This window comes from Fulmarus glacialis, unplaced genomic scaffold, assembly GCF_000690835.1.
Source record: "Fulmarus glacialis isolate BGI_N327 unplaced genomic scaffold, ASM69083v1 scaffold15957, whole genome shotgun sequence".
Lineage (NCBI taxonomy): Eukaryota > Metazoa > Chordata > Aves > Procellariiformes > Procellariidae > Fulmarus > Fulmarus glacialis.
Genome location: NW_009223928.1, coordinates 1 through 55,763, shown reverse-complemented (window position 1 = coordinate 55,763; position 55,763 = coordinate 1). Strand labels below are relative to the sequence as shown.

At 37.6% G+C, this 55,763-nt stretch overlaps 2 protein-coding genes across 2 annotated transcripts; one reads left to right on the top strand and one right to left on the bottom strand.

The window, feature by feature from the left end:
* Window positions 1–67: 67 nt before the first annotated feature.
* On the top strand, window positions 68–21,488 carry DPH5 (diphthamide biosynthesis 5). The gene is made up of 7 exons (XM_009581991.1): window positions 68–207; window positions 3,419–3,543; window positions 6,880–6,988; window positions 16,897–17,017; window positions 19,153–19,192; window positions 20,274–20,377; window positions 21,239–21,488. Exons 1-7 carry the CDS (start codon window positions 73–75, stop codon window positions 21,460–21,462), a joined length of 858 nt encoding a protein of 285 aa, XP_009580286.1. The 5' UTR covers window positions 68–72; the 3' UTR covers window positions 21,463–21,488.
* A 5,129-nt stretch (window positions 21,489–26,617) lies between these two features.
* On the bottom strand, window positions 26,618–50,098 carry SLC30A7 (solute carrier family 30 (zinc transporter), member 7; the record flags this gene model as incomplete). Its single annotated transcript, XM_009581992.1, has 9 exons — window positions 26,618–27,376; window positions 30,154–30,303; window positions 31,291–31,381; window positions 41,596–41,731; window positions 43,903–43,953; window positions 45,525–45,680; window positions 46,613–46,739; window positions 48,397–48,484; window positions 49,949–50,098. Coding segments are annotated over 9 exons (997 nt in total), but the record flags the coding sequence as incomplete, so codon positions are not given.
* Between the last annotated feature and the right edge of the window lie 5,665 nt (window positions 50,099–55,763).

Here is a 55,763-nt window from a genome sequence, read left to right as displayed (position 1 = left end):
GGGCGTTAGGCGCCCCGGCTGATCCCCGTTTCCCTCCCGTGATAGGTGGCGGCGGTAACGGCCTCCCCGAGCATGCTGTATCTGGTCGGGCTGGGCTTGGGAGATGCCGAGGACATCACAGTGAAGGGGCTGGAGGCGGTGAGGCGGTGCCGCAGGGTGTACCTGGAGGCCTACACGTCCGTCCTCACGGTGGGCAAGGAAGCGCTGGTAGGTCTGGCCCCTGCTGCCGCACAGGGCCCTCATGCCTCTCGCAGCGAGGAGGGTGCTGGGGCTGGTAGGTCAGTAACGTCAGCAGGAGAAACGAATGTTCTCGGAAAAAGTATGTACGTGACTTTCACTTAGTATATTTTATAGGAGAAATCGTTTCGCTACCTTGTGAGAAGACTGGAACGAAAATAAAATTTTCCTTCCTAGAAGCATTGACGCTAGTTTTCATCTCAAATTCTAACAATGTATGGAGAACCTGAAATATTGGAGAACTTGGTTAGGGTTAGAAAAATGTCTGATCTGTTTAGAAAAAAAAAATCAAAAGACGTGCCAGAAAAATACATGTTTTGGAGCCTTGAACCTCAGCCTGAGGTATTATGGTGTGCCTGCTGGGAATAATAATTTGACTGTCTCACATTTCCATGTTTCCTTGTGGGCCAAGCTGTCTCACCATGTTGAGACTTCCAGAACATGCACACTTCAGTCAGAGATGGGCTGTACACGAACAACATGGAGATAAGCCTTTTGTTAGTAAACACACCTTATGGAAGAAGTCAGTAGTAAAAATGTACAAATTATAACTCTGATGTGTTCACAGGTCATAGAAAGATAAAGTTTAATGTTGAAATAATACCAAAAAAAGAGCTTACCTACCGACAGAACAGGGATCTCGCCTCCGAATAAGCTATAGTAGTACTGTAGTACTATACAGAGATGCTATCTGGGTCTTGGATGCTGTATAGCCATAACGTACTTGTATGCATACCTGTATCCATACAGCACGTGAGACTTTTAGCTTGTAGTCAACATTATGTGGCTTCCAGATACAAGTGAGGCTAGAATATTTGGGGCCATCTCTGGTATATCTGCTGTATCTTGAAATAAAGATATACTCCATGTTTTTCTGTTTTTTTCAGTACACTGAAGCAATCTGAATTGAAATTAATCCATTCAAAACAAAATGTTGTTTTTTTGTTGTTGTTGGATAGTTGGAAAATTGCAAAATAGAAATGATTACTTGGATATTTTTACTTTGCAAAATCTGCATTTGCTATCAAAAAAATTGATGGATTCCTACCCAGCTGAAAATAAAACATTGAAACATAGAAAAATGCTGGTTATTTTGGGGCGTTTGTTTGTTTTTTATTGTTTTAAGTCTTTTGGAAACCTTGAAGTCCCAAAGAGGTGGGAAAAGTGATCAATAAAAACAAAGTAAAAGATGCTGTCTTACCTGAAACTGCCTAAGAGGGATTAATCACCAAGTGTTGATAATATAGCCCAGTTTACATACAAGTGACAACGCTGAATGGTTTATTTAGTAATCTGAAGGTCAGTCTCTCCTAAGCAACATGAAAAGTTATGGGAAAGCTCTCAAGAGATAAAGAACAGATTCTTTCCTGCAGGGATTTTCTAGAAATCCTCCTGTGCTGATGCTTTTAAAATCAGATCTCAAAATTCAAATGACATTACTTGCTTAGTTTATCTTGTTGGCTAAAACGTGTATTAAAAGCTATTTGATTTGACCATCTAAATGGGCCCTCAATTTGGTGAAAGAACTGTTTGGACCCAGTGACCTCCCAGTGAGTCTACATTTTAGTTTTTGTCAGGAGAGTGCTTTTTATATATTCTCTAATTAACATGCTTTGATTTGCATTGTGGAGCAGTCTCAAATAGATTCCATTAGATGAAAACAAACTGAATGGTGCGCTTCTGGGAATGCTCTGTAGTGTACATTCGCTTACAGTACTGGACTAAAGTTAGTCTGGTCCCATGGTAAACCCACCAACATGTATGTAGCATTGTTATTGCATTCTCAGCACCAAGTGCTTTGCTTTATAGATCAGCTCCTGTTGTGCTGTATTACTTGCTAATGTGCATTTAGTGTAAGATACCTAATAAAAACAAATGCAGTGTCAAAATTTGTTGTAGTTTGTTTACTATTGACCTCAGCAGTACTTCAGGGTGGGCGTCAATCGTTCTGAATCACAGATACAAGATTTGCTTATACATTTATTTGGTCCCCTTTCTATCGAATCTGTACGGGTTGCAGTCTGTTTCATGAGGAAAATAATATCCTCATTTTACAGAGGTAGAGAAACTTCTTAAAAAATGGCGAGGAAGTCATCTTTAGAAAAGGGAACCGAACCCAGTAACAGGTCCCATATCTAGTACTCTAGCTATGTGATGGATTTTTTTATGGAAGCACTGCTCCGCTTCTGTACAAGTATGATGGTTCTCTTGTCAATTCATTATTCTTTGCAGGCAAAGGTGAAGCTATCACTGAAGTCACAGGAGAAGTCAGAGGAAAATCTTTCTGGACCGTAACTGAATGAATAGTTTTATCAATTTGTTATATTTGTAATACCACCCAAATTTTCTGAACACTATTTAGAACAAAACCACCTTTTTTGGTCTATGTCCTGGGAAAAAAACTTTATCATTTAAAGAGCATGTGAAATGTATGGTGACACATGACTTAGAGACAGATATGTGCAGGATGGTCAGACAACATGTTCTAGAACTAACTGAAGTTTTATTACGCATGAGGTTGATTCTGGAAATAAAGGCACTTAAAACATACAAAGAGACACGATGATTACTGAGCTGCTGAAGAAAAGCGAAGGACACAATCAAATACATGTTTACCTATATACATAGTAAAGTATTTCTTACAGAGAACTGAAGATGAAGGATTAATATGAAATCGTTCCTTAGATGCGGTTAGTTACAATGTATTAAGGAAAAATCTAAAAAATTAGGTTGCGGTATAGCTAGTGTCGTATTTGTATCTGGTTTGATGTCAGTATTATAACTAACGTAAGCAGTTAGGCTCAGACTTGTGAGAGGGGATTCCTTACAGTAGGATGACCTAGAGTCCTGGAGTCCACCCAGGTACCTTCAGTATGCAGGTGTCATTGAGCTACTTTTGGAGCGGCTCCTCAACTGACACAGAAGGCATAAAAAACCAAGTCAGTATCAGAAGAATGTGCTTGACTAATTTTTGTCAGCTCAGGAGCTGCTTTATGGGAAGCTCAGGTCTTCTTCCAAAGGGAGGCACGGTTCTCTAAGACATGGGTCAGACTGCTGGGGAGAATAATAAAGTTGGCCTTTCCCATGTCCATTGTCTGTGTTCCTGAGTGAGCACCCAGAGAAATACGAAAACACTCCTAAGTGTCTTATTTTGGTGTTTCTTATTAATTTCAATTTCTAGGAAGAATTTTATGGAAAAGAATTGATTTTGGCTGACCGAGAAATGGTGGAACAAGAAGCAGATAGCATTTTAAAAGAAGCTGATGTTTGTGATGTCGCATTTCTGGTAGTTGGTGATCCTTTTGGGTAAGACAAAGCAACATTTTAATTATTGCTGTAGCTTGATCACTCTCTTTTTTCAGTAGGAAGGAGCCATACTCCATAACTGTAATTCTTTATGAAGAAACTGATTTTCAGATCAGAAGCACTTTTTATGTCTTTGCATATTTTTTTATTGCATTAAAAATATACATGCAATTGTCTACATTTTATCTTGCTCTGGAGTTTCCTTGCTCAGATATCCCTTATAGATAGGAATGAGGACCCTCCAGGATGTATAAATCTTTCCTTCAGCAGTCACTTAGCATTTCATTCTCCATGCTAGCTTTTATAGAGAATATTTTGTTCCAGCTTTTATCTGCTAACAGAAGAAATTCTAGGATATCACATAATTAAGCAATGTGCTATGTTTTGAGAGAGTGTTCTTTTAGTTGCTATTTGTACTTATAAGCTGCAGCTTTTATGCTTAGTTGTTTTAGAATGAATACTGATTGTTGGTTGTACAGTGCTTCTACTTTGATATATGCTAGTTTTTAAAATCACTTAGGTCGTTATAAATGTCTTCTCATTTTGGTTTATTAAGCCTTTTGTTTCCACTTTTTATTCCTGCTATAGTCTTTTTCTATCACCAGAAGGATCTCCTTCTGTCTTTTCAGTCAGGCATCATCAATCTGCAATGTCAAGCCATACAGAAGAGCTTTTAGTCTCCAGCTGGTGATTCAAGATTTATACCACAATGTTAAGGGGCACAAGAAAAATCAAATCACTGAGCACCCTATTTGTGAGTGAAAAAATACAGAGAGTTTATGAAAAAGAGGACCAGTGTGCACATCTGTCAAAAGCGGATAATTTATGTAAATACAGGTTGAAGGGAATTGGCAAGAGAATGTTATATTAAACTAGTACTTATGGGCAGATGATGCTGTATTTCAGAAATATTAATTATACTTTCAATGCATGTTAACATTAAAATTAGGATTCATGTAGAGTGTAGACCCACATTACCTGTACCCTTGTGCTCTGATCCAGTGACTGATATAAGTAAGTACACAAGATGAAAAAAAAACATGTATTGAAATGTCATTGCTACTTGTAAGCAGTACCTTGATCTGCCTCAGCTATCATTAGTTTCAGCATCAAAATACTTCAATTCTGATTAACATACTACACCATTATAGAAGACTAGCCTTTTTCTGAATGAGTTGCTTCTTTCTAAATGTTTATATTCCTAGCTCTTAATATTGCAGCTAGAACTGCTTCTATACCCACATAGAGCTCTGAGGATTTAGGGGTTCATGAGGCTACTAGGAAAGAGTACTGAATGTTTCTGTCCTAACAGAAGCCATATGGGAGGAGGATAGAAGGCGTGTGACTGCAGCTGATCATAGCGTTTCAAGTATATTTGCAGGGAAGAAGAGTACTTGGCAGCCTTAGGAAATCTTAAGTGTTGGTGGTTAATGGTTAAAGTAATAAAACAAGCTGTGCCCCTGTCGTTCTTCTTACTGCTGTTCACTGCAAGTTTTTATCTGCGTATGTGGTAACAGCTATGGATGTGCTAGTAGGAACCTGACAATTTTAGTTGGCAAGCCCACCTTCATCTAAGCTGGTGCTAACATTCATATTATTACTACCCTAAAAACTTAAAATCTCTATCAGTGACAGAAAATACTAGTATAGCTCCGGGTGCAGAAGGCTGACTCCATGAAGCCTTTGGTGGTATTAGCCAAGTGCTCATGAGGGCACTTCTGCTTTTAGCTACAGTCATTACGGACAGATCTATTGGGAGAAAATACTGGCTGGAGCAAATTTTAGTGAATAAAGCCAGCTGATCCCTTGGTCAGTATTAGCATAACCACAAAATCCACCAGTGCTCCTTGTCCTATGTATGTGAAGGGAATAATACAAGGCCATAAAACTAGTCCCCTCTTGTCTTAGAAGATTCTTAAATCACCTTTGCTTATGGAAGTCAGGAGCATAGTTTGTTTACGAACCAAAGTGTTGTTTTATATCACTTTACTGCATTCTTCTAGGTCTGGGAGCCTGTTTGTATCAGGGTTTCCCAAATTCAGATTCCTCTATTTTTTTTCCTCCAGTGAAATTGATTTCTTTTTTAAATGATTGATCCTTACAGCCTTGCCAGCTGCTGCCACATTTGTGTTCCAGTCTGAAGCACCTGATCTGCTGATTGTGTTCTGATATGAAGCACCAGACATGCAGTATCAAAATTATCAGGCTAAAAATCAGGGGAATTCTGTTAGGGTAACTGAACCAGGCCAGGGTGAAAGCAGTCTTCCTATTTAATTATTCTGATTGGCATATGCTATTTCTTTCTTTGCTTCCTTCTTTGGAATGGCGACACAGAAATGTGTGGTACATCTTGGGAATGAGATGGCTAAGGCCATTGTTCAAGTCTGATAAATTTAGGGAAGGGGTAGGTGCATTTTCATATTTCACATGGAAAATGGAGGGCCTAGCATGTATGTAAGCATACATGCAAACAAGATACATATGTAAACATTGTTGCAGTTCAAAGATTTTCTGGATCTATATATACTTTATATAGATCCACTACTTTATATAGTATATTTATATATACTTTATAGAGAAGGACTGTAATCCCAATTGCATTAACTACAAGCCCAGTAATTCTTGTACCAGTTACTGCAAGGTGTTTATTGAGCATTAGACCTGGAGCCAAATTTAGCTCAGTTCTAAGCTTAACTAGAATTTTCTTAATTATTTCAGAATAAACTTGATCACTCAAACTTAGGCATTGTTAATTTGAGTAATTTGGCTTAAATATTATAAAAGTTGGTTTAGTCTAAGGATTTTTTTTTCGAAGTACTGCATGTGGTTTACCTCAGTCTGTTCAAAGTTCTTGTTGGAGTGTGTTGCTTTCCTGGCATGCACTGGTGCAGATGGGAGAAGGCCTGGCTGTGCAGCGAGTATAGGAGTTTTGTTGAAGTCTATGCCAAATAGAGTTGACCTTTGCAGTTCAACAGATGTCCAACAGACACCTGCAGAAGACAAAGGATAAATGGAACTTTTCTTTTCAAGTTCTTGCCAAAGCTACTTTAAAAAGTAACAATTGTGTTGGTGTTACAGTTTTAATGATGCCAGGAAGCTGCAAAGAACCGTAACATACTGAGGATGCCTGTATTTTCAGCTAGAGAAGATGACATATGGAAGCCTTATTGGAGTTTTTACTTTCCTGTAACAATTAGTCAAGTTATTGTTGCCCTTTTGGCACTTCTGCATTGCCCTACTTGTGAAGGGTTTAATTTTACTTTCAAAACTATAATGCTAGTAACACTTGGTCACTTCATCTTTTCAATCTTTAATTCCTTTCTTTTCTTAACACAGGGCCACGACGCACAGTGACTTAGTACTACGTGCGGTAAAATTGGGGATTCCATACAAGGTCATTCATAATGCTTCAATAATGAATGCAGTGGGCTGCTGTGGTTTACAGGTAACATTTTTGTATATATGCTATTCCACAACTGCTAAACTTAGAATTGGTGTGCTCTTCTACTGCTATAGCAGTGCATGTTGCAATCTGAAGTTTGAAGATCTGTAGCAACTGTACACTTCTGTTGTCAGAATTTGTTAACACTTCCTTTTCAGCATGCTACGTGTCAGCAAAAGTCCCTTTTGATGAGCGCATGTGAAAATGAATAGTAACACTTCTATTCTTCTCTGCTCTCTTAACTTTCTTCTGCCCCAGGAGACTGTGATATTTAAGTTATTTTACAGATAAAGCTTTGCTCATGTTGGCTTCCTTCTACTACTGATGGTCACCTGATAAGTTTATTCTTAAATTAGGTTGTTATCCTGTTTAGAAATATGCTGGTCTTGTCATAAAAGGAATACATGCACAAGCCTGTCTATGTGCCCAACTCAGATCGTAACTAATTCCGAAATCTTGTATATGATGCATTCTTTCTCTCCGAGGTTGACCTGTCTTCACTTTTTGCCCATCTGCTGAGAGAGGAGGGATTTGCCTAGCCAAGGGCTAGAAGAACAAGTTACAGTTTTTTGTACTTCTTGAATGGCTAAAGTAGAAAAGGTCTAGTGTCCCCCAAGAAAATACTTCTCTACTTCCTTTTACACATTTATAGGTCCATTATTACTTTTCTTGCATGGAAAATGTTTCGGCAGTGATGTATCATATAAATTAGTTGAAGCTTCCCCCTCTTGTTCATTACTTTAACATAGAACCTGCCCTCTCAAGGTTCAGAACAGTTCCCTGTATATGGGATCCCCTAAACCAAGCTCCCACTTTACCAAAACCGAAAACAAGCGCAGGAATGTACTACAGACAAGAGTTGAGGCCTTGAACAATAAGTTTTCATCACTGAAGGAGGAAGCATTCCTTCCTAGCTTAACATAAAAAAACACCATTTTTTAAATTTCAACAAACAACTGACACCTTCAAATTTACACTGACAAACTCCAATAGCCTTATTTCAATGCTGCCCAGCAGCAGAAAATCTGTTGCAGTAAGTTGGGTATTATCTCTGGCTTTGATCACATCCGAATGGTTTAGAAATGTGAGAGCCCTGTCCGATCTGGCACTTCAGCAACACTGCATTGACACCTGTTCTGAGATGGAATGCTAATGCTAAAGGGAATGCAGCACAGGATTCACATTCTTTAGAATTCTTCCTGTGAGCACTTTCTTAGTGATACCTGCCTGTTGCTGTAAGACTTGGGCAAAATTATCTTTTAGGAAGGAAATAGGCTCCTTGGTGTCTAAAATCTACATGTACAGCAGGCAGATGGCAGCTGTCGCATGACTGCACTTACTGGGGCGGGTAACACGAGTTGAGGCTGGGGCTCACCCTTTCCCCTTTTGGCTTCATGGTGGTGCAAAGTTTGCTTCTGCTGTCAAGCTGTTGACAAGTAGTTTCTACTACCTGCTGTCTTTTTACTGTTCTTTTACGTTTATTACGAAGGACGATGCAAGGCTCGTATTCCCAAAGAGAATAGGTGACCAACTTTTCTGAAAGTTTGCTTCCCCCACAACTCCAGCTAGGCATAGGAAGGAGGAGTATAGAGCTTCTAGGTTAATTGAAAAAAAGAGCAGAAGACTAACTGGGAATATATTGCAAACAGTCCATAAGGTTTTTCACATATGCAGAGTTTTGGAGATTAGTTTACTATTTCCTTATCCCACACTGAAGGGAACAGACCATGAAGGAAATGTGATGTTACTCACTCTGGCATTAGTCCCCATTTCCATTCTGGCTTGGGAGGGGCTGCCTTCTCATAAGTCAACATTCCTGTTGTTGTATAAAGCATTTTAGGAAATAGTGATGATATTTTATTACCGGACAGACTATAACCAGCTGTATGTTTACTCTTCATTGCTCCTTACAGGCATAAACAGCAAGTGAGGGGTATCTTACAAAAAAGCAGCCTGTGATTTAATTAGAGTTGTGGTGGAAGTTTATAATTTCTTTATCAGTCTTTACGTTCATGGCTGTCTCCTGCCATCAATTTAGTTTTGGAGTATCTGTGTTTCAAATTGCAAAGTGGCTGTCAAGTATAGCAGGGATTCCTCTTTTGCTTCACCACAGAAAAGGCTTGGGTTTTTTTCTTGTTTTAATCTGATTGTGATACAAAACCTCTTTCTTTCTTACTAGAGAAAAACAGGAAACACCTTTATATGCTGTTCTGAAAGCCATGTGCGTAGTGAGCTGTAACTGCTGATTAGACCCTCAGTAAAATGCAGCTACAGCCCAGTCTGTTCACAAAAGAACGTGTCTCTTGTCATCAGAGCAATGTTTCTGTGCAGCCAACATCATTCTGGTAGTTGCGCAGTTTCCCTGAACAGTAGTGAGTTACTGAAGTCAGTAGAGCATTAGTGATGGCTTGTTACCTTCAATTCATAGATATATTTCTTGCCAAATTGTAAAGAAGGGTGAATATCTATTTTCAAATACTTTTTTTTTTTACTGTCTTGCCCGCTTAACAGAATCAGTGCAGCTGTTTTGAAGGCTGCACAGGTGAAGATTGTATTTGTACAAAGAACAGGGTTTTTTTTTAGTTTTGAAAATTAAACTTTTTGAACTTCTAGGAAGCTCTCACAGATTGATACAATGAGCTATAGCTCTTGAAAGCAGGGGATAGTATAACTTACCAAAGTATTAGTCTGACTGGGCATAAGGCTCTATGACTTGCTGCAGCTCCCTCTTTTACACTGTTCTTGCTGTGCTTCACTGTGTCAGTTTTTTTTTTCTCAAGGTTGAAGAACATCTTTTCCCTCAAAAACAAGTGAATACAGCTGGGGGGTGGGGGAGAAGCCAGGAGAAGTGCCTGTGTGTGAGTGCCTCAGCACGTTCTCTGCTGGTTCACCTCTCTTGTCTGGAATCTGACATGTAGGTATGTTGATCGCTCTGACTCCTGTTGTAGTGGGGAGCAACCACCAGTGAAGGAAATCATGCAGTTTGGTATCTATGCACACTGCCAGGGAAGTCAGGGAGAGGGGACTGAAGTCCCCAGGGGAAGGCCGAAATTCTCAGAGAGCACTTGTAGTGGGTGGTAACTAGTGAGACAGTTCAACTTTCCTCATCAGCAGCTGCACTGTAGTTCCGTAGCTTTGGAAAGCTTAGTATTTTAGGTAACAGACTTACCTCTGTTCTACCACTGCTCAGCTACCCTGTGAGCAAGACATTGCCTTGGCTCTATCCGACTAGGATTCAGCATTGCAAGCTGAGAACAAAGGGAGAGCCTAGCTTGACTGCCATGGCTTTATCTGTACCCGCACTCAGTTTTTCAGAATAGGGCTGATTGCTAAGGCTTTTAGCCCTAGAATAAAGAGGCAGAAAACTCAGGATCTCCAATTTACACCTATTTCCTTCCTTCCTAATCTGCATGACATCTGGGTTAGTTTGGGAAGGTCACTGGCCAGAGTGGTGCTCTCGAGCCAGAATTCTCTCTGACCCAGTTCTGGTCTATATCTTTGAGGTAGCAGGATGGATGGTCAAACACATGAGGAAGACTCTGCATCATACTCACCTGTGATGCATGTGAAAGAATGATGCAGCTTGAAATGGCTTGAGATAATAGCAATACTGTAAAAGAAGAAGATTGAGAACTAAAGTGCAAAGCTGAAGGCAAGCAATAGGATGAGACAAAAGACTAAAATGAGCCACTTATTTATGGGAGAGTGGTGTTACTGGTTTTGAAAGCATTTACTTTATATTTTGGTAGGGTAGCTAGGAAAAAAACATGTCACGGCAAAGACCTGCCTTTCTTTTGAGACATACCCACTTTCCACCTGAATAGCTTCAGAACAAACATCTGCATGTCCCCTTGTTTCTTTCAGTGACTCATCTTGATTTTTTTTTGTGTGCAGTCCAGTTAATTCTTCTAAGACAATTACAGTTATAAAATAGTTTTGTCTTTTCGCTACTAGCTGGTCACTTAAATGCAAAAGCAGTGCTTACTATGTTATTTTTGAGTCTTTACTGAACAGGTGAGTACATTTTCAGTGTCAAGTAGAAAAATATTACTTATCTTAGATAAGGAATGCTTATCTATAAGTAATATAGGATGCTATCATTACTCGCTGTGCTCATAGCCAAATAGAAAGCCTGTAGTAGCTGCAGGAGCAGAACCTCTGAGTTCCACCCTCTCTCTGTGCCCTAATCTTCAAAAATACTCTTTGCTTTCATAGGAGGGGCTCTATGCAAAATGTTTTTTATTCACTGACAGGTAAAATAAACTGTTTTCTGTCACTGGTTGGTTTTCTCACTTAGTACCAGCTTCTGAGCCTTTTAGAAGTTGGCATTTGTTTTTCAAACCAATTAAAGGTTAAATCAGTGCTAGTCACACCACTTCATTACTCAGAATTGCTGTTCAACTTACTGCCATTTGTCACCAGCAAACATGACCCAGAAACATCCATTTAACCAGAACAGATTTTTCTCTCCATTTAGATATCTTCGTTTCAGATTAGTAACCCAAGTGACCAGGGTGGGAAGGAATCATTGTTTAATGTTGCTGGGAAAAGTCTTAGGAGGTTATTAAAGATAAGGTGACATTACCTTGGAGGGAAAATCCTGTCCTGTTCAAGTTTGCTTGGAGTTTCTGAGTCTTTTGATAGCTGAATTTTGTTCTGCTTGTGGAGTGGCTATTTCCTAAGTGCTGATACAGGAGACAGCCAAGAGAAAAATGTGTTCTTCCCTTCAGCTGCTTTTATGTGATTTGTCTCAGCGGCCTCCTGAAGACTGCAATCATGTGGAGTGGGCTTCCCTCAGCCAAACATCCTTTTCTTCAGAGTTCCTTTCTCTCTGGCATGTACTAAGCGGACTGGAGGTTTTTGGGAGAGCTGAGCCAATCTTGGCTTGCAGTATAAAAAGGAGTCATAGCCCTGTGTGTGTGAATGCTAAAAACTTTCAATTTCATGTGAAGGTTCTCATGAGAGGCATTCAAAGTTGCTAAAGGTCTGCAGTACTAAATAAGATAGTGTAAAGGGCTAGAGCTTGGCTTGTGGTTGTTTCATATGACCAATCACAAGCAAAAATGAAGCTTGACTGATTCTTGCTACCTTTTTGTTGATGATTGTCCTACTTCCTAAGCTGTTCTCTAGCAAGAATATATAATATAAAGAACAGCAGGAGCCCTTTAATCTGATGTATATGGTCTAGAGGGTTGTTAACTGGTTACGGAGGATAAGGGGAAAAATCTGACTTGTTAGGTTCCTTTTTCTGAGGATGAACGTTGTATAGCATCACGTCAAAACTCTTATGACAAGGATAAACAAAACATGTCTTAGCTTTTCTGTGTATGTTCATTGGGATTTATCAAGAAGCAATCTGGGATAATGCAAGGTGCTCTACGATCTCCAAATTCCATTGAGGAATAGCCTTAGGAGAAAAAGCTTCTTGGTGTCTGTCAGTGGGATGTGATCAGGCTGTGCAGTATCTTCATTTGCAGAACACACCTGTCCTGTGAGCACTATCTGCAGTGTAACCTGTGGCCATCTCAACACAGAACATAGCTGAGCAGCGTTTCAGTCCTACAGGGTTTACAGGCTTTTGCATATGTATACAGCTGCCAGGTCTGAAAAATGTAATGATAAGACTCCTTTTTACCTTCTTCCCCTGACATCTATCTAGTTCTGAAGCTGTTTGAAATTCTAGGAAAGGAGGTAGGCTCATAAGTGAAGAATTGCCTTGTCACCATTGCAGCTGATACAGCAATAATTCTGGGAAGGATGCTGGAAAAATAAATGTCTGCATTTTGAAATGTTTACTTCTTGGTTTCTCTGCAGCTGTTGCCCTACTGACCTTTAATATTGTCTCGCATCTTCTCTCCTGCTTGCTTTAGTACTTTTTAGAGGGGATGGGGGATCTTCCTTTTTTAATTTCCCTATTTAGTCTCAGCTTGTTCCTTCTTTTTATGCCCTATATTTTTGTGGTGATTAGCCACACCAGTATTTTAAGTGAGGACTGCTGATTTGGATAGCTTCAGGTGTCTGATGTCATTCAGACTGGCCATTAACGAAGTTGCTCAGTAGTTTCACTGAAATTTCACTTGCCTGCAGGCTTTCCAAGCTGAGATCATGGTACAGCACTTTTTCTCTCACAGTTTATTCTGGCCTTTCAATTAGCAATCAATTCTGCTTATATAAACAACAAGTAAATAAGAAATATCATTAACAGAAGGGTTAAAAATACTAACTGAAAACAGGCACCTCAGTACCAAAAGTTGTCAGACATTCTTTCATGTTATGTGTGTAAATAAAACAGGAAGTTATAGCTTGTTCTGAGGTGGTGAAAGTGTGAGTTGAAGAACAGCTTTCTCCAGTATTTTGTGAGAGGCAGAAAACTCTAGCGGACAGAGCATTGCCTCGGACTAGAGAGTTCTGGCTTCCTTTCCTGACTTCAGCTATTGCATTGCAAAATTTAAGTGCACAAAGCTTTGCTTAAGCCAATCGCTACTTGGGCGGGGGGAGGGGTGTTTCCAAAGGCTGAGGTCTTTCAAAATGACCTTTTGAAATCTTTCTGTGAAGTTTTTGAGCATTAGGGAGAAGGTAAGAAGGTTCGTTTCCAAGCTGAGAGCATGAAATGTCTGTCCAACCATTTCACTGAGCCCTTTGAAATTCTGGCACTTTTGTGCCTGAGCAGAATGTAGGCACTCTAACAAATCTGATGATTAGTGCAAGTGTGATGCTTGAGATGTTTTAGCTTCTACAGAACAAATCTTGCCCACTCATAAACGCCAGCTGCTTAATGTAGAGTGCAGCACACAGAAGATGACTGTGAAACTTCATTTGCTGTTGCCTCTCTTTAAAGCTGTGCCAGCAACTGTACAGCATGATCGTTTCACTGAAAATATACAGAGCTCTTCATTGTCTTATTAAACAACTTCTTAACAATCTCAAAGCATGACATTAATCCTTAGTTGTGTTGTAATACACCTTAGTGTCACAGTTTTATTCCAATGACAAGCATGATTTCTGCAATTTTGGGGCCCTATTCAGTCTTCTATGGTTGGTGGAAAGAATATTTTTTTAATTTCAGTGGTTTCTGGCTCTAGTGGACCTGCTGTCCTCTGTAACTGCTGAATCCGTAGGATTTTTGGTATTTACTGCTCTCTCTGCAGCAAGGCTTTTCTTGAAAGTCTGATACTTCATGCTAGATTTCAAGAGGTAGAAATTAGAACACAGCACAGGAAACTATTAGGAACAAACTGAATCTGCATGAGGTACGGGGAGAGAGTTAAAAATATAAGTTCTGATACAGATATGTGTTGCCTCTTTAATGCAGGCTTGCTCTGGTGGAAGGGCAGTGCCTATCTTTGCCTAAATGTCACACGCCTGCAGAGATCGAATGCTGGATGAGAAAGAAATACTTGTTTGTGTCTGTACAAATGCTTCTAAGGTAATTGCTTACAAGTAGTCGAGCACAATAGGGGTATCCATTTATTGCTTCAGTTCCACAGCATTCATAGATTGTTGGTGTACCAGAAAGTTTCCAAAGTAGTATTTTCCCCTCTTTAATTTAAAGTAAAAATATGTATGCATTTGTGCTAGGAAATCTATTCTTTAGAAGTTCAGTTAGTAGAGGGGTATAAGTCGCAAAGGCGTTTCTAGGAGGTTAATAAAATATGCCCCCTTCCTTCTTGTTGGTGTAGAAGTTACTTCTGTGCTGTCCAGGTGCTGAGAAAACAAGTGTATTTTTGTGAGACTGTAAGTACAGTTTTCATGATATCAATACTTCGTGAAGATATTCTGAAGTTATTTCTATTGAATAGAAGGCCATTTCTGACAAAAGTGTTTTATTCTTTTTTGACATTCAGACTTCAGTTTTAATGCAAAACCTGGTAAACAAAGGACAGATTCAGTGAATCTGACTGGCAGTGCTTGCACAAAAAGCATAACTTGCTTCACTTCTTGTTGGCAAAGATGATGGAGAATCTTTGTAATGATCAATGGAAAAGAGAAAAATAACAATCAGAACAAGTGCTGTAGGGTATAAAGTTGAATGCCAAACTTGTTTTTAGTATGTGGCAGAATGGTTTAAAAGATCTGATTCCCAACAAAATGCTTGATCAGATAGTAACATTTTGCCCATTTCTGCACATCCTTTTCTTTGCTAAAAGGCAGAGGTGGAAGTTGCTCTCCTTCAGGTTATCAAAATGCCAAAGGGACTGGGATGAGATTTGAGGTTAATTCAGGCCACTTTCTGTACTGAACAAGGGCTGCTGCTTTTGGGAAATGGCTGCAGCGACTTTCAGGTGGCAGATGGTAAGCTGGTTAGTTAGGGTGGTACCGGACATTTCAGCAATTGTAGGTGACTGAGGTATACTACCAATGAGATGAAAGGTTAACTTGCCCCCAGATGCTCTAACAGTAAAGGGGAGAAAGTGAAACTCCTTGTTCTAATAGTTTTTCTTCAGATTTGGTACAAAATGGAAAGAGTTCTAGCTAGCCACATGAAAAATAGGCAAAACATAGCTTGTTTTTTTTTCTTTTTCTAGAACACAGCCTTGAAATAGTTAAGAAGTTACATCAGGAGCAATTCATTTGGTTCAACCTATATTTAGTTTACGGGAAGAACCTTTAGGTTGTGAAATGTACTCTGGGTGTTCTTGTCCTTGTGCTAGAATGAAATATTTAAAAGAGGAAATGTTTTCAGTAATATTCCAGGAATCTTTGAATAAACACTGTTCCTATCAGCATGAATGGATAAAATTTGAGCTTTTGGTCCTTTGAAAACAAACATGTTTCTGCTTTGATTCAAATTCTGCTCTTCCAGCATAAAGGGGTTAAAACCGCAACCTAATGCCACAGTAAAATAAGTATGTATAGGGGAATCCCCAGATGGTACAGAGCTGCCAGAGCTGCTTCTACATGGGGTCCTCTTCTCTGCTAACAGCACACAGAGTGCCTCCTGCAGTGGGCTTGGAAAAGCAGTTTTTCCTTCCAGGTTTACAGAGGAAGTGGGGAGGTTAGTCCATATAGCCCGTGTTTCTCTGATGGGCTTGAGCAGACAGAATATTGGCAAGCTGTAAAATCCATCTGGGATGGCCCCATTCCAGAGCTGAATTGACCAAAATTGATGCATGGTTTTGCCCTTTTTCAAGTTAGTTACAGAAACTTCCAAGCCAAACGCTGCCTTAGGTTACATACGAGTTTCGCTTTTGTGTCACTGGAAATGATTGGCAAATTGCTTCAAATATCTTCACCGAGATTAGGGACTTACAGTAATAAATAGTGTTAAGATTGAGAATAAAATCAGTGAGCATGTTTGACATGGAATCTGCTAGCAATATTCTTCTTACCGTATGTACATAAAAAATGTTGCACCTCTCTGCTTCATGCACAATCTGTCTCTGTCTTCAGATCACCATATCCACTGTCTTTTTAGAATGTAACTTCTTTTGCATGATACAGCTTTCATCTGCAGGAAAGTGCTGTTTTAATACAAATACTACCGTATCAGTAGAATCAAAATATTATAATTATTACAGCATTATTAGAAGTTGCCTAGCCTTAATCAAAATAAGAAATAAGAAGTACTAGTTTTCATGCTAGTCTTACAAAGTTTTGCCTTTAAAAGGACTTCAGAATTAAGTAACAAAGAACAGAAGGTAGACTGAAAGTTAGTTAATATACATTGAAAAAGGGAATGCAGAGATAGATAAAAAATTTCAGGTAGTTCATTAGTCGTTCTTTAACATGCTTTACTGTTTGGAGAGTAAAAGAACAAGAGCACATCTCCATTATGACACTTCTTTATTAACTAGGCTCAGGACTTTCCGGTGTTGCCAATTGGTCATGATTTTCATAGCATTTTTGTATGCTCTACTACTAATTTTTTTCTTATTGTGTATGTGTGTTATTGCATTTGCTTTGTTTTACAGTTGTACAATTTTGGAGAGACAGTTTCTATAGTTTTTTGGACAGATATATGGAAGCCAGAGAGCTTTTTTGACAAGATCGAGAAGAACAGGCAGAATGGAATGCACACACTGTGCTTACTTGGTAAGCAGCAGCTACCCTGTTTCCTTAGCTACCATCTTCCACGGTGTCCAGAAACAATAGTGATAGGCATGAGATGAAGTCTGTGATTAAACAAATGTTCTTAGCTAACCTATGTTTTTGAAAATATACCAAAAATTGGAACGTTAGTGTATGTGTACTTAGAGTCAGTTCAGCCATTGTTCATGCTACAGCAGCCAGGAATTTAATTCCTCCTCAGAAAATCCGTAAAAAATTATGCCTTTGTAGAAGTCAAATAGGAGCAGGAGGCCCATATTTGCTCTAAAGATCAGTGTGATTTTAAGCTAGATCAAGCTCAGGATCCAAATCAGATTGCAGTGACTAGAAGCTATCTTTTATTGACTTAATTAGGTTAGAGCTCAACACATTTGACTTTCTGGGAAGCTAAATCATACATTTAACCACATTTCTGTTTTGTAAGGTGATATTCCCTTTCCTAAATTATCTCATCTAACGGTGTTTTGGCAAAAGGTGATTGTCATGTGAGAAGCTTCAGTGCTGTAAAAAATCCTTCCTGATCATGGAGCTGAAACAGAATACTGCTCCCACCTGACCGCTGTCCCCAGGCTCTCCCATGGTGCTGTCTGATCTTTATCCTACCCAACAATCCTTGGCTGAAAGCCACTTTCTGAGTAACTCTACTAGTCTAGCTAACTCCTTAAAGCTTATGGAACTGCCTGCATGTAAAGTATAAGGCACTTGCATATTTCTATATATAATTATATACCTTCCTGTATCAGCTTTCAGACACAGCTGGGATCTATCAGTGCTAAATAAATCAGTATTTTAAGTAAAAACAAATTCTGTGGTAACTGGAGGAATCCTGAGCAGGAAACAATTTAAATGTGTAAGCATCACGGCACTTCAAACTTTCCAATGCCTTGAAAGTTGTTTGTTTTCAAAATTGGCTAAAAATCAGAATTGTGGTGATTTGTTTTAAAGAAGGATGACTTAACAAGTGTTTTAAACAAGGATTATTACAATATATGTTAAAGTATTCTTTAGATATTTTGTATAATCATTTCTATGATCTCCCTTTTTATGTTATTTTTTTATGCGGTAGTGAGAAAGTAAAAATTTTGAAACAGTAAAATTGAATTCTAAATCTCATGTTTCAGGGACAGTTGTGGTACCTGCATCGCATTGTAGCTCACAGCTGAAAACTACCAATTTCCAAATTAATTGTTCCCTTAATACTACTTGGTCGTTCTGGTCTATGTATTGATTGTTTATCCAACTAGACTAGATTACCAGATGAGCAATGTGACATAAAAAGGTTAGCGCTAATAAACTTCTGAATTCAAAGTGACTTCACGGACATGTAAGCAATTTGGTAAACTGTGCACTAATAGTCTTGCAGTTTTGCATTTTAAACCCCTTTCTTCAGAGTCACTTTGGTTTAGGAGTTGATTGTATAACTTATACAATACTTTTTTTAAGAATCAAGGTTAAAAATGTATCCAGCTTTCACTATGATAATATTTTGGGGGCATTTGAATACAGACAATGTTCGATTGCCTCTTGGAGATTGTGGTCAATTAGAGTTTCATAAAATTGCAGATGTGCAGAGTCTTACCTGACCCCTTCTCTATTTCATTTTTGCCCAAATCCTTTTTTTTTTCCCCCTAACAGAAGATTGTTCTAAATTTTGATTGGGACAGGAAGGAAGTGCTAACGAAAGTCAGGTTCCTGCATGGCAGTGATGTAATGACTGTCCATCAGTCATACTGTTCTACCTTTTGTGACCACAATGTACTCATAATTTAAGAGTAGTCCCAATACCCTGGTGTGCTTAAACATCCTGGCATTTAGCTATCCTAAGGTAAATATGCCTGCTATTTGTACACTTAGCAGTATTTTTAGTCATCTATGTTCCTCTGGAATCTGTGAAACTTGCCCTATCTTTGGGTAAAATCACATGCATAAAATCACAATACTTTGTGATTTATTAACATGTGAAACAGTAGAGTGTAATCCATATTCCTTTTTCCTGTAATAGCTAAAATGTTGTTGTAAAGTTTATAGAATCTGCTAATTAAATTAAGCTTTACCTAGATAGAAAACTAAGTGGGAAGTTTGTAGGGAAGCTGCGTTTTAATACCTGTTTTGTTCTACAGATATTAAAGTGAAGGAGCAGTCTCTGGAGAATCTAATGAAGTGAGTCACCATTTTGAAAATATGTAGAAACACAGAGTGTATTTACAAAGGGTTTTTTTTGTACAAGGAACAAAGGTTCTTCACCCATAGTCTAATACTGAACTTACCTGCCTTCTCCTCTTGTACTTCTCAGTGGCCACAGCCTTTTGTTTCTTACAAGGAGTGGAACTTTTTTGTTCATTACAGTAGGACCTGGCTTTATTTACAGTAAACTGAATGAAGTTGCAGCACAGCGTAATCTTTTTTTTAACTGTTTCTGTGAGAGGCATTGAGTCAGAATGGGGTAAGCTCTCTGCTTGGCAAATGAAGTGTTATTTTACTACTGTTCTGTCCCATCCTGAAATAGATTAATAGCCGAAACAGTGTTCTGAATTCATTCTTCCTTACTCTGGCTAGAAACAGTGTGAAGTACTGGATACATACCACCCTTTTTTAACAGCTAAAGACGCAATATGTAAAAGTGCTCTTAAATTCATTTCACTGTATTCAAAAAAGCTCTTGCCACATCTTAATCATCTCTCTGCAATCTGTATGTTTTGACAGTGGCAAATATAAATGGTTACTTTATACGCATGCTGTAACTCTGGTCTAAATTAACATTTGTGAAGTCTCACAGTATCATTGAGGTTTGTTTGTTCTGGAATTTCAAAATAAAATCTGATTGACTGAATCCAAGTTGGCAAAGAAAGCAGCATTTCATTTAAGAATATATTTCTAGTCTGTAATCATCTGTCTACAGGGCATTTAAGAGAAAAACAGTAGTTTGCCCTTGAATTTAAGTCTAATGCATCTTTCAGGAGTAGCTGCAAAACCTGCATATTGCTTGCAGCAGCTGAATTCGCTTTTAGGACTCCAGTGATCTGCCAGCTGGAGGCCCTGCTGTTTCACAGGTGTGGTGAGAGCACAAGAGACCTCTGTCTTCCTTCAAAATTGCACTCTTGTCTAAAAGGCCCAGCCTGAGAGCCTGGGCCTGTTTAAGTTCAATTTGCTGGTCTAGAGGTTTCTTGAAATAAACTGTAAGAACACTAGGGATAATGAAATGGGTTATATGTGAAATTTCTCTACTTTTCTTTCCCTGCAGAGGAAGAAAGATTTATGAGCCACCACGCTACATGAGTGTGAATCAAGCTGCAGAACAGCTTCTTGCCATTATTCAGAACAGGAGGCTCCACGGAGAAGAACCAGGTACTGCTACTGCAATATTTCTATCTGCTACTACCCCTCTCAAGTCACACTTACTGATGAGCCTCTGAACTCTACTCCCTTCCTCTTAATCTTAGCATTCTCTTCCTCTGCAGTGGAACTGGGCTGCCTTAAATCCTAGTCATGAGATGGATTTGGCAGAGCTTGAGCATAGTGTAGTTCAGTGACCACAGATGAACGAACACTAGTGGCTCCTGGAGGTTTAGTCAAAGCCTCAGTTTGGTAAGCCTGTACAGGAGGCAGAAGGATTCTGAGCATTTTAGATCAGTCGAGCTTCAAAATCTCTGCTCCGTTTTATTTAGACTGGTCACACTCTGCTCTACATGAATACCGGCACAAATCTAGGTTAACCCAACGATGCAGAACTGTGATTTTGACCTTGAATTCTTAACACTAGTCAAGAGCAAACTGTGAAAGATATTTATTGAGACCAAGGGTGAAATCACAGCAGCTATAAAGATGACTCAGTTGTGTTACATAAAAATCCTTTCTAATAGAAATGCATCTAGCTATATTCCTCCTTTTAAAAGTTTATTCCTTAAATACTGTTAAAATGAAAATCCTTTCATTTTATCCTTTATACAGAATGAATCAGAAGCAGCAGTTTCCTCAAAGTGAACACAATTCCTGAATGAATTTCGTATTCTGCTTCTGCTGCCTTCCCATTCTTGCTTATAAACATCCCTAAGATACAGCTTTATTTTCTTTGAAGAACAAGCTTCTTTCTAGGCAATTCCAACGATTTATTAATTGGAGTGTTAAAGTGTAAGCATTTTGAATACTTTTTCCTTCATGATAGGACCATTAGTCAATAAATTAAGCATTTAATCTTCTTTCTTACAGAAATTACTGAAAACACAATTTGTGTTGGCCTCGCACGTGTGGGTGCTCCAGATCAGAAGATTGCTTCAGGCACACTGTATCAGATGTCCACAGTGGAATTAGGCGGTCCACTACATTCTTTGATTGTTACAGGCACTATGCATCCTCTAGAATTAGAAATGCTTAAGCTTTTTTCTGTAGATAGTTCCAGTTTTGAAAATAATGCAATTCAAAACACCACTTAAATAAAAATGACGCATTCAAATTTTTACTCCATCTTTAATTTCATGACAGCATAAAGTTATTCCTGTGAATATTTAGAGCTTGCCTGAGCACAGTTAGATTGTATATTGCTTCAAAAGTCAACACTGTAGGAACATGAACCTGCTTTTACCTGAGGCTACAAACTGCAAGCTGCCCCTGCTGGTATCAGCTTCTAACATGTAGACACCTCCAGAAACCTTTAAACCTTAAAAACCCTTTGTCTGATTCAATTCATTGACATCTACATCAGTCTTAGGTTGATGACTAAGATAAGAAGTGCAAGTAGAGAACTGAAGAAGCGTACCAGATACCTGTCTGGCATGACATTTGCTGTAGTACATTAACCAAGCCTCCTGCATACATTGTTAAAGTGCATTTTAAATGTTAAATTTTGCTTTTCAGCTTTCCAAAAAGCTTGTAGTTCTCTCACCAATAGAAACCATTACTGTGCAAAACCCGTTAGGTCTGTATCCATCTTTGGGAGAGTGAATACAGACAGGTGAGAATGTTCCTTATGTTTAAACCAAGAAAAACAAGAACTCGCCCTTTGGACAGCTGGTGAAACAGAGGGAAAAGCTGCACAGAATTTCTTATTTCAGAAGGTTGCAACTTAAAATAGAACTCGATTTCTTCATATGTTAATGTTAGCATTTATGAAGTGCTGGACTCAAACTGCAGCAATAACAATTAACCTCAAGCCAATTCTCAGAAAACAGACTGCAAGAATTTTCCTTAAAATCAGCTAATGGATGATGGTGGTTGCTATTTCAACTAGCCTTCACAGTGTGTATGACAACAAAGCAGACCTGTATGCATATTTTTTTTAAACTGAAGATTTATTGGAAAGACATTTGATCCCATATCTTTTCAGCAATATAGGATATTTAACATTTTATATAGACTGTATTCAAGTAGAAAAGATTACATTAAAAATTTCTAATATTGCACTTGGGACAAGTCATGGCTAAGCTACTAACATTAGCATTCCAGAACAAAATCATACATAGTCTTCAGAATTTTAGCGAGCTGCCTTGTGTTATCATTAGGATCTCCTTACAGGTATTTTGATATACTGTACTATTCACCTTAAGCTCACTGCTAAGAGTAATTCCGTAATTTAAAGGTAAAGGCAAGCAATATGCTGAAGGCAAGCAATATGCTGTATGCTACCAGGAATGATTTTGGCAATTTCTTCATTCACAATATTTCACACTTCAGCCAAAATGCTGTAGCGATTCATTTAACTCTTGTACAAGATCCCAGCATACACATGAAAGACTTCAATGCACATGGGAAGTGAAATACACAACTCCTTTTACACATTATTTCCACCAGGAACCTTTTGTGGCCCACTGAAACAGACAAGTAGATTAACCAGTATTTGCACACAGTGAGACACGTAGTGAACACGCGCCAGGCACAGCAGAAGCATAACTGGCATCTTTTCACATTATAGCAGTCTCTGGCCAATGAAGTCCCAATAGGGATGGTCACTGCAACAAAGCCTGAATGGGGGAGAAATCCAAAAGGGAATCCCAGCAAGTTGCAGATAGGGATTTTCATAGAAGTGTAAAGGAGGAATTAGCCACTAAGTGGGTATTAGGGATCAGAGAAATGGATTATAAAAAAAAAAAGAAAGAAGAAAGTCCCTCTATACACATTCCCGAACATGTTTAAAAGGTGTGGGATAATCAAGAATCATAGCAAGTGGCAGTCTCATGGCTGCTCGGGAAAACAGGACAGGGCTTAATTAGTAATTAAAGCTGTTGCTCTGAACTGGTATTTAAAGATCTTGTTACATGAGTATTGATTAGCATTTGCATTTTATAGAAGCATGAAGATTTCTGCAACTGAAATCTGCACTGTGAGAGTAAAGCCATGAACTTCACAATTTGATTGCACAGTGGGTGCAAAGGGTGGAAAACTGCAGTTCAGCAGAAGCTTCTCTCCCCTCTTGTACCTTGTTTACATTCCCAGAACAGGTTCACTTAAAGAGTTAAAAAGAGATACCGTTTCGTTCCTTCAGCTTTAAACCCAGCTTTTCTTCAGAAAAAAAAAAAGAATGTTAAGAATCACTAACGTCCATTTTATTAGTAGCAGCAGTTTCAATTTTTATGCAAAAATAGCATCAGCAGCTCTTACTAATGATGCAATTAAACTTCCATTTTAGTAAGCAGTATTACATAAAAAGCAGAGTCATTTATTTGGACCAGCACTTCTTGCCTTAGTTTAGCAAATCGTACAAGTAACCTAGCTCTCTGTAGGGGCCCTGTTGATGGAAGGAACAAGTCTATCCATATGTATAAACTTACAGGATTAGCCTACAAAGGACCAGTCTTCACTGTGCACACACTTTAAGAGTAGTTTTCTTTCACTGTTCTTTACCATAATAAACATTTGGTGTATTTTAATACAGACACTTGTTTTATCTTCTTATTTTGCTGTAGGTCCTGTAAAAAATCATGCATTTTGCAGGCTTTGTCTTTGGGACAATATAGTTATAAGTTACCGTTTTCAGTCACAGAAAAAAAAAAAAAAAAAAAATCACAAAGACAGACCAGTAACCCCACAGTAAGCTTCAGCTACATGAAAACATGAGAAAATCATACTGTGAAAACTTGGTTCAAAATTCAGTACTGGATACCAGGAAGCTGAGTTTTAGCAGATGATCTGCAGACATTCATCCACATCTGGATGTCAGTCATTCACTCAAATCTTTAAATGATGAAATGCATCTCCAACAAAGTGTTAAAAGCAAGTGTTATATAATAAGCTAAGTGTTAGGTAATTAGCAAAACACAAAATAATGGAGCTTTGACTCTCAGGATAAGAAAAGCTGCACTTTCAATTGCATGATTTGTACTCTCCTAAAACCTGAGCAAGTATCCCCTTAGTAGGTGAAAAAGATAAATCAGATGTCACTCTGTTTACTGACATACTAGATGTGATTGTAGTTACCTACTGGACATATCTACTGTCTTCTGTAGAATTTTGTGATGCTTATCCTTTTTCAGAAAGACTAAAAAGGCTTAAAGTCTATCCTCAATTATATTTAACAAATGATACATTTCTTACTATAAAAACATCAAGTTGTCCTTAAAAATAATGAAGAAAGTGCTATCTTAGAAAACTCAGACTTGCACATATGCTTCCAACAGTCTGATAAGTTCTCATAAGCAAAAGATGAAAAAAAAATTATTTAAATCAATATTGTGTAATTATAACCAGCTTATACACTTTTTCACTCTATTTCCCATATTTAAAAAGTTTGTAGTTGTACATCTTAAAAAAACCCAACAAACAACAAACCCAATTGCCACTCAGGCAGATTCTCACTTGGAAACAAATTGTAGCAGTTGTCTTTTCATTAAGACGACTAAAATAGTTGCCAAGCCCAGCATCTTGGGCAGCACTACAGTATTTCAGCAAGTTCAGGAATACTCAGTCCCAAACATGCTAGTATAAGAACTGATATAAACCAAAGCCTGCTCTTGGATCATGATGCAATTGCAATGAAGTTGGCTGGTGCTTGCCTTTAAAGTGATATCAATTGATCTTCTCTAGCCTCAAATAGTAGTAATACTAACTATAAAAAAAAAATCATGCTATCAATCAACAAGAAGCAGTCTATATGCAACATACTACAAAACAACATAAGGGATCTCTGCCCTATAATCACAACCATATTTTAATTACCTTTTCTGTGAACATATATGCAAACAGTAACTTAAACTGCAGTACTCAAATCTGCTCAACAGAGTCTTGCACCCCTCCCCTGTGTCATATAACCTTCAGATCCCATGCTCCAGTCAGGAACTCCAGACCTGGCAGAGCATCTGCAAGGTGAGATGGGGAGGGAGCCTGACGGCGTGCCAGGCAGGAGGCCAGAAGAGAGATGTGGAAGGGTGCAGCCAGCTGAAAGGGCATTCTGCACGTGCATTCCCAGGAGAAGCGAACAGGATCAGAAACCAGCAATAGGGATAAAGAAGGATCTGAAGACTGGAAGAGACTGTAAAGGTTAAAAGCAGTATGTATGTGGCTTTTTACTGCTATTTTTCTTTACACCCAGTTTTCAGTTCCAAGAACATGAGTACACCTCCAAGCTTTGTACAAAATCAACATTCACGTTTCAATACCTCACCTGGAAAATTCAGGAACCACCTATCAATTTAACAACCGTCGTGCTTCCACATGAAAAGAGATCAAAATTCAGGTGCTATATAGAAACGACAGAACGAAAGCAAGGAACTCTTCATCTCCATCATGAATTCAGCAACACCAATGGCAAACAAACCATTTCTGCAAATGAAACTTTGGTATTTTCATAGTGCCTAGCACTTACTACACAGACATTGTCAGCTTCAGGGGGCCTTGATTTCAGTATTACCACGTATCAGGTACCAGAAGAGTACTTAAAATCCATACCAGTCAGTAGCAGCTATGATTTATCATAAAAATGGCTGTCTTGTTTTTCACTCTGCAATGTTTCGTTTGTAAAATGTCCTCTTACAGAATCTTCCATTATTAAGTTAACTACTACAGCATAGTGGAATTATCATCTACAATACCAAGTATAGCAGATTGTCTTTGAAAACAATGCTCAGATCTGAAAGTGTAAAATGATTATAAATGCTAGAAAAGTATGACAGACTAATGTTTCTGGAAAAAACAACTTACTGCATTGAGATTTTTTTTTTTTTCCCATGAAAACACACAAGGCTACAGGAAGATAGTCAAAAATACCAGACTTGTCAACCTGGAAAAAGCATAATCTTAAACAGCATGAACCTTGGTCCTTATTTCCATTTCAGGTATAACCACCAGGAACAATTATTTTTAGTATTCGGAAAGGCAAAAGTTATCTCACTGATCACTTTAATAAAAATTATTACAACCTATTAAAATCAAGGAGATTTAAGCTTTCACAAACGATTTAGGGATTTAATTTTTCCCACCACATAATTTGGAGGATAAAAAAACTTCAAGCGTTGCTTCCATCACCAGCATCTTCCCTCAGCTGCCTGTTGTTTCAGTGACTACGAACACGAGTAGCATCATGTAATGTCTCGCTACTCTCAACAGTATGAAGAGACTAAGAATTAGTGTTTAATATTTTGACTAAAATAATTTCCACAGGATATCTGCAACAAAATATCCAGCTTATTTTGGAAGCAAGTCTCTTGACAACAGCTTTGCCTTTTTTTACATTTAGAATTTTTCTGTTTGGTTAAGATGCAAGTATAAGGGAAGTCTCACATCTACAGTTATGCAAGTACACAAACCCCCCACATACATCACTAGGAAATAATCAGACTGCATACAAGATATTTGTAAAAGTAATAAAACCCTTTGATGCTCCATGTTTATGCTGGCAAATACCTCTCCTGATATAAAAGGCACTTTGAAAACCCAATATGGTTTGGTTCATTAAGTTTGCAAAGTACAAACAATTGTACAAACATACAATTATATTGAAGCATGTCAGCCATTGTGACATTATCTACAAAACAAGTTTCCAATTGTTGATAACACTGGTTTTATGGGAATGAGCAGTGGTTTCAGCAGCTTTACTGAAGACATGACAGGGTTTCCAGTACCACAATCTCAGTAAGTAAAAAACCCTCAAAGACTTACAAGTTTAGGGGCCACAAAAAGACAAGACCCAAAGTCTGTAACATTCATTCAATATTTACTCCTTAGAAGTGAACTCCATCCATAGCCCAAGGGCAGAAATCTATTCAGTCAATTCCAGAACAGTGGTGGAGGCAGGCTCTGTCTTGAGAAGTATGTTGTTATACCGTTACAGTACAGAAAACTTTGGTCCAACAGCCCAAGTTCAGAAATTCACTACATGGCTGCAACATCAATCTGTATATAAAGCTGTCTTACTCCTACCTATGGAAAAGAGAAAGAGCGTTAAAAAAATCCTGTAAAGCCAAAGCAATTTAACTGTCCTGAACACCAGTCCACATCAGTAAATTACCTAGCAAAAAAACTCCCTATCTTATTTTTCTGTAATTCATCTTCCGCATCTAGCACATCATTCACTGAGGTACTGGCAATTTGGAAACCTACAAACATTGAGAGCGCTGTATGAATACGTAGTTCTTCACATAGTCAAGCGCACGTATGTAATTATATATTAACATTAGCTTTGCTACATTACCTTTTCTGATTCATCCTAACTGTCACACATGAAGCTGCACAAAAGCAATTCTTATTTTCTTTTATACAAATTTAATTTCCCGAAAAGTAAGCTGCTTGAAGAGCTGGAGTTTAAAATGGAGCTAAGCACAAGAGCATAACATGGGATTTGTTGTTTGAACCAGTTCTACACTAACATTTTAGCAAGAAACAACAATGGCTACAATGAATATACATGACATCATGACACACTAAAATAACTTTTGATAAAGGTATGTGAATTGTACGAAAGCATTTCTCTCCTCAGAAATCCTATTAAACTAGGCTTAGATGGACTTGCTTAGTTTTATTATCATTCAGTATAAAACAGCATTAAAAAAATCAGTTAGTCATTCATTTTAATCTCAGTGGCAGGCCAACAACAATGTTGTGATGGTCAGTGGTTATGCAACGTGATCTTGAAGCATTAGGCTGAACACTGCTAAAGATCAGATTGTCTTCAACTATCATCAACTTGCTTTTAGCTCAGTTGAGTGGCAAAACCAACTATCAATTATATCAAGATTAATGAGGGCCAATATTACTGAGGAGAAAAATCTCTACTTGCTCCAACTGTTCCTCCACTTATTACCATGGGTCAGATAAGAAAAATGATAGATCTTATTCTGCCAGTTTCCTTCCTGGACACATGGCTCTTGATACCTGCACAGCTACAAAACACCTGAAGAGCTAATGACTCACTTGGAAAATGCAATCCTTTGGAGACTTGAGATGTAAAATTAGTTTAAATGTAATAGAATGTTCTGCATAGTCCTTCCCTCCCAAAAAATCCCTTAGTTTCCAACTACATAGTCTGCAGAATAAGCCATGCAGACTGATTTCTACCTAACTCAATCTAGAGCTGTATGTAATGGAACATCTCAAAAAAGGACCAAACTTTATTCATAAAGTTTGATTTTAGAATATTTGTATCAACAAATCCTCCTTCCGTAAGTCTCTAACATAAAAACAAGTATGTGTGTTTATTTTTATTGGGTTCCCCATGACTGACTAGTTTAAAATTCCTTAAAATGTAAGGAGTTCAAAAGAATTCATGCACTCAGGCAGCTGAGTATGCAAGATGCATGAAAAAATGAAACAAAAAATCCAGTCTGGAATTTTTCATAAATGTTATAAAGCAATTAATAAAAGGGGCGATTATCAGATGCATAAATGATTCACTAAGCCATCACATACACAAGCTGCAAATGCAGTAGACCAATAGGACATTTAGAACAAGGGAAAGAACAAGCACACAAGGACTTTCCCCACTGTAAAAAGCTTTGAAAAGAACATTTATGCAAGCACTAATTAAACTGTTAACAGAACCATTTTTTTATTTACAGATCAAATATACCTGATCAGAAGCCCCCTTTCTTCACTGTCCAGCTGACTTAGAGAAGACGGTAACTTACATATCTCCAAAATATTACCCTTTACCTGATGATATTTTGTTACCTAAAACATTGGTTATAACAGGAATATTTGTTTCCTTATCAGCTACAGAACTCTCCATTACTCAAAAGCAGAGAAAGGACATTATGGAAAAATGTAATCATTTTTTCAAATATAGTCCTCCAGCATCAAGAATAAAACCAGGATGTTTGTCTCTGGATGGTATAAGAGAGAAAGTTTCCAGCTTTATTCTTCACTAAGTTCTCTTGCTGGAGAAGAATTTTCTGTTTTATCGTAATAGACTCTAGGTTCTACCTGTAAACCATTCATATCCAGTAGCTATACTGGAATAGGCAGCCAAACTGAATTTAATCTTGAATGGTTAAAAGTATAAGGAACCAACAGAAAAATCTTTTGAAATTTGTAAGATTTTAATTTTAAGGCAAAAATTATCAACTTCTAATAGTTTCTGTCATTCACAAGAATGCAAGCATTTCATATCAGCTACAAGTGCTATCAATATCTGTATAAAAAAATATTTTGAAATAAACAGGAAACACACTGTTCATATCAACATTACAATTGATGGTTACATTTTAACTAGTGATCACCATAGCATGGATATTACTAAAAGACAACAAAATATACAAAGACCATGGGTTCTTAAGAGGGATAGAAATAAATGACAAATACATTTTCTGAGGGATAGAAATGAATGACAAATACAGCAGCAGCACAGTGAAGAACAAGTAGGTCCACCCTGTGGTCGGAAGTCCTATCTTGAGAGAAGCCTGATCTATTTTCTTGGTTCCTCATAGATCAATATAGGGTTTCATCTTAATTTGATATACCTCAGACAACTATAGCTGTTATCTCCAGTAAGTGGCATCAAAAATTAATGCAGAGAGGTACAGCAATTCTATCTACACTGTTGAGTATTTTGAAATTGTTCTATACAGCTGGAGCAGAGCAGCTTTTCAAAACACTGATACCAAAACCAGAAACATTTAATTTTTCTTGGTAAGAATTACAATGTCACATCACATAACAGGCAATTTACACTTTGAGATGTGATTTCCACTGATGAGACATACCTGAGTAAAAATATTGTGAGTCTGGCTTAGAATCCACCTTCCATCAGCATCAGGAGCTACTAATAATTTCAAAGTCCCTATGTAAACATCAGTACAAAGGGTCCAGAAATGTGGATCATGTAAACTGTAAACTCCTTGCAACTGTTGCACCTAAAAATACAAGCAAATTTAAAAAAAATATATTTCAGAAAATGTTTATCTGTACTATGTTTTTTTACAGAAAATATTACAAAAGCCGATGCATTCTTTTACTTCTAGTTCACTACGCAATTTGTGGTATTTCACTTAAATTCCTTATTACTATCTCAGTAATTGTAAGGAAGGTGAAAACATACACATTGTATGTATGTGTCATGATTTTGTATCTTGCTGCATTTACATTCTACATATATTTTACTGAAACCATTTCTGAAAACAGTGGTGTCCAAGAGAGAAGTCAGTTATTAAATTTGAGAGGGCATTCAATTAAAACAGCAATTTTTGCAAAGGCAGGAATTTTCCCATAAAACAATTTATGAGAGATTCTAACTATTAACAGAAATATATTAATATTTCTGAGGCTTAGGTTTGTCCTTTCAAAACCCTTCTTTTTGCTCTGTCCAATTTTAGCAAACCCTCCACGTGACGATTACAATTCTGTAACTTCCTGAGGAAAGATAGCACTCCTACAAGTGCTTTGTATTAACTTTGCAAAGGCGCTTCAAATGTTCAGGTCATGACACAGTAATAGATAAGTCAAACAGGAGTACCAGGAGAGGTCAAATACAGAGTAATCCATGTACTCTTATAAATACATTTCCAATGCTACTCCACCTCACTTTACTAAGAACTAGATTTTGAGGGAGACAAAAACTGAACAAAACAGAAAAACATTAAGCACTTTGTATCAGCACAAAGTATTTTGAGAGGAAAAGCTTCAGGATCTATTTTTCTAAACCAACATAGCACATTTTAAAACACAAACTGAGTTGAAGCTACATAAAATTTAGGACTTCAGAAAGATAAGAATCAAACTGGTACCTCCATTTGTACAATCTAAGGAACCTTGGAAAAACATCACAAAATATCCTCATATACACAGTTGGGGCTCATTCAGTCAGCAGCTTGATCTGAAGCAAAAACAGCCTAAGAGCTCACCCTTTGGTAGCACTGAGGCAGGGCATTTTCCAGGGAAGGAGGAGTTCGCTGCATCAAAATTCCAATGGATTCTTTTAGAAGTGGAACAATACTGGAAAGAAAAAAAAGGAAGTTAGCTACTATTACATTTTTCAAAAGATGCAGAACAAAGAGCACCATAACATTCCTTAATGCTCTTGAAGAATTTTTCTTCAGTTGTTTCACCAGAAGCTGAGAAAGTTGCCATGAACACCTGGTACAGAAAATAAAAGAATTGACGAAATTGCTATGATGTCTTACTAAAGGCAAGATTTTCCACAGAGACAACTGGTGGACAATCACAAAAGATTAATAGCTTAATCATGGGATTTGAGATGAAATCTCTTAGTGTCTTAAAAGTTGTATGAAAAAGCAGCTGGTAAATATAGCTCAAAACCAAAACCTACTTCAAGGGAAATCATTCACAACCAACCATAAAAATATGCAACTGAAATGGGTTTTGCTTTTGTGTTTGGCTTAAGGCATATTTTTCTTATGAACTAAGATAATAATGGGGAGATCATAAAACAAAATTAGTATGGACCAGTCCAGCTATAACAAAGTTATTTTGTCAGAACAGACAACTTAGCATATTCTTGAAGTGTAGGGTCTCATCCAAGCTCAAGGATTAAACATTTGGAAGCAATTAGAAGTTCCCTCCTGGCCAAATGGTCTTGTTTAATCAGCAAACTAAGATGACATTTAATACCTTTTCTTTTCGTTTTTGTTTTTTTTTAAATAAAACCAGGAGACCAGTAAGCCCATACCCTGAAGCTACCACTAAAAATTTATACTCTCACTAAGTATGCAGTATGGTGATGTTTTGTTTAGGAGTAGTGCATCATGTCTGACTCAGTAGAGCATTCTAAAATTTTCAAGAAGATGACAAATACCTATAGCCCAATACTGAAACTTAAACAATAATCTAATTTCAAGAGCATGTAAGGGACCTAACACTCTAGACCAAAAGTGATGATATATTTCAGAAACTGTAAGCTGAATTTCAGTGCTCAGCGCTCAGCGCTGGCATCACAGCTGGAGTACGTAGAGTGATGGAATAAAAAGCAACCAGAAAACATTTGCAAGAGATTAATTGGGCTGTCTGTTAAAGGAAACTGCAGAAGCTTTGTTTAAAATCTCATGAAGCAATGCACAGGCCAGCTGTATATTTGCAGATAGTGAACAGCATGACCTAACTATTCCTTTCCATTTTTAAATAGATGGTTCCATTTGTACATAGAAACAGTACTGGCTGATCAACTGCTCAGCTCGCTCCTTGGCTAATCCTTAGCCAGGGGTGGGAGGGAGTTAGAGGGTGCATGACTCTTGTCTAATGAACCCCTGGAAAAACAGCCACCCTAAAATTAAGTCTTCTTGCAGGCTCACTGGTTATTCCAGCCAAATTCACTGCCTGATGCACTCCATCACGTGGCCTCACGCAGTTGCACTGCTATCAAGGAATCAGTTCAGAAATAGGAAGAAGCAATTAGGGGCAGGCAGGAGTTGCCTAAACTGGACCTGTCACCAAGACAATTAAACATTTAGCAATGCAATAACTGTCAATCTGTCTAAAGGAAGCTTAATTGGAGTGTCACATTCCACAGACAGTGGATTACAGAAGTTTAGGGAAAAAGGTTCTCTTATCAATGGACCCATCTCACTAAATAATGTCCATGTCACAAGCATTACATCAAAGGGAACTGGAGCTGCCAAAATACTCCATGGCTGAATTGATTTCAGTTTAACTCACTACTTAAAATGCAGGTTTGCTTCTTAATAAAAACCTTGAAAGACCAATACACAAGTTCAGGATGCAAACTGAATACAAGATTTTTGAACACTGACTCCATCCCCATAAATTTAACAAGGCCCCTCTAACATATGCATCCAAAGGCTTCAAAAAACCACACATGTACAGGCTGCATATTTTTTCCCAGGGAAAGGACTAAAGGAATGGAGAATGTAGGAGCTTGCCTTTTTATTGGAACATACCCCTAAGAGTGAAAAAAATCCATGAAACAAATCTAACAAAAAAAGTCTGATTTGCACAACTTATTTACATTATTTGATAAAACTGATGTACATTATCTGATGGAATGGAAATGAACTGGCAAGTAGGAGATTTGGAGAGACAGCCTACGGAAATTTAAGACTAACAGGTTGAGCATGTTAACCCATTCCAAAAAATGATTTGGTCAGTGAAACTGGTTGATTCATTCTGGAACAGGACGCACATTGAAAAGAGGAAGTTAAAACCCCGTTAGAGAGTTTTTCAGCTGAAGATGCATTTAAAATTAAGATCTGCTTCATTCTGAAAACCTTGTTGCCTAAGAAACTGATCTTCCAAGGTTAAGTCTATGCAATCAGCAGGGTGTGTACAAGCACCAAAGACTGTCTCTCTTTGCCAGGCAATGGGATGCAGTTTTAAGCAGCATGTATTGGAACCATTAGCTCAAAATCAACTAATATACAAAAGGGTGAATGGGGAAAGACACTCCACTCCTAGTATAGGTGGTACAGCTTAAAAGATAGTCTCCCCGCTGGCAAGATTTCACCTATTCATGTTTTTGTAATGGCTCCACACTAAAGCATTAAGAGAGAAACCTCCTGTGCAAGTTTTTGCCAATAATGCTGCACAAGTTATGCTTTTACCCAGACTTCACAAAAAAGCTAAAGCCATGGTGTTTAACTTAAACAGCAACATCTTAAAAGTCCAAAGAATAGAGGTAAATCAGGATGTGGCTTGATACTGTGGGTGAAAGTTGAAGCATATCCCAGGTCACACCTCCTTCCTCTAACTTAGACAGGGTTCAGCTACAAATTTATCTTTACATATTTATTTCTGCAAAGCTGAAAAGGCCAAAAGACAGCTGTGGTGATGTGACATGCCCTCACAAATGCTGTCAGAGCACAGAAGTCCATGCATGCATCTCTGCATCCAAAAAGACGCTATCTTACAAGGTAGTCTTTTACTGTAAGTGAAACTAACGTGACAAACTATAGAATCCAGTTTTCTGACGTCTCAGGTTTTCCATTGTTTCATGCATACTACTGAAGAACAGTTTTAATTAAAAACCAAAACTCCACACAGTATGCTCTTTTCTCAAACACTAAGTAAAAACCAGTATTACTTAATCACCAGGAGGCACTAGATTAGTCCCATCTCATGTGACTGAAGAAAACACTAGGAAAGATGATGATACCAAGCAGGCTGAAAATGTGGTTAGAGAATTTGACCAAGCTTTCCTTTTTTTTGGATTAGTCATTAGTGCAAAATACACGTGCAGCAACTATTGCACTGGTACTTCCCCCTTTTTTTTTTTAATTTACAAGAAGATTATTGAGGAAAATAAATAATGCTGAATTCTCACCACGTGGAGAGTTTTTTCATGCATAAGCAGTCTGTAAGCTTTGCTGCTAAAGCAGACACAATTTTCCAATAGTCTCCGATTACCAAGCCTTGAACCTAAAATACTACACTCTTTTACAAGACAATGGAATTTGAAAGAGGCACTAACCCACAGCAAGACTCGGGACATAAGCATGTCCTCTACAAAAGGTGTAATAGCAAAAGCAGCTAACGTATGCAAAATGAGTTAGCAGCACATCACACTTTCACATACACTGTTACAGAGGAAGCAAAAGGTGTTCAAACAGATAAAAGCTATTGACATGAATCTGATAAATCCAGCCTGCCTCTACTACACATGGCTTGATTAACAATGAAGAGTGAAAGCATCAGACTCTTAATCAACTTGCATCACATGCAGATAATACTCATACCCATTCCAGTCCCATCCTGTTTATGCCACTGTTTTTGTAGGCATAGCTAGCAAGACTCTGGCGTTATCATGATCTTGGACAGCAAGGCTGAAAACAACTCTGGGGTAAAGAACCCTTTACACAGCCATTGTAGTCAGAGCACAGCAGGAAATTCATTTAGTGCTCTCAGCACTATAGAAAATAGAGGATATTTGTGGCAGATTTTGTGGAAGGTAAACAAACATTGCTAAGACTCAAGATCAGCAATGGTTCTTCAAATACCATAGCTGAAAATCTACAGCCAGATTTCAAAATCTCCTTTTTTCCAGCCACCACCCACATCTCCAGTGCCAAGATTGTCAGCCTATACAGAACTTTAATAAATTTTTTCCATTAGGCAATGGCAATTTTAATCAGACTGCAGGCTTTGCTCAAGACAAGGATCACAGGTTTAACACTTACTTTTCCAATTCTAAATTGCCTGTTCTCTTAATAATGCAGTACTTTGATTCTCAAGCAAGGCTGGCAGGTACCATTACCTTGTAAATAAAGGTAGTGCATGCCATTTAGCAATGATGGCTCAAAAAATCACTAATGACAAGCATGCTGGTTTGGGGGACTTTTGCTATAGAACATTCCTTCTGAATCTTAGTTAATGCAGCACTTCATTTAAAAAAAAGTAATTTTTTATACTGTTATGCCCCAAACATTATAGGCGTATACCCCAAACATTACAGGCATGTCCTCCCCCAAAGCTCTTTCATATTATATCATGTTCAAGCAGCTCTATACCTTATGAAAAAATGATGTAACCCATGGAAACAACTTCACTAAATGACTGAAGTAAATTGCCTCATTTCTTTGACCACTTAATATGTAGTCTGCATACTCTATCCAATCTAGTATCATATTTAGTCTACGGTGCCTTTCTAGAAACATGTGGCTCTAATAGTGGTTTCGGACAAACTTCTTGCTTTATACTGGAGTTGTGGCTTTTGCTTGATGACTAATTTCACATAGCTGATCGAAATATTAAAATTGCTTCAACATTTCAGAATAAGGCTTAGAATCCTAAGGCTAAAAACTAAATGAACATTTAGTTTTAAATACTAAAAGCAGTTTAGAGACTTGAGAAATTGTTTGATTCATGCACATTAAATTATGAGGAAAACACCTTGGAAAATACTTGAAGACTGTCAACCTGAACAACTATGAAATAGCCAAGCTTTTTCTTAAAAAAAGACTTCAAACAAAATGCTAGTAAAACAGACTCATCTACTTTAAGCATGTCCTATTTATGCTTTATAATCAAATGGACCCTTGCATGAGATGGTACAGAAAGTAATCAAAGAAAGATTCATCAGATATTAGTGGTAGCATCCAGGAACACCCAAGAGCTACAACCCCCCACCAACACCAGCTTCACCCTTCAGAATTGGCCATAGATTTATGATGCAGAGATTTTAAAAGATTACAGGATATAGCCCTCCAATTGAGAAACCACAAACTACCAAGCCTCTGCTTGTCAAGACTCAACAGATGGTTGTTGCCTCAACATAAATGGAGAAAACACAACTTTCTACAGCAAGTAAAAGCATAATGACATTTGCAAAGTGGAAAGTAGCTGACTTCATGCCTTTGCCTCTCTATATCAGAATAGTAATATGTGGGCTATTTTTCTTCCTCCAAAAACATAAATTTTAAAGCATGAGATGTAATAGGTATTAACAATATTTCGATATAATCCTACTGAAGACAGGCTTTTACTGGGATGTAGACAGTCATAGTCCACTAAAGGGAAGTGACTGATCTTACCTGTTCCATACTCTAGTAAGAGCTACCCGATTTCTGCTTCCACTAAGCTTAGAAGTGTATTTATTTGTCAGTAAAAACAACCTCAGAAGAATCCCACACCGGATTTTCACTGTGCAGCCAGAATGTTCTGCGCTAACTCACGAGGAGTTAGGCAGAGAATATGTCACTTTCCAGCAGCCTTAGTGAAGGATCACAGGAGCAACACAGAGCAATCGTGTCAGTAGTTGACAGTTTGCACTAGTTACAGATGTTGTCTACAGGAAGGCTCAACCATTTCAATTAAAAGCACTGCTTGACTTCTCTGAAGAGGCGTTGCTCAACCCTTCGTGCATCTGCACAAGACAAAATAGGTTACAAATTAGAGGCTGTACAGCTTTATATTGCAACGATAAGTTCTTTAGTCATCCTATACAGATATTTTTGTGATTTCTTTTGGCAAATGTTGCCATCATTTCAGAAAATTGAACAGAGAAGACCCACTAATAGGAGCAGACTTGAGTAAATCAGAGAGAGCTGCCCAACACTAAAGCAAGCAAACACTCAACATAAAATGAACAAAGTTATTTCATCTAGACACAAGCAATCTTGGATTAAGAGCAATGATTCCCCTCTGCACTTGCATGCAACTGCTTTGATATTCTATTCGCTCATTAGACGTAGTTCCACGGAAGAGAATAAGGATTTGTGTTCTGCCTTTATTCCCTCTTTGGATACATAAGTATCCCAGAAAGAATACAGACTAAAAAAAAAAAAAGAAGGAACCCTGGATCAAACCTACGCCCTGTCCATGCCCTGCACGCTCTAAGTCAAACTCTGACCATTAAGCAGTAACTTGGAGGATACATGACTGAAGCCAAATTACTGCCAGGTTAAGTGGTATATGCACATTTTATTCAGCAAAAAAAAGCAAAAATTAAATTTCATTAAACCCTCACCAAAAATGTGCCAAGTATGAAACACTAAATTCACTGATTACACAGTAATTTCTTAATTTTAGTTTGTCTTTCAGTTTTCATGTAACACTTTCTTGAAAATTCCCTTGCTAAAAAGCAAGCTATTAAAATGCTCCTCAAAGAGTCTCATGAACCTCTATAGGCATCTTATCACCATCACCTCATTCAGCTTTTTATCTCAAACATTAACTGTACATGATGAATCAAAAACCTTACTTGTACAGTTTAAGGAAATTAAAACAAACTCTACTCTACAAAGCTTACACCTTTGCCCGATACACTTGGACTACACAAAATGTTCTATACACATTCCTAAAACATATGCATTTTGTATCTAAAATCTAATGACCCGTATGAACACAGTATATCAGACTTTCAAAAAAAATACAGCTTACTGCAATGGCATAAATAAATTGCAAAAGCTACTTAATGACCTTAAAGTACACTAAAAATCTAAGTGTACTACAATATCCACATTTTGATTAAATATTTGCTTGGACAAGCAAAGTGTAACATACTAATGCAGATTTACTGGTATATATTTTTAAATCAAACTATGTTTAATCATCAGTTTCAGGAAAATTATGAAATTGAATTGCATAGTATTTATTTTTGTAAAATTTGAGACAAAATTCAGTGAGATAATGATTTTCAATTTCAAGAAAATTTCAATACATACTCAAAAAATGAAGCAGCTACCGTTGAGAACTTTAAAGTTCTTGGTAATAATTTTGGTAGTTCCCTATACTCATTTGCTTATTTCAAGAAAGTAAGAGCAAAATACCATGTGATTTCATAAATACTATCCCACATCCAGTAACGGATACCAAATTCAACACCTGTTATTCTTCCATTTTAATCTAATTACTTTTCTAGATTACTTTGTACTATTTGCATCATAGTATCTTTACAGGATATAAAAGCTGCAAGTTGGTTATACAATGGTGCCACATTAATGCATTACTTAGATCTTCCTATGACAATGTCTCAGCAGGCCAAAAACCATGCCAATGTAATTTGTTAAAAAGACAGAATGGATTCTCACTAGTCTCACATTCACATACCTAACTACTGTCACACCATTATCTTTGCTCCTCCTGCACCTATTACCACAAGAATTCCTCTTTTAAATAGATATACCTACAGCTCAGCATCAGAAAATAAACCTGGTTTTGTTGAAAATAATTCAAATGTGTTTCTGAATATGTACTTTCAATAATACCCATCATACTGCAAGAATATAATCTTTCCCAAATCCCAATAGTGATAGTGTCCCAGATTGTTCAGCTGATTAAGAAAACTACCTTTTAAAGTTAGGAATCCAAAGACTTCTTTCAAGGTACCTTATTATACTGTTTACAAGAATGCTGTTTATCCTATAGAAGACTCCTGCCTCGAATTTACAGTTCTGTCCTAATTCATCTCTATGCAAGCTCGTTCCAGCTGGAAAGCCTACTAACTACTTAGACTAAACACACATCCAAAGTGATACTGTAATCTAGACTGGTCTGAGGATCCTTCGCTTAGAGGAGAAAGCCACCAACCAAGATGAGTAAAAATTCATTTAGCAGTTTTTATTTTATTGGGAATTTCCAGCTTTATGAAAATAATTTGCTGAATCTATACTTTATTTTCATATACAACCAGTGCAGTTTCTAGACTGTAACATCCAGAATAGTGTATCCTCATTATCTAAAAATTAACAGAAAAGATTCAAGTCTGGACCACTCTCCCACCATGACTTTAGATTTACACTCATGTAGCCATCTGCAATATTCACCACTGTTTCCTAAGATACCTTCCTGATGACAGAAAATCACCTGTACTATAGGCAAGTCTTAATCCAATACAGTAATTTGGCATTTGAGAACAAGTGACAGAAGGACAGCACAGTAAGACCTCAAAGATATACACACATAAAAAGACATTCTCCTAGGAAAGAAGTCTCCCTCCCAAATAACAAGCTGCCAGCCAAGAGCAAAAGCATTTTCATACAGATTTTGACATTTCAACTGCTTTGTTTTAAAACTTCAGAGTGCTCAAAGACATAGAAGATCATCCATGCTCAAGGTTTTGCTTTCACTAGGAGCTGTTGGTTAACATTAACAGCAATAAGGAGAGTATTGCCTGCACTAGTTCATCCATTAATAACTAATACATTTAATGTAGAACCAGAAGACTAAGCAGCTAATTAAAATGGAAATGGACAATTTAATATACTTAAAATGTGGAGTCATGCAAAAGAGCTTTGGAAGATCAGCAATAAAATGTACTACTATTTAGATTTAAACCAATCAGCTACAGTACACTTGTGAGATGAGACAGCATCTTGGGGCTTTTACACAACCCTATTTTAAAGCAGCAAAGCTTTACAGTCCCAACTAGGGGAAAGTCCCCAGAGAGCGTTAAAACTTTTGGACAACTTCATCACACTGGCTTTTGCATCTCTGACTCAAAACTATGCTTGCTTTATTTATTACAGCCACAAAGAACAGATCCTGATTTTTAAACACACTTGCATGGGTCCACTTGTTGGGGCACACATGTACTTTTATCCCACTCCACCTTGTCAAAGTTTGTTTAACTAGTAAAAGAGACAAGAGTGGGCTACTCTGCACAAGTAAAATTGACAGATATTCCTCTGGAACAGCAGACAATTATTTAATCTAAAGCCAAATCCCCCCCAGAAGTTATTTATCAGGCCCACAGAAGCAGCCAGGAGGAATCCCTGTACTAGATACTGAACATCCCCCTCCTCCCCACCTCAAACCCACACACATCCCATCAGCAAACAGACAATTTAAAAAAAAATAGACACTAGAAATTACAGGAGGTTTAAGTAAAAATATTATGTTTATATTAAAGTGGTAATTTAATAGCACACAGGTTTCTGTGGGCATTTAGTGCCTGAAGCATGTTGCCCTACTCTGATAAATAGGGAGATTCACATCAATAATTCTGTGAATGCTGCCATGCATATGGTATAAACATGCCATATATGGTATAAGCATAAGTAGCTGCAGTTAATCAGATGACATTCACCACTGCTGAAGAGACAAAGGTGTTCAGTTATTAGGCTGTAACTGGAGTTGTGGCACTCTGCCCTATGCCAGCATTGAAACTGCTGCCAGAAAAGCTCAATAACAGCATCACTGAATGAAATGTTTGCTTGTCCAGTCTAATCCAAATAGCTTCACTTTTACAGTGATCTTGGCAAGCAACAACCAGGAAATCCCAGAACTACCTGAAGCATTTCCATCAGATCTTAAAAGGTATAAGGACGTCTCAGAATACAAATACAAAGGAAAAAACAGTTCTCGCCAGGGGAGGGAAAAAAAAAAGTTACCAGCCTTGATTTGTCAAGGACAAGGGCACATCCTGTGCCAGCAGGCTCAACTCTGCTGCCCTGAAGCCATTCTGCTCCATTTACTGGAGTACATTGGTTTATATAAGCGTGTACTAAATACAGAGAGGAAGCTTTCTACAGTTTGAACCTGAAAGACATTCTTGTAGTATTATGCAAACAGGGGTAAAATATGCAGATTTAAGAGAAAAAGCTGTAGCTGCGGAAAAGGAAAAGAAAGATGTAAGAGCACACCAGAACAGCTGTACAGAACAGAGGTAACATATGACTCTTGGAAGAAAAGTAAACATCGTAAGTCATTAGCATAACAGACAAACCTTTTCTTCTGAGTTGTAATTTGTGCTGTAACTAGCATCAAAAATACTACCAAATATCAGTGATAGCAACGCTTACCTTACACCTATAAGTAGTGCTATCAACATTGAACAAATAGGATCTGCTATCATTAGACCATAGTTCTGCATCAATATAGCAGATACGATTACACCAATACTTCCAAGCGTGTCTGCAACAATGTGTAGAAATACACCTGTAAGAGATTAATTGATAACATTACAATTTGGTATTCTTAAAGCTAATGGAGTATTTAAAAGACAGTTTACGGAGAAGAGTTGCAAGAATTAGATGACATGATTTCTGCTTCTTAAATTTGTGGTCAATTTTTGGTGAAACACAAAGTGATCACAGGATTTCAACATATTTGTAGAATATAGAGCATTTGAAGAATTTACATTATTTTCTGCACTTAGCAGTAAGGGGTATTTCATGGCATGGCTATCAACTTAAGCAGTGATTAACAGATGTAGCTAAATTTTTTTTCATTCAATACCCACCCATATTACACTAAAGAAACTCATGTTCCCTGATGCCTACAGACAATAAGTACTGTATAAGATGGAAAGACTGTTAACAGAAACAGCTCTGTAAAGCTTTGAAAGATGCTAATGTTTCACTGACAAGATCTTGTAGAAGTTATTTGGCAAAGAAATCCAAGACAAATGATTTTGAGACTTAAACAATACTGCAGACATGAACAACTTCACTCTTATTTTGAAGAATAACACACTACCTTAAAAGACAAAGAAACAAGCACTTTGCAGCTAGCTAAAATTTAGCCTTTGGAGCTCTCTGCTGGCAACGACGGGAACATTCATTCAGAAACAGCTTTTTGAATACAGTTCTCCAGATTCAGTTAATCCCTCCTCACAAAAACAACACACAACTATAAATCAGCTCTTTAGTGATTTTTCTAAGTCTACATTGGTACTGGGTCTGGCTGGGATGGAGTTCACTTTTCTCCATAGCAGCCTGCATGATGCTGTGTTTTAGATTTGTAACTATAACGGTGTTGACAACACACCAATGTTTTAGCTATTGCCAAACAGCGCTTGCACGGCAGCAAGGCCTTCCATTTCTCACTCTGCCCCCACAGCAAGTAGGTGGGGGTGGGCAAAATGCTGGCAGGGGACACAGCCAGGACAGCTGACCCAAACGGCCCAGGGGGATATTCCATACCATATAAATTCACACTCAACAATAAAACTGGGGTGTTGTCTTTCCAAAATAGCTGTTGCTCAGAGACTTCCTGGGCATTGATCTGCTGGTGGGAGGTGGTGAGCGATTGATTGTCTTTGCATCACTTGGGGTTGGCTTTTTTTTTCTTTGGTTTTTTTTTTCCCTTCACTTACTAAACTGTCTTTATCTCAATCCAAGAGTAGTTCTCGTTTTTACTCTTCTAATTCTCTTCCTTGTGCCACTGCAGGAGTGAGCAAGCAGCTGCTAGGTGCTTAGTTGCTGGCCAGAGCCAACCCACCACAGTATTGAAAAAACTATAATAAAATTATGTAAAATTAAGTCTTTTTAATATGCTTCAACTAAAACGTGCCTTTCATTAAAAGACTGACTTTCAAATACCTTCTACTGAAGCACTGAGTATACACGTACGTAATACAGCATACTATAAATTCTGGAAGAGGTTGAAAATGTTCCTTTTCAAGGACTACAAACAAGCCAGAAAATCATGCAATAAGAGAAAACAGTATGTACATTTGGGTATGCCAAATGATCACTACCTCTTACATTACATAATCTTCTCCCTCTAACTTTTAATCAAAGCTCAAAACTGACATCTAAATTATCAGTAACTTATTTACACTAATGCTCAGGAGATCATGGACTCCAATACTCCTTCAAGCAACTTAGAGTGAATTACCATCTTGTCTAAACCAACTGTAACAGCTTGATGAAATGCAAGTTTTAAGCTCAGGTACCCTTTAATAATTACATCAATCTGCATTCTACAAATACATTCTATCTTAAGAATACTGTTTTTCACTTTCCAGAGCATACATTACAATTAGGCTCCTTAGGTTTCTGCTTTTAACCACTCTTCCCTAGATTTTTATTATTTGATTTTTCAGCATCAGTAACAGAAGCTGAATCCCAGCTTTTGGGATCTCCCTTTTAAACTGTGTTGACACTGCATTACATTTAGACTTCAGTGAATGTCTCAATGCCTAGCCATGCACAGGGTATGGCACTGCTTTGTTCACATGTGGAAGTGGACTTCATAAAATAGCTCCTCTAAGAAAAATGTAGCATTTACCCAGAGGCACCCTCTAAAACAGATGTGTGACAAACAGTCACAGGCAGGCAGACCATGATAAAACTAATTAACCACTGTACTTATTCTCATCATACCTTGTAAAATCTGTTTGCTGGATCCAGCCATCCCTTCAAGAGAATGGTCATCTGTGAAGACAATTATTAGCATATTAATCTACACAAAGGCTCTCTCTAGTGGTATATTCTGTTATGGTCTTCCTTTCTGAAATCTCTTGAACAGACAAGCTGCTCATAATGACTAGCTTTTACTCTAGCTATTGTTTTTTAACGCAGCAATTAAGTTATAAGTCTTAACACACTTTTTGGTTTTTAAAGAAAATACCACTGTACACAATAGATTTTGTTGGTTTGTTTGTTTTTTAATGAAAACAAACTGAGAAAAAAGACCTGTCTAGTATTTAGCAAAATAAGGCCCCTTCAAGAATATAAGCCATACACACAAGCAAGAAGAGTAAGGTCAAATAAATTTGCTAACCAGAAATCTTTCACTTAAGCAAGCATTTATACCTAATGTAAAACAACAAGGATAAGTCTTGGAGAAGGTGGAACTAAGTCAAAAAATCCTCTCATCCAGGCAGATTAATGCCTCTGTGGAACACGTCAGAAATATGTTTTAAGCAAAACTTGCTAAAGGATAGCAAATGACTTCTAGTGAAGATATATAGTAATTTATGCAAAAGTTTACTTGAATATCAAATTGCACAAAACAGACAGCTACATTCACGGTTCCACTGGGGTGGGGGGCATGGAGAGAGCAAGGAAGAGGCAGGAGCGGGGAGCTTCTGCTTTCCAACCAAACTCCAGGAGAACACTTGGAAAATAAGCACCAATTTTCTACTAAAAATAGCAAGGAAGGGACAAGTAAATATTTTTATGCTCTTTGTCACCTCCTGTCTGCAAGTTCCCACACTATTCCCCACTCTGAATGTGCACATTTTCAGTCACATCAGATTCTAGTTTATGGGTTAGGCAGGAAGGATTGACAAGCCTGCATTACAATCAGGCTTTCATTTGCATTGTTTCAAACAGGTAGTAACCACACTATCTCTTCTCCCATAGTGAAGGCTACTGATCATATTTTGCATGGATGTCTCTTCACAGATTGTTTGCCCTTACAGAAAAGATTTAAGCATAGCTAAGATACCAAGTACCTTTTTCATAACCAGCTTTAAAACAGATTACAATTACACAAGACAGGGAAAAATCTTATATTTAAGATCATAAACCAAGTACGACATATCAATCCCTAAGCACCCAACGTAAAATTGCTTGTTCATCTTTCCTAATATCTTGATCTGTAAAATTATTCAAATGGAGAACACTAGCAAAGCAGCTTAACTTTGTCTATTGATTTTAATGAAAAATTGAAACAGAGCATTTGATAACTAATTTCATTATATTGCTATAGCATGCATCTGTTTTATCTTTTGCCAATACATAACATTATGGTGAACATTCAAAAAATGTAGGTAAAGTAAAACCTTCAAAAACTAACACTGAACTTACTGCAAGTGAAACAGCATTTACCAAAATGAGCCACAAAACATGTCGGTGGCATAGCATACCACACATTTAGTGAAACTAGTTCCACGTATGCTCGCAACAAGCTGCCAGCACCCTCTCTTTTTTTTCAGTAAATCATTAATAGCAAATTTAAATTGAGACAAGATGGTCTATGACATTAACTAAGTACTCACCATGACAATAATCCTGACCGTGAGAGTGTCCGTGGCTATGGCCATGATCATGAGTGTGTCCATGGGCATGTTTATGTTCATGGCTGTGACCATGACCTCCGTGACTGTGTCCGTGGCTGAGACCACCATTAAATAGAGAATGGCTGTGTTCATGTCCTATAAACCAGTATCACCATCAGAGTAGAAATTTAAGTGTTGAATAAAAGTATGCTTACATTTGTTTCTAAGCTACTTGAAACCTATTCATCTTTCAGGTCATCTTAAGGTATGGCTTTAAATAAGTTAAGAAAATTAACACAAGCTGTTTGTCATCTAAATCTATCCTGTGCTGCTGTATAAAATATGTACGTGATTTGAGAAGTCAAGTGCTTTTATACATTCCCACTTCTGAGAAAAGTTGTGCTACACTTTTAGTACAATTTGAAAAGCGTACACATGATTAGATAAAAGCACATTAAAAATAGCTGTTTTAAGAAACCAGAAATTGGCTATCGTTCACACATTAAAAAATCAAGCTTAAATTGCTGCTTAAAGACCAAAGACTATTTTCTTCCACCAGTCTATATCAGTTTGTTAAGCTGAAAGAGATACCAATTAGCTTTGCAGGAAAAAAAAAAAAAACACCGAAGTGTTTACCATATATATTTAGTCAAATAAATTCTGCATTTAAATTCAAAAGACACTAAGTTGAGAAGCACCTGAAGCTGACTCATCCCATACTTAAAATTTGGTTCAGGCACCTGTTTGTAAATTTTCCAGCCAAGACCTCGTTTAACTCCAACTTAATTTTGTCCAAAAGACACTCTGCAAATCTCTTCCAACAAGATGCAGAAGAGTGCACGTTCCAGAAAGCAGATTCGGGCCTTCTAGGTTAATGGATATTAACATGAGAAGTACGGTAGTGACATACTAGGGCTAGTGATAAAACAGAAAAGTCAACGTTGCAACAAGTCACACACACATTTGGCTAGGATTGCCCCTAAAAAGACATTAAAATTTAATCCTGAGGTTCTCATTGGAGGGTTATAAAGTCCTGGAACACAGGGTGCCAAGAAAGAAAACAGTACTGAAAATTATAGACATCCTACCAGAGCCATGTGAATGCCCATGACCTCCATGTTGAAAAACAAATATTCCTATAAGATTTACAATGAATCCTAGTATAGAAACAGGAAGAAGTCTCTCGTGATGCACGTCAGGAGGCTCAAGTGCTCGCTAAAAAAAAACAAAACAAAAAACAACAAACCAAGAAGCAAATGTAGAGTTTTACAATCTCTTTACATTATTAAAAGGCACTGAAAAAACTGCTTAGATACAGGAGCATTCTCACACAAACAGGCATATATAAAGACATAATTAGAAATTACTCAGGACTTTCAGGTTTTGGGATGGTACACACAGACTAATTCTTACCGTCTGAAATTGAAGGTTTTTTATTAAAGCTGTGAATGTATACTAGAATATTCTGATAGTCTAACTAACTTTTATCATAAGATTTTATTATGCTGTGGGATGTGGCTCATATGAAAACATTCAAGTTTTTTGTAATACATGGATTGCCCGAGTCATCCGAACAACTTCCAGGAGCCTAGAATGCCATTTCTTCCTTTCTCCTTAGAAGGGTGAGGGGATGAGGGAATGAAATGAAGACTGAGAACAAATTGTGGCATTTTTCAAAACTTCTAAAATCTAGATTGATTTTTTTTAAATTCTTTTTTACCCTACTTACTTTGGAAGTTTTTTTTCAATGACACATTATAGGCCTAACACAATTTGCATCTGAAGCTAAGTGTTGAAGAGTGTAAATTACTATTGAGAGGGGAGAGAAACATTCACCATCTGTCCACAGGGATGAAAGGTACAGGCAATAGCAAGACAACGAAACTTTCAGCAGATGTAAAATTTTGAAGTGACAGAGAGAAAAGGAGTCACCATCACAAGCAAAGGGAATACTTAGCATGGGAGCGAAGACCAGGAGGAAAAGAATGATGTTTCAACATTACCCTTGACCCTTCCAGCAGTAGTTTTTAATTTTTCCATTAAGTTTTGTTGCTGTTTCTAGATTTGAAGTGAAGTTTTCCCAAGCTTTTAGCCAATTTCAGCCCAGTTTGTACTGATTTTGAAGTATTTACAAGCTTATCTATGTAGAAGATACGTTCCTGAAAGCTCTTCCCAGATCTCTATTAAAAAACCCACTAGAATGTATTCTGAACTAGAAGTCTAAACGAATTTATAGTGTATCTCCCATTAAAAAGTAAAAGCATTAATGCAAGCTGATCAGAATCAGTTATCAATTTTACTCTTAATCCTACCTCACTTCAGTGCAGACACCCCTGATGTCTAAATTTTCATCTTGAAAATATCACCTGAGCCATCTTGTAAAAAAAATTCAAGAAAAGCGCCCTTGTAAATGTTAAAGCTATTACTACTTGCCATTTACATCAGATGTCAAGATTTGGAAGATAATGTTCTTTCTTTAATGAGTTAGTCCAACTTCTTCACAGAATGTATTTCCATTTCTTATGACTAACTTCTCTCCTCTGAATGACTAGTTTTGGCCTTTCTTTCTTGGCCTCATTTGTCCTTTAACAATGAAAAGTAAAGATCTTTCTATGACATACTTAACTGGCTGAATCTCACAGAATCTTTACACACAATCAAAATACACTATTTAAGAAGCTAGTACAGATAGACTGAAAAAGCTGGGTTTCTGTGTCACAAACCAGCAATTTCAGATGGCCCTATTCTCTGTTCAAATCACAGATTTTTAACCAATTATGAACATAATAAATTTCAATAATTTTACCCCCATTAAATATGCTCTACAAATAGAAATGTGACAATTGATAGTGCAATTGAGTTCATAACATACCTCAACACCTTCAGAAAAAATGAAGAATGCTGTAAAGATGAGGAATAAACCATTTACAAAACCAGCAAGTACTTCTGCTCGAACATACCTGCAAGAAACAAAAAAGCAACAGCAGATATTACCACCTCCATTTAAATGCTGAAAATTAAAAGTGGAACTTGGACAATCTTCTAGTTCTTAAACACTTGTATTACACAGGGATTTGCTAGATGGAAGATGCAGTATCTAAACTACAGATAAGTATATGAAATTCACTATGTTGTATTTTGACAGAAATTACCTTATCCAGATCAGCCATTATCTGATCTAGATGAAAGAAAACTTTCAATAAGTCAAAATTCTTCCCATTTAAGATCATCTCTACTGGAAGTTATGGTATAAACATGTATTTGAAAGCCACAAAGTAAGATAAGTATGTGAGATGTAATTGAAGTCTGCTGATGTGAAGTTCTGTTTAATATCGAACAGCCATACATTAATTTGCTCCCCCTCTAGTAGGGGGATTTTTGGTAAAAGTTTTAAGTAGAAATTAATTATTTCAGCTACTAAATTTTTCCAATAAAAAACAGCCAGGTTAGAATAATATGTAATTCCAATGTAGCAAACATCAGACTTAATAAATTGCAGCTGTTCTCTAATAAATGGAACACCAGCTGTTTAAATGCAGAGCAGTAATTAACACAGAACCTGCTTTCATTGCAATTAGTTCATGGTACAATCAATTCTTTCTAAACTGATTTCTAGGCACACTGGAGTTTCTACCTTAATTAAACAGTGCTTTAAGTTTCAAACTACATGATCCATGCTTAGGCAAGACAGCTGAAGCTAAATGCTGACATTCAGCTCAGTAATGCTATGGGGAATGCAGCAACCCATGTTACAGCTCATTTGCTGGTAATTAATCAGTATCACCTATTAATAATATAGTATCACCAGTATCGTTTTATAGGGCACAACTGCAACATGCAATGGAACCAAGTGCCCTCCAAACAGAACCAGCTGCAGCAGCTATATCCATGAAGGGCAGTATGGGATGACATACCTCAGCCTTGAGGATCTGTGTTAATGGTAGCCACAGCTGTTGAATCCTGCTGGTTCTGAGAAGCATGGCTTAATCTCAGGTGCAGCATCACCAAGACTTAGCTCCTTTCAGTTGTAACTTTCTGTTCCAAAGAAGGCATGGGGCACCAGCAATCTGAGATTCCCTGTCACGCACCTCACTGTGCTGTGAGGACAAACCCATGATGCTGCTGCTCTTACTCCACTGGTGCCATAAACACATGACAATGCAGGGCAACTTTCTGCTGTGTAAATTGTTTCTACTAGTATGGTTACAGAGATCTTAGAAGTGATAAACTTGCACGCTAAAAGCAATGCCTTCACATTTTTACTATTTCTAGGGGGATAAAGGTTTACATAACTCACCTTAAAAACCCACACTTTCAACATAGCTTTTCCATGTTCTGTAAAAAAAGGTTTTGTTCATACAGTGAAAAATTACCACCTAGACATTTACTAAAATACATTAAGGTAATAGACTTAAGTTTCTTACCCATATGAGAAAGCATCGTTTGACCTCCATTTTGAAATAACTGAAGCTGCCAATCCAGCCAATAGAGCAGTACAGTCAAAAAACATATGAAAAGAATCTGATATTAAACCTAGACTGGAAAAGAACAGAAGAAAACTTACGTTCCATATGCTACATGTTGAGTATGAAAAAACAGCATTTAATCTTTTGCCCACTAGCAGAATACACTGTGTGTCTAAGCTTCAGACATGGTTTTGCTAGCACAGAGGAGAAACCCACACTGGATCACCAATACAAATATGATGACAAAACTGCTTTTGTCAGCTTAGGGAAGGCATTTTGGAAGAGCGCTTGGCAAAAAATCCTCCTAGCATATGATTTTGGTGGTAGTGGGAGGTGGTTTCCACTGACACAAACCAAAGCCCCTGGAGTAGATATACCCACAGCCAACATAATTCTAGTTGCAGGTATTTGTTCTTATATTTCCATTTATAGTTTGACCATATGAGCAAGTTTGGCTAGAAAAGTAGATACACCCAAGTTTCATCTAAATACTGACCCCACGTAAGTAAAAGTAGTATTTCACATCTAGTTAAAAAAGAAAATTGGGTTTAAAGATACTGCTTTTGAGTATCTGTTATACACAGTGTATATATAGGTTAACTAGTGCAATAACACTAAAACTGTTCTGCTGAAGACTACCAATACCACCATAGTGATGGCACTAAGCATTTACAAAAGCAATTTTCTCAAATCCATTTTCAAACTTGATACTTTGGAAGAGTTTTCACACACAGGGAAAATTGGTCAAAAATTCTTTAATGCCTGCAGTAAAAAACCCCAATGAATCAATCAAAATAAAGCTTCATAAAATTTTGACAAATGTATGCCTGTGACAAAATATTTTAGGCCTGTAAAGACTGAAGTCTTCCACTTTTAATTTTAGTTCATTATGTCAAACATTCCAAGACTGTAAAGTCTACTTCAGCATAGCAGTTTTCCTCTCAAGCGTCTTATCTCAGATTTAAGGCATCATCAGATGAGAATTTGTCTTTGATGTTCATTCACACTGCAGCAACTTGACACTTTCTATGAGTAGAGCAGGCTGAAAAAATGGAGTTTCAGTACACAGGGAATTCTAAGATCATATTCTCTTTTGTCTGAAATAAAAGCAGGACAGCAAGCAATATACTTGTTAAGTACTTTTGACTACTACATACCTTCCCTAAAGAGCCATCTTTTATGTTTTCATCAGTTTTTACATTTTACCTGAGCAGTTCCTGATAGCATTGCCAAAGTACCAGACCTGTATTCTTTTTAATTGATTGCTGCTCAGTCTCCAAATTTCCAATCACAAACCTTCAGCCAGTGTTTTAGCCTGAATCATAAACAGGTACAGAATTTATCCAAGATGCATCTAGTTCTTGCTGTAACAGACTATGATGAGAGAGGGATAAGTAACTACATTACTTCACAGCAAAAAGTAAGGTTTCCATCATCCTGATCTCTACTGGGATCACACAAATCCTAGGTTAACACACTGTGGTGAAGCTACACTAAATCAAAGGAAGCAATAGCAGTGCTCCTGAGAGCACAGAGCTCTATCAACGATTTTGAAAAATAAAAATGCAGACAAGAGTGCTAAGTTGCTATGGACAGCTGCTGCTTCATTTTGCTAAGTGTAGAGATAGCAATCATTTGCTCCTTTCACTGGTGATCACCATTACGCTTCTAGTTTGACTGGACTATGTCCACGCAGAAATAAAAGCAAACAAATACTTGCTCCATTTGTACTTTCAGCTGAATGGATCCAAGCTAATTCCAGTTCAAAAATGATGGAGTGGTATTAAAACAATGATGAGCCACTGCTTGTAAACCTTATGAGTCCTCAAATCCTTGCCTTATCAGCTGCAAGGCATTGACTAGAAGACACACACTCCCCTTTGATCTAGAAGCTGAAGGAAGCAGAGGCTGAAAGACCACTTCTTAAATGGTTTATTTCAATGACCAATGCACGACTACAGTCTTGACTGACCAACACAGAAAAAGTTTAGCATGCTGTTTTAACCTACACAGTCCAAAGCAACTTAACTTAGTTCACAAGTTAGTCAGTAGAACTCATATCAGTTTCTAGGCTCTATGTAAATTGGATTTAACCCCCCACACAACCGTTGCCACATTTTACTTAATTACTAATCATAAACAGGTTCTGTAAGTCTGCAAGGAAGTGCATTGAAACACAAAAATTGCTTCATATTTGAAAAGACATTTCAAGTATGTCAAATAGTTACTGATGAGCATTTTTTATTACGATTGTCCCAAAAGTTCCATTTTCCCAATCCTTTGGTTGTCTAACAATTACATACACAACTCAGTTCTTGGAAACTGAGGAACAAAAAGCAATTACTGGAAGTAACAAGTTCTGGAGGACAGCCACATTTTCACACTGAAGTCAAATACAAAGTTTCATTAGCCAAAGTTCAAACTACTTTACATTAAGACACCAAACCATTTCAGCCTGACTGAAAGAAATTTCAAGATTAATCTGAAGTGTTTCAGATGAAACACTCAACTGTGGAAGAAGTAGGTTCGGAGGAGAGGAGAGAGAACAAAAGTCTTGCTCTCTCTATATATTTACATATATACTTTATGGGCACATACAGAGGTATATATACATACAACTGTACCACATTGAAGGCAGAGGATGATGTCATGATAAATTGTCCTTAGGTGCTCTAGCCACCAAAGCAGGAAACAGATGCAGTTGTTCAGAACAAACTTCAATGGAAAACCAAAGGTTTTAGCTGGATGCCTATGAAGCAGCAGAATGGAATTCCCTATCGAATTCTTGAAGGGTGTAGATGACAACTTCCCTCTCCCCAAAACCAGGTGACATCCCTAGGGAAACAGCTCATTTTAGGTTTGGTTCTGAGGATAATGAAGGAAGATCCAGTGGGGAAAAAAAAACACAAAACACACCAAACATTCAGGTAGAAGATAATTAGGGTGACAGTAACCTTAAGTTTGTAATGATTATGAAATGGAAGGAATAAGCATGGCTAAACAGAAACAGCTAGTGGTTTCTGAGGGTTTTTTTTGTATAGAGTCTCCTGGGAAAGAGAAGAGTATATAAGGACTGTTACGGAAGCAAAATACCATACTAGCGCTAGAACCAGAAATCATGCAGCAAGTTAACATGGCACTGCGCTCACACCTGCAAATCTCAGAGAGGCAAGACTTACCATAGGTGCAACACCAACACAGCTGTGCTGCTTTCAAGACGAAGCTAACATCTCCAAGTAGCCAGAAGCATGTGGATTTACCAACAGGGGTCAGTACAGACTGTGTCTGCAATGCAATTCACCACACTGCATAATCATGCTCTGCATTACAGGTACAGCTATAAGAAATTCAACTGCACAAATGGTAGGAAGCCTAGTAAGAGGTCAATCTGATTTCATCTGAGGCTTTTTTTAAGTGACCTGTAAATTAATGAGACCTTAAAAAACTGGGTGCAAAGTGATTACTAAAGTAAACAAGTGATCCAGTCAGCCACTAGCAACATGGGATGTATGCAAGAACTTCCATTAGAACTAGAACACATCATCTAGAGCATTATCTAGTAGAAACCCTGTACCAAACACATTGTATCTAAATGAGGACGCTTCCACAGTTGATTTAATAACGTAAGTTTAATACCAAATTACACAAGTATGCATGTAATAGTTTTTTAAAATAGAACCGCCGAAGTTGCACATTTCGACTTTAAACAAGCTCTCAGCTAGCAAAATACCACATCCAGTTCTGTTGTCTGTGCTTCAAGAACATCAACATAACAAAGTATTTGTAAGAGGATCATATAAATGACAAAACAGCTATGTGAGTTCAGGAAACAACTTATTTGGCAAACAAAAGATAAGGAGAATGTAAGTAAGAATTAAAAAAAAAAAAAAGAAATTAAAATTGAAGACTTTTAGAACTTGCTGACAAAAATTTTGGGGGCTGAAATAATAGATTTAATTTTGAAATAAGAATATTCCAGTCAAAGAACTCACAGCAATCTGCTTAAATTTAAATGGATAAAAGTGTAGTTTTCAGAATCACAATTAAAAAGAAATTCCTTAGTCTGTGGAAGCCAAGGGAAGAATCATCTGAATAAACATGGCAGCCTGTTAGCCTTGCTATCTTACGCTCACTGACATCACCAAGGACACTAGAGAGAACAGAATTCAAGATCACATTTCTAATACTTGCAGCATCAGGCACTGGCCATACCCAAGATAGGCCACAGTGGAATAAAGAAGTGCTCCAAGATGATACAGAAAATCCCCTTTACAAACGTTCTGTTTCTGCATCTCGTGTGGAAAGCAAAGGAGCTGTGTTTTTCAAACTCAAGAAATAATTTTCCCTATAGGGCTCCTTTTTTCTTTGTTATGTGTTTGTTCTTCCAAGGCATGAACTGTCTGCTTTGACTGAAGGCATTCCTCTTTATATTCTCTGCTACGCCTCTCTACTAAAGAGATACTTGGTAAGATACTGTTTTGTTCTAGCCCAAAATCTACGCTTAATGTAAAGAACCTGAAATCAGTGACTTGAAATATAAATAAGAGGTCCAACTAATAACTATCCAGCAAATCCCAATTCTTAATCTCTATGATGAACAAAAATAAGTAAGCGACTTCTCAATTCCAGTAAGCCCAATTCTTCAGTGACAAATTACTGGCAAATGTCACTTCAGTTTCTCAGTTTAATTATCTCATATATAGGACTTTTTTTGGCATAGATTTCATTTCTGGCCACACTACCAAAAAAATTATTATGCTTAAAAGACAGACATCAGAACAAACTCACATGAACATAAAGCTCTTTATAGCTGAACGATTGAGAAAAATATTTGCGTCTCTGAGCTATTAAAAAAAAATCCATACTTGAATAAACAGGCTATGCATACAATAACCCTCACACAATTGCAAAGTGAATCAACATCAAAGTCAAAACCAAGTACATCCAAGATGGTCTGCACATTGCCAAGATAATCTGTGCTCAAGATAGCCCTGTGCTCTCACTAGTGCTACAGTAGCAATTACTGTAATCAAGGTTAAGGATTTTATAGTACAGCTTGAGAGATTCAGAGAAAAATTATAAATAGAAGGATGCAACTGTTTCCAAATCCGCATTGCTGCTTTGACTTAAGACTCTTGATTAAGAGTCCCAGTAATCTGTGTCCATACTACAGCTTTTGATAAAGACTACTTTAAGTTCCATGTGGAAGGACACACTGTTGGGCTTAAATGACATTTCTGTGCCTGTCCACTTCGAACTGAAGTACTGACTTACAGACTGAAATACCGCCATAAAACAACTTTATCAAGAATGAAGCATGATGGAGATACTACTACCATTGTCTGTTCTCTACCTGTACACCATACATCAGTACTGAAGTTACTTTGCATTTCTGCTTATATTTTACTACATATTTTTTAGTAGCAATTTAGTCAAGTCCCTCCTGTTTTTTCCACCTTTGAGTTTATATGCTACATAAAGTACCACTTAGCTATACCAGGATGTGTTCATTCCTGTTTCTCACTCAGAGCAAAGTTGTTTGGTGCAGCGCTGGGTTTTGCCAGCCAGCTATCAACTTACAAATGAAGCCACGTTCCCAGACAGAAGATCTCTGTGGCAAGCGGCAGGCAAGAAACGGTTACGACCCCTAGGTCCTGTAACTCGCACCAAGGCCAGCCCTCCGCCTCAGCAAAGAGCCGAGCAGCACGGCACCAGTTTCAAACAGCATTCCTCCATAACGCGCCGAGTCGCGCCCCCAGGCAGGAGCGCCTCC

Bases quoted from the DNA above. Each gene is read 5' to 3' on its own strand.
- DPH5 (XM_009581991.1), top strand. From the start codon at position 73: ATGCTGTATCTGGTCGGGCTGGGCTTGGGAGATGCCGAGGACATCACA. The intron at 208-3,418 runs GTAGGTCTGGCC...TTCAATTTCTAG, and splicing joins CGGTGGGCAAGGAAGCGCTG to GAAGAATTTTATGGAAAAGA. The intron at 20,378-21,238 runs GTACTGCTACTG...TCTTTCTTACAG, and splicing joins GCTCCACGGAGAAGAACCAG to AAATTACTGAAAACACAATT.